The sequence below is a fragment of the Tachypleus tridentatus genome, chromosome 6 (genome assembly GCF_004210375.1).
Source record: "Tachypleus tridentatus isolate NWPU-2018 chromosome 6, ASM421037v1, whole genome shotgun sequence".
Lineage (NCBI taxonomy): Eukaryota > Metazoa > Arthropoda > Merostomata > Xiphosura > Limulidae > Tachypleus > Tachypleus tridentatus.
Window position 1 is genome coordinate 17,254,021 of NC_134830.1, and position 52,771 is coordinate 17,306,791.

Sequence of the window (52,771 nt, forward strand, 5' to 3'; positions counted from 1 at the left end):
AAACAATAAGAACACTTGAAAGAATATAATGATGAGTGTGTATTAAATATCCAGTTCCACCAAGTCCCTTCGTTCATTACCATGGCTGTTAAGGAGGGGTGCGACACAACAGACATAAATATGGTTGAAAAATTATTTGATAATATTAGCAAATCGCTCGACAACTACTCTTATAACGGCTGTATTAAATCGGTGAAATGTAATTTTTCATCAATTTTATTTATGCTAGATTAAATCACACGTAAGGTTGGTTGGTTTTTGGAATTTCGCACAAAGCTACTCGAGGGCTATCTGTGCTAGCCGTCCCTAATTTAGCAGTGTGAAACTAGAGTGAAGGCAGCTAGTCATCACCACCCACCGCCAACTCTTGGGCTACTCTTTTACCAACGAATAGTGGGATTGACCTTCACGTTATAACGCCCCCACGGCTGGGAGGGCGAGCATGTTTGGCGCGACTCGGGCGCGAACCCGCGACCCTCAGATTACGAGTCGCGCGCCTTAACGCGCTAGGCCATGCCAGGCCTATCACACGTAAGGAAAAAATTTAGCATGATAAAGTATTATTTTGTATTATTTAAAATAACTGGCAGACAAGAAAGATACTCCTTTTGGTTCTGAGTCAACTAACCACAGAATCAATAAGAACTTCTGAACAAAGTTAAAGAGTAAATAATAATATGTAAACCACACTACTTGTGCTTTATCCATGCTGGTAAGGCTTTTCACTCAATAAACTACACTATAACCGCGCCGCCTGGTGACTCAGCGATAAGTCTCAGGATTTCTATAAAAAGCTAAAAATTGTGTTCCATTAGCATCTATTAAATGTATAACTTTGTGCTAAATAAAAAATGAAAATGAATTAGGGCTGACTAGTTTAAATACGACAGGCATAGTGGTAGTTTAGGTACTTACATTAACAAACTGTTTACCAAAACTGTTAACGCGTGAGCTAGATTAAGGTGGTGAAAGGCAGTTTTTGTGTCAGAGCAAAAGTCAGGTAAGAAATTTTTAACCTTATGTTGTTAATGTTTTGTTGTTGTTTAAGTTCAGAAAAACTGGCAAACTAACAAACTAATTTTTCTATTCTATGGGTGGATGGATGAATAATTATTAACGAGAGCTTTTAAGTGAAAGTATATTCACAATAGTATATCAACTATACTATACACTGCTGGCCAAAATCTTAAGGCCAATGAACATAAAGAAAAAATAGTAAACTTTTGACCAGCTAGTATTTCGGCTAATTTCATAGTGTTCACATTTTTCCTACTAAATGCTAAAAAGTCCCCCCCTTTCTTATTTTCATCTTTCGAAGCTCTACTCAAATAAGTGGTTGAGTCTAACAAAGTGCATATTTTTTCTTTATGTTTATTGACCTCAAGATTTTCGTCAGCAGTGTATCTGCTATACTCATTGTAAACAAAGATGTTTTTTTTCGCCCAATACTCAAGCACTTGTCCCCCAGTGGCTCAGCGGTATGCCTACGGACTTACAACGCTAAAAACCGAGTTTCCATACCGGTGGTGGGCAGAGCACAGATAGCCCATTGAGCTTTGTGCTTAATTCAAAACAACAACAACAACCAAAGCAATTCTAGCAAGGTGGAAAACAACAGACTTATAATTTTTTGGAAACATCTGGATAGGAATTAAAGCGTAGTGTTAAATAATATAGTAACCACATTATATCTGCTACATACTTTTCTGTCGAGCCATAGTGTCCATTAATTCGACTTTTTTAGAAATAGTGAGATGTGACAACTACTTTAGAGCTTGAAACGCTATAAATTACTTGTCAATAACTTTAGGCATGAAATGGATAAAGTTTGTGAATTATAACTTTTCATCAGTTTTATTTATGCTACAAAGTTGCAAGATTAGGATAATGATTCTTAACGTTTTATTATTTATTTTATCATTTTTCAGAAAAACTGGAGACTTAGCAAGTGATTCGTCTTGACCTTAGTTTGGGTCAAATGACCATAATGTTGGCGGGGAAACTACAGGGTGACCATAAATTATCTGACCCATTTTAAAAATCAGTATCTTAAAAATATTATCAACAATACTTTCCGGGTTTATTTTTTTTTATCTAAGTTTACTTTCACATGCGCAACGTCTGTTGCTCGTAGAATGTCTAGGTTATATTCTACTTCCGTCCAGGTGTTGCTTAGCATCTCAGGAGTTACATTCCTTATTACATTGATTACTCTGTGATAAAGATTCATGATATGACACAGAAGTGTCGAATATACCCAATTTTTCACAACCCCCATAAGAAAAAATGAAACAGAGTTATGTCAGGGAAATGTGGGAACCATAGATCATGTTGAGTTATCTCTACCAATCACTCTGTCTGGGAGTGTGCTAATCAAAATATTCCGGACAACAAGATTCCAGTATGGAAGAGCACCGTTTTGTCGAAAAATAACACGAGGCGAATTTTCCACTTGATGGACAACAAATAGCTGGATCAGGTCAAGGTAACTTTTCCCAGTCACAGTTTTTTCATCGACGAAAAATTGACCAATAATTCTGCAACACTTCAAGCCAGATCAAACATTTTTGGATTGTTACTTTTGTACTCATGCACCATGTACTGGTTTTGTAACATCCAAATATGAACATTATGTCAATTGAAATGACCGGAAATGTGCAATGTAGTCTCGTATGAAAACAGAATTTTTGCCAAATATTCATTATCCTGATCTATTCAATTAAGGATTTTCAGTACAAAATTCTTGCGTCTTTATCCATCATCTGGCTCGAAGGGCTTGTAGTAATTATATTCTGAAGGCATGAAAATGAAGTCATTTGTGTAAAATTTTGTACTCTTTTGGCAAGTTAAGTTCAAGGGATTATGATGAACGAACTTCTTTGGGATTATAAGAAAAGCTTCTTGCACACAGTCAACTGTTGCTTCTGATACATCTGGACATCCAGCTCCCCTTTGGTGTAACGCACTACCAGTTGCTAGAAAATTTTCAAATCAAGCTTTTCTGCTGTTCTTGGATAGTGATATTTTTCATAAACACGTCGTTTTACTTTGTTGCACTGACAAGTTTGATTTATATTCAGCAAGCCAAATAATACACTGGCATTTTCCTGGGGTGTTGCCATTTTTTTTCTAGCAATTCTCCTACAATAATTCTGCAACACGAAAACTTTGTACGTTGTTCATCACGTTAAACAAAGCCGGAGTGTTCTATTCATATTTTGCAATTTATTATTTTTTTAAATGGGGCAGATAATTTAGGGGCATCCTGTACATTATTAATTGTTAAAATAAATATTGAGCCAACCACTTCATAGTTGATAAATCCAGTGCTGACTAGGTCGTTTGTCCATTACCAATTCTGTTAAAACTCAGCGACCTTTGAGGCGAGTGTGTATAAAGCTCACCAGATATGACGGACATGATAACGGTTGAGGTGCTATTCGTACTTGCTAACTGCTGAATAGCAACTGCTATTGTAATAACTGAATTACACTGATGAAGTGTAATTTTTTACATATCAGTGCAATTTAAAAGTAGGTTTAGGAAATATAACTCCACATAATATTGGACCAGTAAGCTAATGTTCTTATTCCCGGAGAGGGTCAGTTTACCCCAAAATCAATGGAGAAAATAACATAAATAATTACTGGTAAAAGTAAAATTAAAAATTAAATAATGATGTATCGATCATAAAAGTTTTAACCAGTGCCGACAAATCCATACTCCGATAACTCAGCGATATGTCTGAGGACTTTTTACAAAAAAAGTCAGTTTCAATACCCGCTGTGGGTGGAACACAAATATCTTGTGTGTGACTTCATGTTTAACAAGAAACAAAGTCCAGAAGGCCTTCCTCCTAGTGCAAGAGCTCTTCAAAATAACTATAATACGATAGGCATATTAGTTTTGTTTTAAATTTCGCGCAAAGCTACTCGAGGACTATCTGCGCTAACCGTCCCTAATTTAGCAGTGTAAAACTAGAGGGAAGGGTGCTAGTCATCGCCATCCACCGCCAACTCTTGGGCTACTCTTTTACTAATGAATAGTGGGAATGACTGTAACATTATAACGCCCCCACGGCTGAAAGGACGAGCATGTTTATTAGTGGCTAAGACGTTATTGGAGAAACATATTCTATTACTACTATCGTTTGGCGAGTTCTTTTGAATTACATGATGAAAACAATATGAAGTTCAGTTCACATAACGATAATAAATTCGTTTTTTCTTAACGTTTGGTACAGGTTATTATAACGCCTACAAACTTGTATGCCACTGTTTACACATATTTTCACTTTCATCAGGAATTTGCTCGCTAATGGTATTATAACTAATGGATAAACAGTGTTTTTAAAGGAATTCAAACTAGAGGAGCTGTTTGAATTCTCAGTGTTCTGAGGATCAATGGGTGAAACTGCGAGGGAGAAGATAGACTATACGGAACTATACTAAAAACTAAAAAAAATATTCCAGAACCAAGGCTATTCAAGCCTTCTATGAATCATTACATATATAAATATATTATAATTTAATGAATTTCTCAATTGCAGTCTATTCATTTTTTATAGTTTCTCGTGAGCTTCATGCTTCCAGTCCTTCAGTGGATATACGTTTTAGTTCGTTCACAAAGTCGAGCAGAAGGCGACTTCTTCTGAAATTCAAAGTTGTATCCAGTGATGAAAAATAAACGTTCAGCTGAAGACGTTGTGATTAAGAGTAGCAAAAGACGAATTTCTGCTTCTTTTATTGCATGAAACATAATACAAAAATCAGGTTTAGTCACTATTCATGATAAAAAAGAAATGTAGTTAATTCATTCCATCATATGGTAATCCACCTTGCATTCAAATTCTCTATTTTGTCCTAATCACATAGTAGACCAATTGCTGATAGTTCCTCTCTCCACTCAATTGTCAGTGTTGTATAAGACAGACATCTGTAAAAGCTATATTGAGGTTAATTATATCCAAAAATCGCCATTGTAGATCGGTGAGAGCCAAATGTATGTACTTCTTCAGCTGGCTCAACAAATACATTTTGTCCTTTCCACTTAAAGATTTGATAGAAATGCCTTCATTAGTCAACATCTGGACTGAGTTCTTTGTTTATTCCAGTACAGTTTCAATAGGTATCTCCCTGACTGATTTAAGTTAGCTTCTGTTGCAACCCCCCCCCCAAAAAAAAAACAACAAAACATAATACTCTGTAAGACACTTGAATGGCATTGTTTAATGACCCAATTGGTTTCAATAGAAGACTTACAAGAGTGTGAGAATTACGACTGTCTTCTTTTTAAGCTTCTGGAACTCACACTTGTGCTAGTTTGAGCAGATGGCTTCTGGAGTGTGTATACGAGATATTAGGGCTACGTATTTCTGTGACAAAGTTTGTACTTTAAGATGTCTTCCAGAGATTTGCAGCTTCATTAAATGTACAAGCAACCGTAGGTTTGGTGTCAACTTTCAAAATACTTGATTCTTCTAAAATATAGTTCATCACGGATGTAGTTGATGCGTCTCTTACAACCTGAATATCTATATATGCATTTATTAGCCTGTCACTTATATCAAGAGTATGCACACAATCATTTAATACCTGACTTCCAACAATATATTGATCAGCTATATTTGCAAATTTCTTGAGTTGTATGAGAGTATTATATACTTTTACAACTGCTGAGTCTTTCACTATTGCACTTCATGTATTTAACCAAGCAGTTGAAGCTTTTTTAGAAAGATAGTAAGAAATTAGTGATCTTTTTTAGGAAGTAGTATCCAATTTTAGGGTTAACAAGTGACAATGCAAATAACGTTGGCTTACAGTTTGTAATGTATGGCATATCTTGCTAAAATAGAAAGTATTATGTGACAGTACTGTTTGTTCACATAAACCATATTGTGTCTTTAGAATGCTTAAGAGTGTTTCCAAGGACTTCAGATATTATTTTGAAATTATTAGGTAAAATAAGTTTACCAAAATGAACGTAGGGTATTTTTCGTGATAAACAGTTCAAGAGAAAGCTATATTTTGGCCATAATTTTCTGTTATGCTCCTTCAGGTAAAAACAAAACAAACTTTTATCGTACTTACGCTTATCAAACTTTATAGCAACTTAAATTTATTAGTTTACTTGTATTATTAACTTCATATGAGGATCAGCGTTGTTGATGTAGAAAGGGCTGACAAAATTGTGTAATTTTAATATTTTTTCAAGGAAACAGCCATACATATCGCCCAATAACGGTACTTTTACTGTGGAATATCTGTACTAATAAAACTAACTTAAACTATTAATTTAGCAACATCAGATGGTTTGGTTTGGTTTGAATTTCGCGCAAAGCTACACGAGAGCTATCTGCGCTAGCCATCCCTAATTTAGCAGTGTAAGACTAGAGGGAAGGCAGTTAGTCATCACTACCCACCGCCAACTCTTGGCCTACTTTTTTGCCAACGAATAGTGGGATTGATCATCGCATTATAACGCTCCCACTGATGAAAGGGCGGGCATGTTTGGTGCGAGGAGGATTCGAACGTGTGACCCTCGGATTACGAGTTGAGTGCCTTAACCACCTGCCCATGCCGGGCCAAACATCAGATGAATAAGCTCCATAAATAAATGCCAATAATATCTAAATTTTCTACGAGAAAAATATTATGTACCAAAAAATATAAAAGTGTTAAATTATATTAACAAAATTCTAATCAATAAATATATGGATTTTTCTCTGACTAGAAAACATATTAAGGGCTACTGGATCTAGCTGGAAAGTAACAAAATTGGCAATACTAGTTGACAACTAGGGGTTGATTGAAAAGTTCAGGGGCATAGGTAAATCCCCACGGACAACTACATTTGTTTGTACAGTTTTTACAACTAATTCATAAAGTTAATGAACATAATTATACTTATAATTAATATTGATCTGAATATTTCAGTAACTTCTTGATCACAAAATAAATGAAACTCCCTTAATGTTTCACCGACTCAAGTATTTATTACATAACCTTACTTTTGTACGTACTTTTCAAGAACTCACACTGGTTAATGTTCACGAACACTCTACGTATTCCAGTACCACTTTTTATAATATTTATGAAACGAACATCATAATTGTGTTAACAGCTACGTTTCACAAGCAACTAAGTTAAAAACAATCAAAATACAGCCTACAACACTACCCCATTATGGGACTGTAAAGTCTCTTGAACAGCTCTAATACAAAACTAAAACACTACATTTAAATGTACATTCATGAAGTCTTTTTGTTAGTTTCCTAAGACCTGTGGTATGCAGATGGGATGACTTATTTTCCTTTGTCATTTTTGGCTGTCTGATGCAAATGGATTTCTTTTTAGGTAGAAATGAAGTCACTAGTGGCTTGTATGTTTGTTTCCTTAAATTTCGTTTAAGACTATTCAAGAGCTATCTGGTTTAGCCATCTCTAATTTAGAAGTTAGAAACTATAAGTAAGTCAGCCAGTCAACACCACTCGCAACTCTTTAACAATGAAAAGTGGGATTAATTGTGACATTATAATAACTACATGGTTGAAATGGTGAACACATTTGGCAATGGGAATCAAACTCGCGAGTCGTAAAATGTGAGTTAAGCACCATATACATCATATCATTCAAATCCTCCATTGGTTGGTCCATCCTTGTTGATTATCTGTAAGTGGTCTCGACAGTAAACTTGGAACCTTCTACAAGCAGATGTTTCTCTGTGGTTATACAGTTGGCAGTTTCTCCTACTGACATACTTACAAAGGCGACCATGATGAATTACATTTGGCTTGAATTACCTGTCTTTCTCGATTATATACTTCAGATAATTGGTAATTTTCGGTACAAAATATGATCCTTCCGAGCATCTACTTAATTTTGGTGTTTCTTGCAGCAGGCGTTGTACAGTAATACTACGTCACCTCAATGATATCCAATCTTATCAGCGTTAACATCATAGCAATTTTTTTATATCTTATCGTTTCCTGATTTAAGTCTTTCTAGGATAAAATCATTATGGCGTCTTTTTTCTTCAGATTCATGAGCTTTCTCCAAACACCAGTCTCTCTAGGCATACCAGAATAGCTGGTTTCACGGCACCCAATCACTAGACGTAGATTTATTGTTAACGACTTCTGGTGTGATTATTTTACTTCTTGACGGTACAATACCAACCCTTCATTTTATTACTGTAAGTGTAACCTTTAGTTTAGTAATAGTCATCTAATTTTGCATCTTTATATATGTATGAAGTAAGTTCTTCATTTACAACCTTCCTGTATGTCAGTTACACGTCACAAGGGATAGAGACATTTATTACAGTGACGTTCTTCTTGTTGAAACTTTATTTCCACTTGCTGTTCATATCAACCATTCTTTCTTCATCTCTGGAGGCAAACTCCTACAATTTATAGCCAAAATTGGTGGAACTATTGTAGTTGTATAACCAATGTTTATCAACATACTGCAAGTATTTTACATTAAGAAGCTCGTGGATAGTTTTTTTTCTAAATAGTGAATTTGTTAGCTCATTTTAAGCAGATGAAGTATTCCTATCTGAACTTCGCCTAATAAATCCAGTTAGTTTCTTGGTTTTTGATGTATGTTTAGCTAATTTATATTCCTCTGATATGGTTTGGATCTGAGATGCGTCCTCACAGTATTGCCGTTTTCTTTTTACAACAACTATTGATTCCTTACAGTCTCAGCTTTAATAAACACGTTTCTACCTTTATAATAAATACATCATTCTAATATTTTTGGAAGGAGTTTTTATTCACTAAAGCTTTGTCCGCAGTTCTTGTTAATATTTTCCTTCATGTTACATTAGAAGCTCATATTGTATTTTAGTTTATTTCCACATTCTGTGTAATAATGTCTGATTACACAATGGATAAGGGAAGTTAAGTTTTCAATATTACAGGATCTGATATTCCTATAACTTATAACTGGTGTTTTTGTCGTCTATCTGCAATTGTAAAGAATCAAAATTTCTTAACCAACTGGAGAGATTCCTTTAAAGATATATACATTACTTTGCTTCATCCTACTTTTCATATCCTTGTCTCACATGAATGATGGAATCTATACTTTAGTCACGTGCTGACATAGAGCGTCTTGTAAGATAATTGGGTAAGTTTTTCTAAATGCTCTGGAAGTTTGATTAAGATAGCTTCCTTTCTCCATTCCGTCGTCAGGAACTTTGACTTAAACACTTTCTAGTGTGTCACTCCAAACTTACTGAATAAAGCAAATACTAATGCTTGATAATTGTTATCGTTCTCAGATAGAAGATGATTTAATGTCGTTAAAGCTGATCTGTTTAAGTAAGCAGCGAGATAAATAACTTGTTGTTCACTTTAGGTATTTTGAACCGAGACTGATAATATTCATTCTATTCTCCTGTTTATTGGTTTTTCAATGAATGATGTTGTTAAATTCACAAGTTAAATTCTGAAACTGGATTTGTTCACGAAGGTTTGGTTTGTTTTGAATTTTGCTTTTATCTTTTTTTATCTCATATTTTTATATCTTTTAGTTTTCTGTCTCTTTTCTTCTTGCTCTTCTTCTACTTTCCTTTTATTTTCTTCTAGATAATTTTTAATTGTTTCATGGCCCGGCATGGTCGCGCCAAACATGCTCGCCCTTTCAGCCCTGGGGGCGTTATAATATGACGGTCAATCCCACTATTCGTTGGTAAAAGAGTAGCCCAAGAGTTGGCGGTGGGTGGTGATGACTAGCTACCTTCCCTCTAGTCTTACACTGCTAAATTAGGGACGGCTACCACAGATAGCCCTCGAGTAGCTTTGTGCGAAATTCAAAAACAAACAAATAATTGTTTCATAATCCTTAAAGCTTTGATCTCGCCTTTAAATGTAATTTATCAAAATAATCCCACTTCTGACATCATTGTTATTGTAACGTGTTGTTTCATTAGGCTTGTGCCATTGTTACAAGGATACTAAAACAAAACATATTTTCGTTTGAATCGGAACAATACAGGTAAGAAGGAAATTTTGTAGTAATGAAGCTTTTTCTATTTATCTATTTGATTTTTTGTTACTGATATGCCATACTGTTATACCTTTATTACTGGTATGCATGTGGAAACATACGATCCTCTTTAACTACTGATCACAACTATAGTAAGAATTTTTAACAATACATATTGTTAAGTCTTATTATTCAGAAGAACGTACGACCCAGCAAGCTAGTCTTTTTGTTCTCAGACAAGGTCAAATTACCGCAGTTTTAACGGATATAAAACACATTAGTTATTACTAATAAGAAAAATTATAATAAAGTTTATAACAATATGTCGAACATACTATATCTGCTATTTTTAATGCCTAAAGGGCTTTTCTCCTTGATCCCTAGGGATTTTATAACGATTAGAATACAACAGATGTAATAATTGAAATTTTTTTGTGCTCGCAAGTTGCTTTACAACAAACTCTTATGATGTAGACCGAATTATATTGATGAAGTGTAAATTTTCGTTTCATTCTATTCATCCTTGATGATAGGTCAAGTCACTCAGCTCTCATTCTTTGGTATTCAAATCTTCTTTGGGTGGCGTCAGCAGCAGTATTGACTCTTGCTACTGAGCTGCTTGCAGACTAGATTGCTTCAAGTTTTATGGCATCAAACCCGTCGATTTTTGCTGGGACAACTCTTCAGATTTCGCAACATCATCAGAGCCTCCATCAGTTGTCATGGGAATTAGTACATCAGAGAGTGGCCATTGTACCATAAAAATGTGACAAACCTATACCAGAAGTTATTTGAAGTGAGTCTACATATAATGACTGAGGCCTAGTGAAACCAAACAATCAGAAGTATTTCGAATATCGATAGTTGGAAGAGTTCTCGTGGACTTGTAGAATAAAGATGTCATACATTACTTTATTCTGGAAAGTCTTAAATCAGCTTATGGTAAAATGAAACGTCACTATAATACTAACAAAACTGGATTTCATTATAGTGGCGTGGTGTGGAGGAACAATTCTCGATGACTGTCTTTGGAAGTATAGCAGTGAGAAAGCAAACAACTACGTAACTCTATAGAAGAATACGACAGCGGAAAAACAATTTACCACCTATCCAGGGAGGACTCTCACAGTGATAGGAGAGCATGTGTCAATAATGGGAAAATAATTCATCCTATCAGACAAGAATGGTATCAAAAGGACTTGGTGATAATATTTTATTTTTTGTATTAGAATTGTTTTAGGGAGTTCACAATAAAGAAGAGAGCAGTGTTAAATATATTAATTTACACGTTAAATAGAGGGTTCACGAAGTTAAGATTAAGCAACTTCATAAAAGTAGTCCTAGAATATCAAAAACTCTCACGATCATGTCAAATATCTTGAAACAATGGTACGTTGTTTATAAGTAATTTATAGCAGTATTTAGAAACAATGGTACGTTGCTTATAAGTAGTTTATAGCAGTATCTAGAAACAATGGTACGTTGGTTATAAAAGCGAGTAATTTGTTATTAAGATAGTGTGAATTATTCATTGTGAATTCAATTAAATATTTAGAGTTATAATGATCACGTAATTTCTGAACGAGAGAAGACTGGTCCAGTAAAGTTATTCAGTAAAAGTAAATATTTTTATAAGATATTCAGTAAATTATTGTAATACTGTTTGTTTGTTTTGTTTTTGAATTTCGCACAAAGCTACTCGAGGGCTATCAGTGCTAGCCGTCCCTAATTTAGCAGTGTAAGACTAGAGGGAATGCAGCTAGACATGCTGGGCTAATTATTGTAATACTATCAATCAAGTATTTCTGTGTTAAAAAATTCACAAAAGTTTGAGTTTAAATTGAAGTATTTTTGTAAACTTAAAGTTATAGCTTACTCCAAGTAGCATGTAGCAAACATTATTGAAGAAATAAATGAATTATTTACTGTTTTACATGAAATGCACTTGGAGTTATTGGAGTAAACGAATAATCCAAAAGACCCAACCTAAAAATATAATACGTTGCAACAATGTATTGATCACACAATATCTGGTATAAGATAGAGCAAATAATTCTTTCATGCCAAACCAGGACTCTTTAAACCGGGTGGAATACAACAAAGATGGTAGTGTTGTGAAATTGTTAATACAAAAGAAATCATTTGATAACAATAAACATGGTATCAATTCAAATATGCTAGTTAAGTTTTCACCAATTTTATTTACTTTACAATAACACGTAAGTCAGGACACCACGGGTATCGAAACTCGGTGTCTGGCATTGTAAGTCCGAAGACATGTTGCTACGCTACGAGAAGTGGGACTTGCGAGGAATATTAATAGGAGAGTATTTTTGCTGTTATTTTCGTGTGAAACATGGTAATAAGTTGTCTCTACTGTATCTACCGCAGATCATCAAACCCCTACCTATAAACAGTATAAATCCGAATATTCAGCTTCAACCAGTCCGGATAGACAGAAAAATGTATTATTTTACGGCGGGTAGTTTTAGTTTCACAAAGAACTTCTCTACCACGGTTATTTCACTCAGGCAGGATATTTAAATTAGTAATTGGTTGACAACAACTCTTATGGTGTAGATTTGGTTAAGTAGATAGAGTGTAATACTTCTTTAATTTTATTTATATCAGAAACAAATTAAATTAGGAAGAAACTTTTTAACAATATATTATTTATTTGATTTAACACCACATATTATCAATTTATTATTAACTTGTTTGATCATTTTGTAGGCTAACTGGTATAAGAAGATCTAAGAACCTACACCAGGTGCACGAACACTTTTTATGAGAAAATGTAACTAAAATAATAAAAAGTTCAGATGTTTACAAAAGCCAGGATTAAAATTAAAATTTGAAATAATATTTGAAGGGATCTTGTTGGGTGCGTTATAAAAACATAGTTTTAGATATTTCTCTGTTATCTAATAAAAAATTATAACAAATTAACATTTGGAGCACTTTTTATCCACCCTCTTTAATTCCGTTTCCCCTAAACTAGTATTTATTTTCCTGATGTTTCTTTTGAACAATGTCAGATTAAGTAATTACCCGTGGGCTTATTTGTTTGTTTGTTTGTTTTGGAATTTCGCACAAAGCTACTCGAGGGCTATCTGTGCTAGCCGTCCCTAATTTAGCAGTGTAAGACTAGAGGGAAGGCAGCTAGTCATCACCACCCACCGCCAACTCTTGGGCTACTCTTTTACCAACGAATAGTGGGATTGACCGTCACATTATACACCCCCACGGCTGGGAGGGCGAGCATGTTTAGCGCAACGCGGGCGCGAACCCGCGACCCTCGGATTACGAGTCGCACGCCTTACGCGCTTGGCCATGCCAGGCCCCCGTGGGCTAGTAGTTTTTATTGTGGTTCATAATAAAGATCGCACAAAAGCCTAATAAAGTCCGGACAAAAAACATCTCAAATAATAAAGATTCAGTTCAAATAACACTTTAAAGCCTTTACTATTGATTGCTAAGGCTGTTCACGTATAAAAATTTATATAAAAAAAAGCGGGCTTGTTGGAATTGCAACACAAAGAAAATTCTCTTAAAATGGCGCATTTGCAATGCTTATTATTATTATTGTTATTTTTTTGTCATCCTACTGAAAAAACGGCTTGATATATTGCATCCAAGCCTTTCGTATGTCTTAATAAGCGTTTAAAAGTCGATTTATTTCTTCTATATTTTAAAACTAACAAACATAATTTTAGTGTAAACGATTTTATGATTACTCCTTGAAGTTAGTTTTCTTAGAGAAATATAATGTTCCTTTAAAGTGAAACAGGAATTACCAGTCAATAATAGATGAACATTAGATGACTGTAGTACATAGATACTTAAAGTTTTGTACACCATGTAATCAGTGTCCTTAGGAAGCCAACCCTTATATTATATATGAAGTGAAAGAGTATATTAAAAACCCAAACACTCCATATTAAATTTAATTACACGCATTCGTAGAATAATTACTTTAAACGACACGAATGTTTATTTGAGGCAATGTTTTAGAGGTATACGTTTTATTTGAAAAGTTTGCTTGTCTGTTGATAAAATTTTATACACGCTTGTTAAGTGTTGTATCTTAATCTAGACATGTATGTGCTCACTACCATGCATCATACGTAGAGAATGTAGTTACATAAAAACTATAAATGCTAACTATATTCTCAAGCAAATCGCTATGACAGTCTTCAGCTGTAGCTTAACATTTTACATCTCGAACTAATGTGAGCAAATAATCAATAGCTACGGTAAATCATCATGAACCGTATCGGCTAGCTACTAGCTATGTTTATTATCATTACAACGTATAGAGTTAGCTGCTATAAAGTTATCCCTTGTTCGTAGTTGAGCATAAAAAATAATAAACAATTCCTTATTTTGATTCCACCTAATGTAATTATAGGTAACATCATAGAACCAAAATAAGAATTTTTACTACGAGCAAATAACGTCTACAGTATCTCCAGCTTCGTTTGTTTAATTATTTTCTCGCGATCCCTATTTACAGGTTTTTATTTTTTATTTATCTTGTAATTGTTTGAAATACAGGATTTTGCTAATAACCATTTTGTTTATTATTTAAAAATTAATACATTTTTATATATCTGTAATATATAAACATTGAAATATATCACAGAATTACCTAGTTTAGTTGCTTCTCTCAGCTTAGTTTGTTTTGTATTGTTACTCTAAAACTGCTTTTTAATCAAGAATAAACTATTTACTTTTTGATATTTACGAAATATTGAATATGTTCTAAAATTACAGCGCCACCGAAAACACAATGTAGCGTTTTAAAAATTTCTAACAAAAACTGAAATAGTAAACATATAGTGATGAGTCGAGGCGCTCACAGTTTAGCAAGAGATCGGGTCCAAAGTTCTGGGTAATTAGGTAATTAGGGTGCTCGACTTGTAATCTGTAGATCGCAACTTCAAAGCCCCGTCCCACCAAATATACTAGCCCTTTCAGCCGTGAAGGCATTATAAAGCGACAGGCAATCCCACTAATAGGGCTGTGACGATTACACGATTAACTGGTTACGGTTCGGTTACTGCTCTTAACCGGTTACGGATTTCCTAACCGGTTAATCTAAGATGTTTTACGAGAAAAATAAACGAGGGAAAACAATACGATTATCGACATTTGCGTGAAAATATTCCATTATTTGACCTTGCCATTGGTATGTTTGCCTACGATTTTACGAACTGCTTGCCTTTTTGTTTGGTTGAATTTTCGTTGTTGTTGTTGTTGAAAGCCTTTGGAGTTTTTGTTAACGGTGCGCAAATTCCTAGGGCTGTGACGATTACACGATTAACCGGTTACGGTTCGGTTACGAGGCAAAGATTAACCGGTTACAAAAGTACGTAATCGTCGCAGCCCTACCCACTAAATCGTTGGTAAAAGAGTAGTCCAAGAGTTGGCGGCTGATAATGATGACTAGATGCTTTCCCTCTAGTCTTTCACTGTTAAGTTAGGAACGACTAACGCAGATAGTACTCATATAGTTTTGCGCGAATTTCAAAGCAAACCAAAACTATTCTACATGGTGGTAATTGTAACTTAGCTCATTAACTTCGAAAATAGAATAAGTCAGGAAACATTCAGGTGGAAACATTTGCTTTGTTTTTACAAAGTCGTTTTGATGGATATTTTAAAGACTGAGAAACAAATGCGGTACAATTAAAACACGAAAGTTGGTTATTAGACTGTGTTTTAAAGAAAGGGTGAAGTAATTTTTATCCATGAGCCAATATTTGTTCTTGCTCTCCAGCCCTTTAAGTTTATACTTCAACTTGGATAAACTAACCAGGAGACTCTGAGAAGTCAGTTAGGGAGTAGCACCGGTGGTGTGCATGATAAACAATGACTGTTTATGTGATAACAATGACTGTTTATGTATTATAAAGTGAAATACATTAACATTAGATTCGGATTTTTAAAAGTACATTTTGTATTTTACCGATATCTTTAGATAGGTAAAAGATAAACACTAAAGGATCAACATAACGTGACTGTCTTGTTTGGTTACGTGACGTGTTTTCTCAGATAGGGACATATTTTGGCTAAAGATAAATAAAATGTAAGCAGCATTCGCCTTTCATTACTTATAGAAATAGAATATACATAGAAGTACCTTTATATAATCTAAAATAGACAATTGAGAAAGATTAGTGTTCGTGAGAATGACGATTACAGGTTAGCATATTTGTTTACTTTTCCCAGTAATTAAAGAAACAAAAACATAAGTTTGGTAACGAGAAACCCACTTTTTAGAAAATAAAATTTGGAGTTGGTTTGAAATGTCCTGTGAAAGAAACTTTATTACAAAGGTACAGCGTTTTGATATAAGCTTGTCTCCAAACTTTAAACAAAAGTGTACATTATATTACTTACAAATGGATCGTTCCTACATATTAATCAAGATTTTAAATTCCCGAGTTAAAAAACAACAACTGTCATTTTCGTTCAGTTCAGTGATAGTGAATTTTACTGATATCTCGAGAACCAGTAGGATATGTGTAATATGAGGTTATATAGGTTCGATATAAGTAACAAAACTCATATCGTCATCAGCTGAGAAATACAGTTTTTTAAAATATTCGCTACTGTTCCTTAGAACAGTTACAATACTATTTAACCACTAAGGTTAGCTACTTTAAAATCTTAATAGTTAAATATGTGTCCAAAAAGTTTATGAAGTGACATATTAAGAGTAGCTTGAGTTAAGTATCGACATTAATATTTTATTTCTTCATAGAAGTACCTTCTTTTATATATAATAAAAACTACGTTTTAACTTTTTATAATAAAATAATGGGACGCACTTCTAAACTTTTCAGATATACCTTTAATTTGTAATTTTCTTCACAAAAATCATATTTTGTGTTTTAAAAACTAGTAAAAATGAAAGCGATAATTTGTAGGTTTCATGCTGGAAACTTATAATGCTCTATTACTAACGGTAAAAATGGCCTTCTCACTTCACATATTAGAAATGTTGTAAAACACTAATTAAGCCTCACATTTTTTCTGGTATCAGAGTTCATTTTAAAGTTTCGGTGTTTCCCCGTACTTTATCGTTTACAAACATTCACTGTCTTTTGTTTAAGTGTTTAAGTGTTAACAAATGTTTATATAGTTTTTTCGTAAGCATCCTCTAACAATGTTTAAATCCTAAAGCTGTCCTCACAATTTCCGTTTTAATGATAGCATTTTTACACTACAGCCCTTTATAATGTGGTTCATCTGTACTCGCTGAATGTGGGGTTGCGTGGGATTGACAGTTTATAATATAACTGCGTTTGCGAGAGCATCTAGAACCTATTATAGTAAATGCTTTTCATATTTACCTACACGTCTCCCAAGAAAAAGTAAAATCGTTTCTAGAGTAGACGACACGAAAGCATCATATATTAAACGATGTCATTCTGAGTTAAAGTACTTTGAAATTTCTATTCAGTCTGCCTCTCACCTTATTTTCAAGACATAGAAGCATTTATGTGGCAATTATCTAGATTACCTTTGAGCAGATGAACTAACGTCTGCCGCCCAGTTTAGTCACTCCAACTGTGCTTCAAGCTCGTATTACAAGTACTTTTATATCCAGAAACCAAGACAACACAATTCATTGGTCACATAAGACACAAAAACTTTACAACTAAAAAAAATTGTTATATAAATAATCCAGTTGGGTAACTGTTGATTATAAGTTTAGCAATTTAATAACGCACCAACAGAAGTACAAAAACAAGATAAAACTTATCTTTAGGTAACTATTTATTAGATGTTCAACCATTCGAGAAGATACAGTAGAATTACAGAAACGAGATTAACCTTATATCTGTACTGCAATAAAACTTCATGCATTGGACTCTTTACATTGATTGTAAAATTACATTTTGTTTCACCATGCAACAACACGTGTTTACTGACGTAACTTAACGATATATACAGGAAACGCTAACGCAGACTATCTATTTGAATAATGCCTTCTAGTGGTACAGAGGAATGTCTGCGGACTCACGCCACTAGAAACCGGGTTTCGATACTCGTGGTAGGCAGAGCAAAGATGGCCCATTGTGTAGCTTTGTGTTTAATTCCAAACAAACTATTTGAATAAATGCGGCAAAAATTCAAAAAACAAGATGGATTACAAAACATCGTAAGTTTATTTAAGTTGAGCTGCGTGGATCAGTTGAACCAATTTCACTAAAATATTTCACACCAATTGTTCTATTTCAAAATTGCGATTTTGTTCAAATCGTTTAGATAGGATTTATATAAATTTAATTTCTAGTCTAGCTCGTGATTATAAAGTAGCATTTACAGACTAGTAACAGATCATCTTAAGTATGATCGGCCCGGCATGGCCTAGCGCGTAAGGCGTGCGACTCGTAATCCGAGGGTCGCGGGTTCGCGCCCGCGTCGCGCTAAACATGCTCGCCCTCCCAGCCGTGGGGGTGTATAATGTGACGGTCAATCCCACTATTCGTTGGTAAAAGAGTAGCCCAAGAGTTGGCGGTGGGTGGTGATGACTAGCTGCCTTCACTCTAGTCTTACACTGCTAAATTAGGGACGGCTAGCACAGATAGCCCTCGAGTAGCTTTGTGCGAAATTCCAAAACAAACAAACAAACAAATCTTAAGTATGATCACTCATTAACAAAGTCATTTACTTTATTTCTAGGTCAGCTTCTCACTCTCTTAGTTCCGTGCTCTTACATACGTTATATAATAAAGTTCATAATCTGAGACCACCTGATGCAAAGAAAATCATCCAAGAACTTGAAAGAATTATTCTTTGACACTTAATATTTGAAACCTGGTGGAGAATTGGATGAACTAATATCAAGCGTTCTGTTTGTTGTTTTAGTGCAAAGTTACACAATGGGCTCCCTGCGGTCTGTTCGCCGTAGGGAATTGAACCCCAGAGTTTAGTGTTGTAAATCCGTAAGCTTACTACTGACCTGTTAGGGTAACAAAGTATCCTGAGAACCATGAAGAAATTAGATTAAGGTTTTATACTGTGCTCGATATATCTAACACTGTAGTTATATGGCAAGAACAACAGTACATAATTGTTTAAAATTATGTTCCCTTGTCGGTGAGCGTTGTAAGTCCGTGAACTTCCGCTAACCTACCGGGGTGAACAGAGTGCAAATAGTCCAATGTGTAGCTTAGCACTAAAACCGAATAAATGGATTCCAAATTATAGTATGATAAATTGAATGTGTATTGATTTGTATATTTGGTCAACAAAATATATGTTATTGTAAATCATATACCTAATGCATTGTAATTATTTCTGCAGTTATATTAGAAACGTTTGTAACACATATACACAATTAAGAACTTTTTATCGATTTTAATTAATAAGCTTACTCAATTTTTGAAAAGTTTACGTTCCACAGAGGGCTATTTTTGCAGTGCCCACAGTAAAACATTCATCTCCAGTTTTTAGCATTATAAGTCTCCAAGCTCACCGGTGAATCTCCTCAGCACCTTTGTTCTTAAAACTAAACTATCCAGTTCAACCTTTGATGTATGAACATGTGCACAAACACACATGATATATTCTACAGTGTTCAACAAAGACAGTATATTGCACAAACGTGTAGTGTAGTTTTTTGTCTAAAAGGGCATCGAATAAGTTTCTTGAAGGAAAATCATGGGTTTAATTCCCACAGAGATAAAATATAGTGTGAAACTGTAATGGGTGAACTGTCACATTCAATGCACCTTTCAAAATGTCCATTTTTATGTTGCTTTTTTTTAACCGTTGGATCGTCTGTCCTTTGGATTCATGTTTAATATTATTGTTTTCAATTAAGTTTTGTTTTACGTTCTAAATTCCTCGTGTGCATAATGCTTTATGTCTTAGTCTCCAGCTCCATTCAATGTGTTACATATCACAAACATCTCTTGAGTAATAGTTTTAACGTTTTTCGTTTTTATTTCTTGCCCTATCTCTATATATAATCCTCTGGTGGATCAGTCGTAATTTTGATGGCTCACAATGTAAGACTACCTTTCGGTCTCAGTGAGGGACACAGAACAGATAGTTCATTGTCCAACCTGATGACGAATACATATAAATACTATATATTTATTTATGAATGAATTCAATTCGATATTTAAAAAACATCAACATTGTTTTAGCGATACAACTAATACTTACTTTCGGTTTGTATATCTGATGAAATATTATTATACAAACTAACCCTGATGTATTATGATGAGGCAACCATTCTGTGTTGTCTTATAAAAGGATTACATCATAACATTAGTGCTCTAGTTGTAATACATACACTTTATCAGACATTGAGACTGTGTGTGTAAAATATTCATGGAAAAGCACCCCTAGAAGACTGTAGCATGCCAACATGTTATTTCAGTAGTATATACATGTACATATATTATAACCAATGATTGAAATAACTAATTGTGCAGAGTTGTTTAAATACAGTAACATAACATAACAATTTACAACTTTTCTGTGTATAGCTAGTATAGTACTGTAATAAAATATACATATATCTACTAATTTAAGTTTAGCTTCCTATGGATTGTTGCAACAGAATGATAATTTGTTAACATTTCATTGGATGCCTGTGGATTTTATGTGAACAACCATGCAACTGTTAAACTACATTTCATGCAAACTTGCTTTCAGACCTAATCTCATCGCACCATATATTTTACAAAATGTCTCCCAGACCCCTGTAGTAACATGAACTTACTTTGAATGCTGATTGTGCTTCGCACAATATCTATTAGCTTTCCATCTCACAAATTAGAAAAAAAAAATCAAACATTCTGCGTACGGGCCTGAGAATTTAATATTTAAAATATAATAGGCCAAATATTAATGCAATTCACCCCATTCCCGGCACAGCGGCGTGCCAGCGGACTAACAATGCTAGAAACCGGTTTTCGATATCCGTGGTGGGCAGAGCACAGATAATTTTAAACAAACAAAATTAATGTCTTACAAGAAGCATCAAAGTAAATATTTTATTTTTTCCTTATATATATATATATATATATATATGTGTCAGAACTCTGATCGGTGCAAGTTTCAGTCTTTAACCTCTTTATGTTATTGGCCCAGCATGGCCAGGTGGGTTACGGCGTTCGACTCGTAATTTGAGGGTCGTGGGTCCAAATCCTCGTCGCCCCAAACATGCTCGCTCTTTCAGCCGTTGAAGCGTTATAATGTGACGATCAATCCCACTATTCGTTGGTAAAAGAGTAACCCAGGAGTTGGCGTGGGTGGTGATGACTAGCTGCCTTCCGTCTAGTCTTACACTGCTAAATTAGAGACGGATAGGGCAGATAGCCCTATTGTAGCTTTTGGCGAAATTCAAAAAACAAGCAAACAAATACATTATCGTATTAAAAGGCCGGGAAGAATAAATTATTCCTTGTATATTAGGCCCGGCATGGCCAAGCATGTTAAGGCCTTCGACTCGTAATCCGAGGGTCGTGGGTTCGAATCCCGGTCGCACCAAACATGCTCGCCCTTTCAGCCGTAGGGGCGTTATAATGTGACGGTCAATCCCACTATTCGTTGGTAAAAGAGTAGCCCAAGAGTTGGCTTTGGGTGGTGATGACTAGCTGGCTTCCCTCTTGTCTTACACTGCTAAATTAGGGATGGCTAGCGCAGATAGCCCTCGTGTAGCTTTGCGCAAAATTAAAAAAACAAACAAACCTTATGTTATTTATCAGAATCCCGTGTTGAGTTCATTCTAGAACTCTGTTTACGTACACATTTGAATTTACAAACACGTTTTCTTTTGTTTATTTTTTCAAGAAAGTTAAAACTTGATGTTACGTGTCTCGTCATCTTCATTCATCATAGGAATGGTGTATAGGCTGCGATAAGCGTGCAGTTTGAACAGTGAAAATAATCTAGCTAAATTAGGGTTACACTTAGGTAAGGAAATAGAAACTAAAATATAGACGTGCGCGATGTAATATACAGAAAAAAGAGCACAAAAATATTCACAGCTTACGGCATGCTTACATAAAATTTCCTGAACAGAAGTAAACACGTGTGCGAGAAATACTATTAACATCTTATTCACAAGCCTGATATCATACACACTCTGTGGCCTCCACGGATTTCATATTTAGACAGTTGCGTGTTCGTACCCTTCAATTTTGTTGAACTAATTTAAAGTAGGCTTACGTAACGTTGTTCAAGTAGTGTCAGATATTTCTTGTACTTTCTTATTGAATTTGAAATATTTGAGATTGGTAAGTATTGTATTGTCGAATACTGAATTTTGTTAATAAAAACGCTTGGATTCACGTAAAAATGAGAAGAAATTATATCGACGTACTAAAAGAAACGCTGCAAAGTTTATTTTGTAAACGTTACTGATGTTTATACAACGATGAATGTATCACTTCTTTTGACGTATATATACAGCTGCAATAACTTTCAAAAATAGATCCTTGACACGCGCGCGAATGAGCGTCACGGATCTACCCTGATGTACCTTAATGTAATGGTTCAGGAAAAGGTGAATCAAGCAACTCGCGATGTTCAGTTAAGATTTCCTTGGAAAAAAATAAATGGTTTTTATTTTTATTTTTTGTTTTTTATTGCCTATTCTGAAGAACACAGCTATCATATATTCACTAGATTTTCTATTTGCATTCACACAAATTCGTTGTTAAAATAAAGCGTTAAAACTTAGTTTATTTTCTCCATAATTATATTGCCCCCCCCCCCCGCTAGTACAGTGGTAAGTCTACGGATTTATAACGCTAAAATCAGGGGTTCGATTCCCCTCGATGGGCTCAGCAGATAGCCCCATGTGGCTTTGCTATAAGAAAAAACACACATCCCTCCATAAATATATACAAAAGGTGAAAGAGTAGAGCTTGGTACATAAGTTCACTTGCTTTGGCCTTAGCTTTATTTATACAAGACGTTAACTAGAATAGATTAGGTACTCATAGCATAGCTATAACAGTAGTAAAATGTAGCGACATCTTTGTATCAGAATAGCTGCAGATTTGGTGTTGCTAACCAAAACTGATAGTTGCAGATAAACATTCACTGTCTTATGCGTATTGGCCCAGCATGGCCAAGCGCGTAAGGCGCGCGAGTCGTAATCCGAGGGTCGCGGGTTCGCGCCCGCGTCGCGCTAAACATGCTCGCCCTCCCAGCCGTGGGGGCGTTATAATGTGACGGTCAATCCCACTTTTCGTTGGTAAAAGAGTAGCCCAAGAGTTGGCGGTGGGTGGTGATGACTAGCTGCCTTCCCTCTAGTCTTACACTGCTAAATTAGGGACGGCTAGCACAGATAGCCCTCGAGTAGCTTTGTGCGAAATTCCAAAAAAAACAAACAAAAACTTATACGTATCGTTAAAATCATTATAAATCACGCATCGGAACACTAATTTTGAATAGCAGGTTATTTCAAAGGATCTTTCGACACAAGACTAACATTGTAAAAACATGTTAACAATATACACTCATCAATCAAAAAACGTAATTCACATTTAACGACTTTAACTAGCAAACACTCAAACTGCTCACCAAAGACCATTATCCAAATATATAAGGCTTACATCCGTCCTTTAATAGAGTATGGATGTCAAGTCACATATAATATGTCTATCAACACACAACAGAAGATCTAAATACAATAAAATAAAATATTAAGAGTAGCATACAGACTACCATCATACACACCTATAAACTATAAACACCAAATCAGAAACTCACAGAAATGTCATACAAATATTATTTAAAAGCAGAACATAGAAACAAACTAACTGCATCACTATGTAAATTAGCCAGTGCACCAACAAAATATATTTCACCATATAACATATTTCAGCAATCACAAATAACACAACAAAGTACATAAAGGATAAACCACATGAATATAATATGTACTTCTTTTTCAGATATCGGGCACAGGACAGGTAAATCTTTCGGCGCCTGCCCTGTGAAGGTGGATTTTCTCGGGGCATTCCCGTTTCCGCCCCCACAGCCAAATTTCAGACATTGGATCTTTAGATCTCAGCCAAGGCAACATTATTGCCCTGCCCTGAAACGGGTCGTCTCGCGTTCGCGTTCATATTTACTTTGACTTTTTGAGTTCTGGCCTGGCTGGTCTCTCCCGTGCTGCCTTTGTCTCGCTCATCAGTATTATCACAAACCTCACTCATTCACTTTAAAAGAGTCCAAATAAAATAAAGGCAAAAACCTCATGCAAATTTCAACATTTTTTCACGTGAGGAGACGAAGAGGAACCACAAGGTTCCTGACCACTCCAGTTGGAGAGATAATTCTTCAGATTTCTCTCTCTCTAAACTAAACTCCTGCCACGTTCGTTTGCTTTTGTTTTTCAAAGGAAGAAGCACGGCCAGGTAGTTAGGATTGTGGATTTGAATCCAGTCAGACATGTTCCCCATGGTTAATCTCACTAATTATTAGTAAAAAGAGTAGCCCAAGACTTGACGGTGGGTGATAATAACTAGCTGTCTTCTCTCTACTCTCTCACTGCTAAATTAGGAAAGACTAACGTAGATAGCCCTCAGGCATCTTTCGCGAACTTCAAAATAAACAAGCAAATATTTTTGACTTACTAACTAAATTTTTGAAAACGAAAAAAATGTGTATCTTAGCGTGTACAAGAACTCTCTGTGTAGGGAGGACACGGTTGTTTGTATTAAAGCAATACAAAAGTCAATGTTAACAAACTCGTATTTTATTAAACAACAACTATTTTCTAAACAGTTCTACAAACAAGACTTTTTAGTCTCGAAATTACAAAAAAAAAACATCAAAAGACAAATAATTCACTGTACAGGGTGAAAAAAAACAACCTGATGAGACTGAAAACATTCTCATTCACTCAACATTTTCCATATATTTTACTCCATCTTCTTAAGAGGTGTAACGTTTTGCAAGAAAATAACACCAATTTACATACTAAAGAATTTCACGCTACCTGCTGACAACACTTATATTAGGTCCATCATTTAAATTTACAACTATTATATTTAATTATCTCAATAGATTTATGTATATTCGAACTAATAAAATTTTCAGGTTGTACCAAAATAACAGCTTCTTCCTACTGAAATATGTGTTTAGTTTCATTAGCATGTTACGCTAAATGTGAAATAATAATGTTATTATTTTTTAACATTTCTTAAGTGTTTATTCCGAATTTAAAATTTCGTACTTTGTTTACTGGATTTACAGTTAATTCATAAACTACATACGAAGAGACTCCTAGTATAGTCGCTTCATCTCTGTTGTATATGCCACTTTTTAGCTACACAGAGGGTCCCAAAGTTGAACACCGGTGAATAATGAAGAACAAAATCATAATATTCCTTCAATAGGCCTGGCACCTAATTAGTTTTAGCGGTAACCGTACTTTTATCATCATTTGATAGAGCAAATAGTTTTCACGATCTTTGACTACCTATTTTTTACTTATTCTATGGAAAAATAAATCATAATTCCAGTGTAAACGATGCTATTACCTCTTGAAGTCGGTCTTCTCTTAGAAATTTAGTGTTTCTTTAAAACAGTGGTTTCCAACCAGGGGTGCGAGATAACATTTGTTTTCGCCACCTTCATCTTTATTCTCAAATAAATAATTACTGTGAGGGGTGCGAGAACATATTAAAATCTTTTAGGGGTGTGGGGCATAAAAAAGGTTGGGAACCACTGCTTTAAAACGTTTAAATGCATGTTAAAACAGGAATTACAAGCCAATAATAGATGGATATCAGATCACTGTAACATGTAGAATATTCAGTGCTTTGTACACTATACAATTGAGGTTTTTATAGAACCAAGTCTTAGTCTGTACGAAGTGAAAGAGTAAGAAAACAATCAATACTTATAAAGGTCGTCAGAAGTTAGATATGAAGACTACCAGGTATAGTCGTTCTATCTCAGATGTATATGCCACATTTCAACCTACATAGCGTCCTAAAATCTAAAATCCGCGAAAAGCTAAATATGAAGATTTATTATTTTCGTTCACCATCATCTTTTTATCATCACTTCATAGAGGAAAACAAACTTCATGATATTTGACTACCTATTTTATTATTATTCTAAGTGAAAGTTAAAAAGCTTTAGAATACACTTTATTACTAGATCGTAAAATATATTCTGAAGCTTTATAACCTAGTAAGTCACGTACATCATCTTGTAAAAAACAATTAAATGAACAACTACAAGGTTTTTGTTTTGTTTTTTAATTTCCCGCAAAGCTACACAAGAGTTATCTGCCCTAGCCGTCCTTTATTCAAAAGTGTAAAACTCGAGGGAAGGCAGCTAGTCATCACCACCTACCGCCAACTCTTCAGCTACTCTTTTACCTACAAATAGTGGGATTGACCACACATTATACCGCCTCCACGGCTGAAAGGGCGAGCGTGTTTGGTGTGACAGGGATTCGAATCTTCGACCTACAGATTGCGCGAGTCGAGCGCCATAACCACCTAGCTAGGCCAGGGCTAAAAAGGATACGGAAAGAATATTGCCAAATAAAAAACTATGTAGGGTTGGCTACAGAAATTAAAAAAAAAAACTAACCGTACAAGGTAATGATGGAAGTGACTAATGGCCACCTAGCAGACTAAACCATCTCAGCTTTAATGGAGTATGAAATCCTTATATTACTGAGCCCCTCTCAATAACAAAACAAATAGAATCAAAATTTCCAATACGTTATTGTAAAACAGTCATAAATTAGTATTACAACGTTAACTAAAGAAACGACATAATGATGAAAGCTAAAATTCAAACACCAAGCTTTCAATATACAAAGCGGAGAAGCCAGTAATATAGATACGTTATTGTCTGTGTAAAATCAAGACAGCTTAGTCTGTCATGTGGTCATAAGCTCATAAAGTACACTTCCTATTTAGTTTGGTTATTTTTTTTCAAGTTGATTAGCCAGCCCCTACAGAGCTTCTTACTTAGCGATATGTTTTCCTTTATATTTATCAGTATTTAATCCAAAATGATAAAAGTTTCATAATCAATCATTCGGGGCTTAGATATTTATGAATTTTGCGGATAAATGAATAGCGACTTTTAGAGTAGTAGTAAAGTTCTTTATATTGATTAATCATTATTTTGTATTTGTTTATTTGAAGTTAAGCACAAAATTACACAATGGGCTGACTGCGCTCTGCTCACCAGGGGGATCGAAACCATGTTTCTAGCGTTATAAATCCGCAGACATACCACTTTGTCACTGGGGGATGGGCAAATATTTTGAAAAAGTAAAAATAATAATTGTGAACATTGAATTATTTTTTCTAATGAGATAACGTCAAACCTTCAGGTTTTAAAACTAAAATAAGATTTAGTGTATACCATATTTTGTAACCTGTTAATTTCGTGTTTACTGCCATTTCGATTATGAATGAGGTCGATATACACCAGTGGAAAGGTAGTAATTTTCGTGATTCCTCACGGTCAGTGGAACAAATTTAAATTTAGTACTTTAACTGAGTTAATGAGAGGGTTAATAAAGCGTAGTGAAGATGGCCAGATAGTTAAAGCACTCGACTCATAATCCGAGGGTCGCGGATTCGAATCTCCTTCACACCAAAAATGCTCGAACTTTCAGCTGTGGGGGCGTTATAATGTGACGGGCAATGGCATTATTCGTTGGTAAAAGAGTAGACCAAGAGTTGGCGGTGGGTGATGATGACTAGCTGCCTTCCCTCTGGCCATATACTGCTAAATTAAGGACGGCTAGCGCAGGTAGCCCTCCTATAGCTTTGCGCGAAATTCAAATAAACAAATCATAGTGAAGATGTTTATTCCAAAAATTACTATATATTTCATTTAGACGTGTAAAAGATTGTAGCGGCCCTTTATCTTATAATATTATTGACTTACATTGTACAGTGTGTTCATAACAACATTACTTCACGATAAACTTAAACGTCTTTAACCCAAAAACGCAATGTTGTCAGTGATGTATAAATATATAGATAACAAAAATTACATATATATATATATATGGAGAGGTAACAGGGCAAAAATAAAATAAAAATATAAAGAATTATATCAACTGTTAGAGGCCTACTAACTGCATAATTTTGAAAGGAAAATATCTTTGGCAATAATACCTAAAATCGTTGGTAATTTGTTTGTTTTTTGAATTTTGCGCAAAGCTACACAAGGACTATCTGCGCTAGCCGTCCCTAATTTAGTAGTGTAAGACTAGAGGGAAGGCAGCTAGTCATCACCACCCACCGCCAACTCTTGGGCTACTCTTTTACCAACGAATAATTGGATTGACCGTCACATTATAAAGCCCCCAGGGCTGAAAGGACGAGCATTTACTCTTGTAAATTCAAAGACTTACCTCTGTCCCACGGGGAGACATAATTCCACTTTGTTTACTATAACTGTAAAGACATTTTAAACACTAAATGTAATATAGTTTTAGTATTTTATTCCTAAACAACGGTTGTACAATATTACACAGAATGTAAAGCAGACAGTTGAATTTGTATACCTGTATATAAAAAAAATGTTACAAGCATATAAATTATTCAAACTTATTTCTCATTAACACGTTGAAAAATAATTTCATGCGGATCAGTAAATTAGCACAGTTTATATATATTAATATACGAATAAATAAATTATTTACTTATGTTTAATCTTACATTAAACTTATGTATCCACACAATCTTTCAAGAACATGTCTGGTATCATCATAAATTTTAATCAGTACTATTATATTTATTTGAGCTTTCAATTATTCAGGAATAACATCATTGCTAAAGTAATTTGTTAAACTTGGATGTTATTTATGTTCATTATACAAATAGAGATGAACAGGTAAGCATAAGTCATGTTGTTGTTTCACACCCATTGTCGTCTTTTGTTATGTTTCATACAATGCTCTCCCATGACTGAGCAGCTATGTAGCTGTTCATACTGATGGACCGACGATCAATAGAACTACATTACCCTACTCGTTAAAAACTACCTTCACAAGCTTTGTAGTTGACGTTTCACTTTCAGGGTCCACAGTTTCAGTACATAGACAACCTGAAAATATCGACAAACGATACTTCTAAGGTTCATTCAGTTCTTTCCTTCCAACCTGGTAAAAATAAAATACTTTATATCATCAGTAATCCATGGCTAAAGTATATTTATGTCATAGAGTATGTAGGTGATTAGTTTCATGTCTTTGAAGAAAACGTATGAAGTGTCCATCATTAAAATATTGAGGTAAAATTTATCATTAATTAATAATGAGCCATTTATTTATTTCTTCCAACAGGCACATAAAATATTTATATATATATATATAGAGTGGTGAAACAGTAAAACGACACGAGTATTTTATCGTGAAGCCGTGATAGGTTTATATCGATACGATTTACGTGTCTTTACGAAATTTGGCAAGCTTTCAATAAACATTACAAATCGTTTGTATAGAAAAAAATCAGAATTTATAATAAAGTATTTTTGTTAGAAAATAATGATTCAATATAGAAAGATGAGTACTACATGTTGTCTTCTTTCTTTTATCAAAAATATTTCATGCAAAGTATCATAACAAATTAACAATATGAAAACATAGATATTAACTTATTTTACTTCTCTTGCCAGCTGCCACTTAGTTTATCAAAGCTGAGAATTTGAAAAGAGCACTATACATTGTGAAATAATTACTTAAAACAATGTTATTAACATAGATAATAAATTATAGACAAAATTGTTGGTGAGCCTTTTGCATCTAGGTATGTATCGTATCAAGGTATCAATATCTGGATACGTGTCATATCAACTACTTTAATGAGATACGCAACCCTAATACGTATTTGAAAGAAGACAAAAACATAATTCATATGTAACCATCTATGGAAGTAACTATGATGGCTTTGTTTGTTTTAAATTTCGTGCAAAACTACACGAGGGCTATCTGCGCCAGCCGTCCCTAAATTAGCAGTGTAAGATCAGAGGGAAGGCAGCTAGTCATCGTCACCCACTGCCAACTCTTGGGTTACTTTTTACCAACGGATAGTGGGATTGACTGTAACATTATAACGCCCCCACGGCTGAAAGGACAACGTGTTTGGCGTGACGGGCATTCAAAATCGCTACCCTCAGATTACGAGTCGAGTGTCTTAACCACCTGACCAGGCCGGACTGTAATTGTAATGAAGAATATGTACAGCTGCAGAAAGTTATTTTTGATTTGTTCTTTAACTTTAAAGATAATATTTTTATTTACATATTGCCATTACAGTCCTCTGTACATCACCCGTTCCTGGGTAAAAAACAACAACACCGTTTAATTTTATTTCTTTGTCATAAAAATTACTTTAGCACCGTGTATCTGAAATAAAACTCTTCGTCTATTAAATTTTAATATATGTATACTGATGACTTTAATGGTTATTTAAAATAATTGATTTTGAGATTTAGCCAATGTAATGAGCTGAAAGGTCTGATTCACTAAGAAGCAATAAGTTCGTTACTTACTAATACATACTTACAAACATATAAGTCGAAGTTTAAGTTAATTTTGTGCACGTGTTTTTTCAGCAACCCTTTTCGTGCAATCATTCGTTTCAATACAATAAATAACGTAAAGAATGGTGTATGTGTGAAATCTTTAACAGGGAAGACAGACAAACGTAACCTGACAACAAGGTGAAACTCTTATAAGGTTTTCTTAATCGAAGCTTAGTGTTGGTAAAAGAATAAAGGCGATTACTTTAAGCGCTCGTCATTCGTCGAACAATAATTAAATTCAGAGTATCTCTGAAACTTCGCCAATACTCGAAGTATAGATTTAAGTAATAGATAACTTAATAAACACATTAGGTTAAACAATTTTTGTTTTTTTAATTTTGCGCAAAGCTGCTCGAGGGGTATCTGCACTAGCCGTCCCTAATTTATCAGTGTAAGATTAGAGGGAAGGCAGCTAGAAATCACCACCCACTGCCAATTCTTGGGCTACTCTCTTATCAACGAATAGTGGGATTGACCGTAACACTATAACGCTCCCACGGCTGAAAGGGCGAGAATGTTTGGTGCGATGGAGATTCGAACCTGCGACCATCATATTACTAGTCGAGTGCCTGACCAGGTGAAGGAAGCTCATAATATTACTCGCTTTAGGAAAGTAAGTAATCAGCAGTTTACATCGATTAATATGAACTCGGCATTATACAGATTTACTTGGGTACTTGCAAGAAACATCCACAGAAGAACCATCCAGTTCTTAAAATCAGTGAGAAATCCTACATAGTGCTTACATGATACTTATTTATTGCTTATCCTGTAACTGTTGATATTCTAAATTTGTTCTTGAATGAATTGTACCACATCGTGTTGACTCCATTTTCGATAATTTAGAGTTTTTTTTCTCTATATGTCGTCATGTAGAACATTTCTCACACTTAAAGACTGAATTTTGCTCAAGTTGCTTTAATTTTATTTCGTAAAACAAGAAATTCTACCAAAACAAGAGAATCGATCCAATTACTAATGGTGCTATTCGTGATGTATAAACGAAGTGATACAAAAACATTACTTGTTTTATTACAACTGGCACATATGCAAGGTAACTCACATTTCCAAATTATGATTTACTTTGTTCATGCCAGCCATTCGGTAATTACAGTTTCATGTTGTTTTATTACACACGTCGTTAGATTTATCTTAGGGATATGTCATAATAGAGACTGAGGTATCTTAGCTTCGCAAAACATAACACACATAAAGACTGATAAAACTAACAGAATCATAAAACTTATTGCCCCCCAGTGGCTCAACGGTATGTCTACGGACTTATAACGCTAAATTCCAGGTTTCGATACTCGTGGCGGGCAGAGCACAGATAGCCCATTGTGTAGCTCTGTGCTTAATTTAAAACAACAACAAAATAAAACTTATTTCATATCATAAAATGAAAAATCACTATAATGATGATATTCTATAAATTAGAACACTTCCAAGGAATTGATTGTTTGTTTGAAGTTAGACACAAAGCTACATAATTATTTGTTTTTTGAATTTCGCGCAAAGCTACACGAGGACTATCTGTTCTAACTGTCCCTAATTTAGCAGTGTAAGACTAGAGGAAAGGCAGCTAGTCACCACCACTCACCGCAACCTCTTGGGCTACTTTTTTACCAACGAATAGTGGGATTGATCGTAACATTATAATGCCCCCACGGTTGAAAGAGCAAGCGTGCTTGGTGTGACGGGAATTCGAACCCATGATCATCAGATTACAACTGGAACGCCGTAACCACCTGGCCATGCCGGGCTAGCTGTATAATAAGCTAGTCGTACTCTTCCCACCACTGGTATCGAAACCAGGTTTTTAGCGTTATAAGTCCGCAGGCATACCGCTGTGCCACTGGGGATTTCAAGTAACTGGTCCAAATTTATAAAGCCTAACATGTAACCGAATTAACGAGTATATCCAAAGACAAAAATATGTTATGCTGAATTAATAAAATAACACATCATTTAAATAAATGACCAAATTATAATATTTTATACATTACATTTTTTGTAAAAAAAAACAAAACTTTAATAAACATGAGATAAAAATTAGATTTTCCTCCATAAAATACTAAAGTTGAAAGCAAAAATAACATACTTAAAATGTATCTATACTTATTATACTTATAGGTCTTGAAATTCAATTTTTGACAGTTTTATCATTCATACTACAAACAGTACATTGTAATTTTAAAGATACTTTTGCTAAGAAATTTAAAACTATTTCCGTTATTTTCTTCTATTCAATCATCGAAACATCAAATAATAAAATATATACAAATTAAACCACATTAAAACGTTTAATAATCACTCCTAACTTAGGCCTGGCATGGCCTAGCGCGTTAAGGCGTGCGCTTCGTAATCTGAGGGTCGCGGGTTTGCGCCCGACTCGCGCCAAACATGCTCGCCCTCCCAGCCGTGGGGGCGTATAATGTGACGGTCAATCCCACTTTTCGTTGGTAAAAGAGTAGCCCAAGAGTTGGCGGTGGGTGGTGATAACTAGCTGCCTTTCCTCTAGTCTTACACTGCTAAATTAGGGACGGCTAGCACAGATAGCCCTCAAGTATCTTTGTGCGAAATTCCAAAATAAACACTTTTAATTTTGCCCTTTTCAGTGGATGAACATTTTATATAAAAGATAAAATTCGGGATTCGATTTCAATGACAGGTACGGTCCAGTTAAACCATCTGTACAGATTTGTTATTAACAACAACTTATCAAAAGATATTCATTTGAAAGATTCTATTACTGAAAATTTTAATAGCTTACGATTAATCTACATAAATGCCTGAGTTTCAATAATTCTATGTATTTTTATTATAGCAAATAACTACCTTCGAAGTTTACTACTACACTATCATATTAATGTATACGATCAAAATATGAAATATTTATCTTCATTTCTATATCTGTTGACCATTTCTAATACTATTTTTTAGTTCATGAAAAGTATTATGTTTCGCTACATTTTCCACACACATTGATTGATGTGCTTGTTTTTCTAATAAAGTAACTTTGTTGTTTCGGTGTAAATAAATACTTTGTTCTTCTGTTTTCGTTCGAATCACTTAATGTGTAAACCACTATTACGATGCATTTTTTTTTTGTAAAGTGTTAACGGCGAGTATCTTCGCGGGTACTTCTTTTTTTTTCTCATATGTGTTAATTATTTTTTATTTCTTGCGAGACTTCAAACTTCTGACACCCTCCACATCAGTTTTGTGTATAATAACAGAGAAAGCATCACAACTTTCTAACGAGTTAATTCGAGTCGTGTAAAATTTCTGTCTTGTTATTTGTACATGTTGTTGTCACTTCTACGTTTTTCATTTTTTGAAACAGCCTGTTCCAGTTTGTTTGAAGAGCAACTTGAAATTATTGACATACTTAATAGAATTAAAAATGTTGTTCTTCTCATTATAGCATACACACATCAAGGAGCCATTTTGTATTTTAACTTTTAGTTATAAATTATGTACTCTTTATTATAATAAAATGTTATATATAAACACGAATTACATTACTCTTTTAACAACAACAAAATTAGTATTTTATATATATCATACAAAAAGTATCCCACTTCATATTCGTAAGTAAATTTTCTTTTGGAAAGACGTATTTATCAATTTAAAATATTATTCACTGGTATAAATAAAGTGGATTTTTTATTATTTGGAATTCAAAGAACTAATTTTCTTTACTACCTAGAGGCTATTAATGTTATATATTAGAGTCACAAACTATATAAGTTTATTCACTACCTGGGAAAATTACTTTTCATTCTGAACCTCTTGCAATTTGGTCCTTTTAGGTATTTTATGAATTTCTGTAAAGTTTTCATTTGCTGACCCTTCAGACACCGTAATAAAATCGTTATGTTTTGATGTTACTGCTTCCACAAATTTGTCTTCATAGACTGGGGTTGGGTTAGTACTGGCGTGGTAAGCAGGTATCTGCTCCTCAAGGATTGGAAATGGACGAACTACGGGACTGGCGTTGGAAATACGTTGCTCCAAGACTGGCCTTTCATCGCCTTGCATAGCAGGATCCCATAAAAATACATAATAAAGAGAAAGTACAATAGCAGCTAGAGAAACAGAAAACACGTATGCCATGACAGTCATCAGTCGGACGATTTTTTTGTTTTTCTTCGTTTCATAGAGCTTAGCCCGTGTCTGTTCGTTGGCAAATTTAACGCCTGTCTTCTCTCCTCCCGGAGCGGACTGCTGTTCTTTGTTGTTCATCCTCCACGATTCGCCGTAGCTCTTGCTTCGGTAAGACGCCGTGTCTACCCAGTTGTGAATTGTGCTCAATCACTATAAATAGTATAATATGAATGGTTTTTAGGATTCCAATAATTTTGATCCTCAAAATGGAAGTGTTTACCTCTTGGTTATCATATAAAACAATTAAACATACTTTGAAGCTATGAGGTACGTGTTAAAACGTTTTTCGATGTATAAGAATTAAACAACACCTTGATATGATACGAAATACTCCCGCAAAACCTCTTCGAATAGTGCCTTTATCCAACATAGAAATGACGATGCTGCCATCTAGGGTTAACAGTCAATGATCAAAAATCTGCGCATATGCGAATACAGATCGGTCATTATATAATAATAAGTACCATAAGCTCAGATAACGGTATACAAAATTATTTTTTTAACAAACGATCCTTTTTTAATTTTTTCATCTTTCACTGTGTTTTTAAAAATAAAAAAACAAAGTCTTATTTTACTCTGTACAAAAGTATCTAATTACCAAGATTTAATATCAACAATTTTTACATCTAATATACAAGCAGGGATCTTTCTTTCACTTAAAAATGAATCGGGGCGTATATCATAGATAGAATTAACAAAATATGTCATAATTAACTAAAGACATATTTTAAAGGAACGCCAATGACGCAAGGTGTCAAAATAAAGAAAAAGTTATGTAAATTTTATGTGTTAAAGGCACTAAGAGTACTAATGTACTACCTAAGATACCAAATTTATTGAAAACTTAACTTTTTTGAACAAAAACGAATTATGGTAAACTTGAAAAAATCAGTTATTTTAAAACAGAACGAAAAGCAATAGGTTACCAACAAAGGCAAACAGGGACGTTAAGTGACAAATAGGAAATCAGCTTTTTATGCTATATCAATGTCAAAGAGTGCCTTTCGTTCAAGGTTCCCGGCTGTGGTGATTACTTAAAGCAAGAGCTTTGTGTTTTCTGGATTTAGCCAGGAATCATAAGATCATCACATATGTATAATCTTAAGATAAAATGGAAAATATAATATTTCAAGTTCACAATATATAAAGAATATTTTTTGCCTATAATGCAGTTGTAAAAATATAATTATTTAATTTTTTTTCTAAACACAAAGTTTTAAATCGCTAGACTAGCCTGTAATAAAGAAATAATTTAGCTGTATTAAAGTAAAATTCAACAGAATCTCAACGATAATTTTTGTTCACTAACAAGGTTTATAATGTTCTACAAGCTGAGTAGGATATGTGTATCTGTTCTCCACCAATTGTTAGAAAAGAAGATAATAAACGACATAGGATGCGGGTAGTCTTTGTTTAGTTCCTTAAAAAAATTACAACTTTTTATCACGTAGCCAAGAGAGTCAAAATACGCAAGTCACCTTCCACATACGTATATTTGGGACAGTGACTTCCAGTGACTATAACGTTGGATATAGCAACCAAATTAATAAATGAGAGCACATAAACCATTGTCTGCGTTTACAGGCAACATGTAAACCCTCTACCTAGGGTTTGAGACGAACTATTACAAATAAAATTAATCTAATATATCCAATATGTAATATTTATATTTAAGTAAAAAGGAAAGCTTTAAAGGAATATTTGTTTGTTTGTCGCAAAACTGTTACGGTTAACTGTCGTCTTCCATACTTCTAAACTGCTGAACAGAGAGAAGGCAACCGCCTGACAACATCTACTGCCATCACTTGGGCTACCTTTTTCTAATGCATAACGGAATTTACCACTATTTTACAACGCCCCATGGCTGAAATGGTGAGCATGTTTAGCGTCGGGCTTATATCCCAAACTATATATTGTAAGTCGAGCGCCATACCCTCAGTCGTGCTATGTCTTTAAGGAAATAACTTTCTTCTTGTTCTATCATGACCATAATCCCAATTAGTGTGAAGTCGTCCGAAACGACGGTAAGCCAAGACTTTTTACATCCAGATGGTTGTTAGTAGTTATAAAGGATGAGAGTGTTTGGTGACGGATATTCGAACTCGTGACCCCCAGATTGTAAGTTGAGCGCTCTAACCACCAGGCCATATTAGGCTCTCTTTTAAGAAGAAAGATTTTACTAATATTAGAAATTAACAACCTTATAATCCCAAAATTTTGTTCCTATTTAATTAGACAATCAGCATTTCGTTTTATAGCTTCTTCAGGGGCATTCTCTTAAACACAAACCATAATTGATTACACAAAGCTTCAAATGTGGTATTAACAGGAATGTCATATTTTATTTCTAGTTTTTGCCAAATGTTGATTCAGCAAAAAAATAACCAACATTTGGCAAAACTCCAAATGGTTTATTTATACCTTTTCTGAATAACTGGAGAGAGAGACCTTTAAGATATCTCTCGATAGTTCTGTATCGAAATAAAATTCAGTCTAAGAGTGACTTAAAACAAAGAGCTCTAAAACCTACATGAAATATTGCTAAGATCTCAAAAACATAGAAACACATTTAACACTTTTTTCTTCTCTAGGCGCACACGCTATTTACGTCACCAAGGGCTACTCCCAAGTCAATAAGTGATGTCAATCCGTTAGGCGACCACCCTGTTTGGATAGAAAAGAAATCATTGTCGCTATTTACAGTGTTTTTTCATGCTACGGTAATTCTTTTTAATGGGGACCACAAGTAACAACTTGGACGATTCAGCCAATACCGTGAATAGTAAATAAGGTATCTGGTAGCTAAGGGAAAAAAAATAAAATATTGTAGGTTCACTTATCACAAATAAAAAATAACTAAATAATACACTGACATCTCAATAACTGACTAACAAACTCAATCACAGAACAAGTCACTCTAACTGATACAGTAATGAAATACTGCCTTGGGTTCCCAAATTGGGAACTGCAAGAATGTGTCGAAGATGGGTCATAGAAAATGAACAGAACTGTATGAAAAAGGACAATTGGTATGTGAAGTTAGAAAGTGGAATCAACAAATTTTAAAATGTAATTGTTATACATGTTGCTTGTACTGATACCTGTAATATTTAATTGTTTCATCATTTAAAAAATAAAATTTAAGTATTGTAAGAAAAATATCTTTATAGTTCCCATTGATAATGCTAATTGCAATTTTGGTTTTAGTTATAAAATGTTTAATGCATTAATTATTATAAATAAAACAATAGCACGTAAACATTTAAATTTACCTAATTCAAATATACAATAGTTAATAATTTTATTCTTCAAAGTATTATAACTACATAATTATTAAGATTTTGTAAAAGTTCTAATAAATTACAATATTTCATTATTAATGTTGAAATACTGATACGCAAATTAACATTCAATGGATTTAATAAATAATAATAATTGTACCACCAAATTCTGTAAGAAACATAGGGCCACAAACACTTGCGGTTTCAGTAACAGACTGGTTTTTAAGTGAGTAGGTTGTTAGTCTACTGCACAATCACCAAATAGGAGGACCTTATCTCTGCCCACCGAGGGAAATCGAACCTCTGATTTTAGCGTTGTAAATCCGGAGACATACCGCTGGACTAGCGGGGGACAAAGAAGCACAAATAAAGGACTTTTTGCAGGAAGTTTCCGATACATATTTTCAGTTTTTAATGAGATGGTTTTAATAACTTGACACTATTTTCATGCGGATTAACACCATATTGCATATAAAGGATTGTGTGAAGTATGAAAATTAGTAGTTACGGTGGATTTAGTGATGTTGGAAAGATGTAAAACGTGTTTATTTAGATAACATGGTTGATTTTCTTTATATTTTTTAATTTATTATTTATAATTTGTATTGTAATTCCTTTTCATTTAATTTATTATAATTTTTTGTGAAGCACAATATAAGCCCACATTGTTTATACTGTTTTGTATATGTAGTTTTTTTTATTTGTATATCATTTTTGTACTGTTTTCTTGATTTAATAAATTCAAACTTGTGTGATATTAATTAACTCAGATAACTTGGACGGGCTTTTATAACTCCATGCTAGCATAATTTACCAACTGTGCTGCTAATAACTTGAATTAGTGATTTAATAGTGTAATATTACAGTGTGGGCTCAACTTTTTTGGTCACCTCCAACACCCAAGACACATTTTATATTCCACATTATAACCTGTACCCTAGGGATCTTTGTAATTTATGCAGCGTGTTTAATTTAATTTTGATTTTTGCTTTGATTTGTTTTATTAATTAAAGTGTTATTTATCATAGGTTTGGATTTGCTACGTTCTTCAGAGCCCTCCCTTTATATTTAATCTTGCTCAACTGTTTAAGTATTAATTTTCTTATACTATATTTAAAAAAATCGTTGTAATAAAACTCTCTAAATGAAACGAAACCAATACACACACACACACATATATATATATAAGACCCAGCATGACCAGCTGCTTAGGGCATTTGACTCGCAATTTGAGGATCGCGGGTTTGCTGTGGGGCGTTATAATGTAACAGTCAATCCCACTATTCCTAGTAAAAGAGAAGCCCGAGAACTAGCGGTGGATGATGATTACTCGCTGCTTTCTCTCTTGTCTTGCACTGCGAGATTAAGGATGGCTCGTGCATATAGTCTTCTTGTACTTTAGCGTGAATTACAAACAAATAAGCAACAAACACATATATAAATGTATAAAATATATTGTTAATAAATATATACGTGTTTTTACGATGTTAATCTAAGTACAGCTGGAGGAACAAAATTGAACTAAAGTTTCTGTGTTTAATTATTTCCAGCGACTCTTTTACACTCAGTTCATTGTAATCACTTACGAACAGCTAATTCGGGCTCATTTCATAGGATACAAATGTTCTGTTACACACGATAGAGTGTAATTTTTGTTTTGTATTGCATTTTTGAATGATTTTAAGAGTTACCTGACCGATATGGACACAGTTATATTCATATCTTTTTTTCCATAAATTCCATTTTTATTCAAGATTATTTTTCACTGAAGAAAAAAGGTTTCAAATTTTGTTAAAAGGTTTATGAACGATTTGATGGTCCGTCCACCGCGGTTCAAAATATTATGGAAATGGCATAGACAAATGCATCTGTCTTTCTGTGTAAACAGTTGGAGTACCGTGAGATCAAACCAATTCGTTTAATGAGATATCTTGTTAACAGCTTTATTAACGATTATCGGGTTGCATCCTTTATCTATGGCAGTGATTCTCAACCTTTTTTTACCCATGGACCCCTTTTCCCTTCTTTTTTTCTTGGTAGACCCCTTCATAACTATTGGTCATAAGAAGACAATATTCTATTTTTCACTAATATAAATTTTGAGGTTTTAATAATCAAAGAAATAGTATATAATTAAGCTTTATTTTTAACTGAAAACTAATTTAATGCAAATAAAGTATTCTACAACAATTATAATAATAATAATGATAAGAATGATAATTAGTAATAATAATAATAATAAAAATTATTGTGATAATAATTCTTCACCAATATCTTGAATTACAATATTATAATGTTTCTTCCATGGTCAAGCCCATGGAGATCAGAGCTCTTCAGGCAATTGAATTCACTGCAGCATTTATTTATGTACACTGGTTAAAATTTTTGATAAACCAGTTAAAGTTAAGTGTGTGATGAGAAAAAAAAAGAGATAGGCATATTTATTCAATGAGATCCCTGTGGTTGATGCTGCTCGGCGAGTTTCTTTATATCTGGTTCCATCGATGTTAATGATAGTCGAAGATCACCTCTTTTCACAATGTCAAGTCTATTGCGAGCTTTTGATTACAGTTGAGAAACACGACTAAATCCCGATTGAACAAGATAAGATGTTGGAAAAGCAATAGCGTAGAGCTGTGCTTTATCCCAGAGCAAAGGGTACTTTGTAGCAACATCATTTGTCTTCCATACATTGTACTTTCCATCTTTGAATTTTGCACGCATTATTTCATCACTTTGTAATTCGATGAGAGACTCTTGCAAAGATATGTATATCTCGGCAACATTAACTTCGAAAGGAATTGAAACCCAAGTCGGTATAACCATCATGAGTAGGTCACTAAACCGAGTTTGCATATCTTCATGCATATTTTCCATATATTCACCATATAATGCAAGATCTTCATCTTGCAAATCGCTGCTAACAGAGGCCAAACAAGGAAACTGTTCAAATGCACGACGCCTGATATTATTCTTATACAACTGTAGTTTCCTCAGAAAAGCAGCAATAGCACTTTTACTAGATATCAGATCAGAATCTTTTCCTTGGAGCTGTTTATTAAGTGAATTCAATTTTTCAAATATATTTGATAAGAAAAACACATCACGTTTATTTGCAAGCAGCTGTTCTCCAAGTTGTGTGTTAGCAAGAAAGGAAACAATAGAATCCCAAAGTGCAATGAAACGCTGAAGACAATTCCCCTTTAATAGCCATCTCACCTCTGTATGTAATACAAGCCGCTCAAACTCTTCTCCATTTTGCTTACATAATTCATGAAAAAGGCGATCTCGGAGAGAATTTGATTTAATATGGTTAACTACTTGTATTACGACAGTAAGGGCATCATGCAAACGTGCACTCATTTTCTTTGCAACTAAGTGTTGACGGTGTATCACGCAGTGAATACAAAATACTTCCGGGACAGCTTTTTTTAAATGTGCAATAAAACCTTTGTATCTGCCTGTCATAGATGGTGCACCATCAGTAGCACAAGCGATTATATTTTTGAGTGGAATATTGTTTTCCTGGAAATAAGTAACAACTTCATTAAAATTTGTTTCACCTTTTGTGTCTATCACAAGACTTCTAGCAAAAAGCATTTCCTCTTTGGGTCCTTCATCATTGTTAAATCTAACCTATGCTAATAAAATGGCCTCATTATCTCTTAAAGTGGATTCATCCAAGTTGAAGGGCAAACTGTTTCACTTGCAAATGGGCTATCAATTGTTTTTCTACATCCTCTGCCATTTCATCAATGCGTCGTGACACAGAAGAGTTGCTTAAAGGAATGGAATTAGTAATTTCACTTGCATTTTGTTTCATAACTGACGAAATTATAACAGACACTGCTGGTAGAATTACTGTTTCACCAACATTATGGGGTTTTCCTGCCTTTGCTATTATTTTGCTAATTTCATATGATGCCAGTAAACAATCACACATTTTACACACTTTGTTATTAAACAAACACTGTTTTTCTGGCTTGGAAGTCATCACGAGGTTTTTTAAAGTATTCTACTGCTCTATCTTTCTCTCCTGTGTGCTTCTTTTCTAGATGGATTTTTAGTTTACAAGGTTTCATACTATCATTTGAAAGTACATCCATACATATGAGGCACATTGGTTTCGTTTTATTATGTGGTGTTGGAATAAATCCGTAAGACAAATATTCAACGGAGTACTGTCGGCACTTCTTTTTACTTGGAGCAGCCATGGGATGTCTGCAAAAAATATATATATATATAAACGTACATACATATATATATATATATAATTAATATATATACAGCTGGTAATACAATTATTGCATTTCATAATATCTAACTATATATATTGCCATTCATTTTTAGAAATTTTTCGACAAATAAAACACATATTTAGAAACAGAGTGCATGGTAAATGTTCGAGGTAAAACTGGTAAATAGAAATGTTATAGTTAAAATAACTTGAATGATTAAAAAAAACTATACAAGTCATTCATTATTATCATTAGGGTCACCATTGACATTTTTAACTTCCTCAAAGCTGATAATTATATCAGATAACTGCCAAGATATGAATTGATATTTGAAATTTGTATCAAAACGGGAAAAATTTGCCATTTTTCTCTTCAGTCTTTTTATACTTTTATACTGGGAAATAAGTTTTTTCATTATTGAAATGCAGAAATTAAAAAAAATACGAAAGAATGTCTGTACTAGGAACTTTTAATATCTCTTACCTTTTCACGATGGAGTTCAACGTTAAACTGAAGTGAACTGCTTGGGTCAAGTCGACATTTTAATAGATTTTCCCCTAGAAGGGTTTGACAGATCGAAGTATTTCCGGAATAAATTCCCTGAGGAGATTAGTATGGGAGGGCGAAGGTCAGACAGACAATATAATAGGAAAAGAACCGACTGCCTGAGGCGCATATTTAAAACCAGCTCTTATTACTTATTTTTTCTTTTTTTATTGCTTTCAAGGCAATTTTCTGGACATTTTTCAAAATCTAGAAAATACATCCAAATTCGTTTGAATGTCTACTTCAGCTTTTTTCATGTCCAACCAAAATTACAGCAGAAATTGAATTTTTAATAATAAAAACCATTCTGAGTCGGTTTTCTTCATGGACCACCAAAATATCATTGTGGACCCCAAGTTATGTTTTGCAACAGGGTCCATGTTAGATCTATGGCCACATGTCTCAGATAGTTGATTTCTTTCGAAAGTTCAACATCGTTAGACGAGGTATGTAAAACTCTAAGTTAGAATAGCGTACATACCAACTTTTTGAGAAAAATCGCGACATGACTCTTTAAGCAGGGACGTGATTGCAAAGTTTTGCAAAAATATTACATTTTTAGGGAAAATCAGAGTTTTTAGTTATTAAAACATGTTAAAAGTCAACTGGTTATTTTAATCATTTTCAGTTATAAATTAACTGTTATATTGTGAATTGTTTAATATTTTTAAGTTAATATCATTGCGTCTCCAAACTACCAACGTATCAACCAAATTATTGACATTATGAATGGATAATCTTTTCCAAATAATCCATGAAAATGCCATTAAGTAGTTAGCAGACAAAGAATTTCTCTTTGGCAACCTTTGTATTTTAAAATATAATTCACTTAACTGATAAAAATAATAACAATTTTTATTAGTTTTATGATATCATTAATTTCAAATAGAGCATTGTTATTCTGAAATAACCTATATTTAAGACACCTAACGGTGTTATTTACAGGGACTAGAGTGGATAAAGATACATTAGCTAGAGAAATCATAATGTTACAACGGGATAGTTTTATTAAATGTGTTGAATCTTTAACACAATGTTTATGTTCTGAGGACAAGATGCATTACATTTATTAATTAAATAATACAAGATACACAAGTAAACAAACACGATATTTGGTATTTTACACGATTCATAAACACTTATGTATAAAAATTTATGAACTATTTTTAAGTGCGTTCAAAACTTTATTTGAATTCTACGTGCTTATTTTATTATAATGGAGGTTGCGATGTATACTACTGCACCGATCATAAATGGGTAATATTATTATAACTAGGCAGTATTTCCGTATCTGAGTAATAAATAAAACAACTGCAATTTCCACAAAAATAATGTTTTAAATTTAACCAGTAAAAATTACAAACAAAAAGGAGTAAGTTTAAAATATCAAACAATAAAAAAACATACTTAAATATGTTTTCTTCAGCAAAACTCTCATGAGCATTGCAAAAGAAAAGCAAAGAACGTTTGTGATAACTGAATCTACGAAGAAATACTTCAATAAAATCTACTCTGTGATGTAATGCTGTAACGATAGCTCACTTTAAACTGAAATTTCGATAAAATCGTTATACTCGTGCATGGTGAACATTATTGAATGTCAAGGACGAGTACACTGTTGTAAAACTGTCAGACAACTCCAGAAAAGTTCGTAGGTCCAATAACTTTCCGCAGGAACTATATTTTTCTGATGTTTATAATTATCTAACTCTGAATATTACTATAGTGTCAATATTTTTAAGCCTTTTACCAAAGCAGATTTTATGTAACATGATCATTTAAACGTGATTAACTTGCGCCTAGTAATTGAGATATTTTAATTTAAATAATGACTTGACAATTTATACTTTTCTACAGATCTTTCTCAGGTCTTCAGAACAAGAAGAAAAAAAAAAAAACGTTGGAAGCGGCAGTTTCGCTATTACAATATTAAAACTAATCAAACTATGTTATAGGAGTGTCTATTTCATTTTCACGAATCCTGAAATTGTAAGTAATAGGTCAAAATAAAAATGATGTCATACGTTTGCATATCAATTGTTGTTTAGGCTTTTTTTTAAATATTACACTTTTTTATTGTGGCTGGAATATTAAGCATTACTTTGAAAGTAACCGATTTTTTAAAAAACAAAGGTAAGAAAGAGGCAAAGTCGAAAGGCCTAAGAAAAAAATAGAAGAAAGTTAAAAGACACAAACAAATGTTAGACCAAGAAAGGTCAAACATAAAAATAAATAAATACACTAAAAATAATGACTGAGAGATAGACAAAAGATGCAGGTTCGAATAATACTTTTGTCAAAATTCAATGTCAATCAAAATAAATTAAGTTTTTATTGCTCATGTTTTTATTTTTTAAAGTGGAGTACTTGAACGCACTCTGTTATCTCAAAAACAGTTAAAAATTTACTGCAAATAACGCGTCTATTACTCAATACGAATTAGAAAGAAAATAGCCAAAGTCATAAGTTAAGTCCAGAAAAGTGTTTAACCAAGTGACATTGAAATACTACGGTTTTTATTTGAAATACATTTTTTAATATTTTATCCACTGTTATTATCGCACAGCTGATTATATTGTGCTGTAGATGTGTGTTAAAAGAGCATAAATCATAACAACCGAATACTTTTATCAGTAGTGTGTTTTAATAGTTCATTTAAAATAATAAGAGTATTTATCTATTTATTTGCTCATTTCACAACACGAGCTTAAAGGGAAAGGTAACTTGAGTCTCATTTATAGAAAATGCTGCGTATACGCACAGTAAATCAACAAAAATGCCAACAGCTTATTCCGTTTTGTATTCAGGACCCGAGACTTCGCTATCGGTGCTCTCCAGCAGCACAGCGGTATGTGTGTGGACTTACACGGCTAAAAACCGAGTTCAATACCCGTGGTGGACAGAGCACAGATAGTCCATTTTGCAGCTTTGTGGTTAACTCTAAACAAAAATCGCTGTCGTAACGTTCCAGAACGAGGCGACGCCATGATTTTGATTTTCTTCAACACATTTTCACGTGTACAATCAAATTCTAACAAAGGTTACTGTTAAAAAAAAAAGTGTCAGAAAATGCTGATACGTCTTTCCAACTGTCAAACCGGCGTTCTGGTGTATTCTTTGACGCCTCGAGTACATCTTATAACCATAATAAAACAAGAGAAAATTAGTTGGTTTGAGTTTCGCGCAAAGCTACTCGAGGGCTATCTGCGCTAGTCATCCCTAATTTGGCAGTGTAAGACTAGAGGGAAGGCAGCTAGTCATCACCATCCATCGCCAACTCTTGACCTACTCTTTTATCAACGAATAATGGGATTGACCATAATATCATAACGCCCCTACGGCTGAAAGGGCGAGCATGTTTGGTGTAACGGGGATTCGAACCTGCTACCCTTAGATTACGAGTCGAGTGCCTTAACCACCTGGCCATGCCGGGTCGAGAAAATTAGGAAATTCATATCATGTGAAATGAAAGTAAAAAACTTTTAAACTAAATTCAGTGAGCTGAAATAAATATACATAAAGATTCAAATAGATCTGAGAACTTAGGTTTGAATAGCTCAGAAGAATGTCAAAAACTTAATATGGATTGTAGATACGAGAATATTGATTGTTAATGTTGTCCTATAACTACAATAACCCATGCTGATTTTCTTTTATGGTTATCTGAGAATTTGATAAACGATATGTTCGGTTTGGAACCATGCCTACTGGTACAGCCAAAAGCAGAAGTGGAAAGCATTTTCATGTTTTTCACTGCTTAAAAATATACCTGTACACATACTTCTGTTCAATATGGAAGACATTTGGAGAAAGCAACAACGTTACGTCGTAATTCTGGAAAAGTCTATACTACTGCAAGGGAAGGAAGCGACATGTATTCTTCCTTTTCACGAGTCACTCTCAAAATCACATGAATAAACATACATGAAAAATATTTTTAAAAAATCGCACGAAACGATTACAATGCCATTATAAACACCGAATCAGAAAAAGTCGTATAAAAGCTTGTTTTGAGTAAATCTTTAGCTACATTCTGAAAAGGGCCGTTTACCCAGTCACAGGGTATCTAATCAATCATAGTAAATTTTAAAAATCAATTCGCCAGCCGCCAGTGTACTCCGTTCTCGAGCCAAGGCCTGGCTCACTTCACTTTCGCTGCTCTCGTCCAGTTCTCCCGTCCTTCCTCTCACTCACAAATACCCCACTCCATTTTTGAAATGTTAAAAATAAAGTAAAAATTCCACGGATATTTTAAAACATTTCTCATGTAAGGGGGACGAAGAGGAACCACAACGTTCCTGAACACCCCAGTTGGAGAGAGAACTCTTCTGATTTCTCTCTCTCTAAACTAAACCCCTGCCACGTTAGTTTGCGTTTGCGTTATCTTTAGCTAACGGAATATACATGACGTACTCCAAATACATCTGTCTAAATACCATACAGAAACATTACTTGATGACAACGAAGTTTATGGTCTTGATATAAATAACAATAAAAGAAACAAGAAACAATCTGTTTAAAAGGATTCAATAAGGAATTTTTTCATATTACACACTTAGCATATAGAATGCCTTTTTTATTTATATAAACAACAAATTTTAATCACACTATCCTTTTTTATTACGTTCTTCAATAATGATTTAATGGAATTCTTTTTATAATATTCAACATTATTAAGCGTTACCACCTGAAGCTAATTTGTTAGACCGTATCGTCAAGTTTACAGACTTTTGTTATTGCTCTAAACATGCTAAAAGCTAATAAGAACATGCTATAAGTATCAAGTAATATTCATTCATTCAGCTTAAAATTTTAACTAAATAATTTAAATATTTTTGAAGTAGAGTTATTTCGAAAGACAATATGGTAGATATTTTGTCCCAATAATCTATATTAAAACCTTGGAGGAGAAAGAAAAACGTGCTCATACTGTAACCTAGATTAAGATTAAATCGCTACTAGGTAGTTAGGCACAGTTAGATAAGATGAATATTCTAGATGTAGTTAGCAACAGCTAATGGAAAGGTTTAAGAGGCAAACGCAATATGCAACAGAAAACCGCATCTGTTTATTACATAAAATCTTAACGTTCAACTGCAGCACATTGCCATAAGTTTTAAGAAGTCTGGGGTCCTTACTGTTAAAATAACAGTAACTGAACACTGGCTTAAATGAAAACTTTACATAACATAAATTTGATGACTGGTTAAATACACGCAGAATTAACCAGAAAAGTTGTAGACCTGTTGCTCCTCCATTTAAGTTTATCTTTCCACTCACCTGTGACAGTTTCATAAGTTATGAACAATAACAAATATCCATTAATTTGAAAAAAATTATGTGTATGATATTGATATTTCTGGTTTATTTTGTGTCTTCCTATCGCACGGAGTTTGTGGAGTGTGATTTTGCGGCAACGGGACGCGACCACTGGTCCTTCAGCTCCACAGCCTGATACATTAACTATCTGGTCACTCTCAGCCTATTAAGATAGCAGCCACAGTAATAAACAATTGCAGTCACATCAACATAAAAGATTACCACAAGTCTGTAACAGCTATGCATGGTCCCTTTAATCAGAAACTTGAAAATTGAATAAAATTGTGTGTATGTATTCATATATATATACATATTTATAATTTGCTATTTTAATTCAAAAACAAGCCAAAACAAAATCAAATTAAACAAAAAAAAACGCTGCATCAACTTAAAAGATCCCAGGGCTCCACCCCACATTGCAGCTTGTATCCTAGGACCTAATCAATTGATAAAGCGTTTTTTGTTTAATTTTTTTGTTTCGGCTTGTTTTTGAGTTAAAATAACAAATTATATAATAAGTCAGAGGGTTTCTAATTCAGCCCTTATGATTTTACTATTTCACTTCGTTAAAATGTAATTATTTTCACTAATATACGAGGTCTGTTCAAAAAATACGCGGACTGTTTGAATTGCGCGGCTCCAGTTGGTTCCAGGGGAATCCGCTTGGTGTCGCTAGGTTTGCACAGATCAGCTGATTACGACGCCATTTCCCAATTGCAGATATCTTCATTTGTGTATTAGCTACGCGGTTTTAAGTGAAGTGCGATTATTTCGTTTGGCGGATTTCAGAATGAATGACCTGAAGGAACAACGCCTTGCTGTGAAATTTTGTGTTAAACTTGGAAAATCTGCGACTGAAACTTTTGCTATGCTTAACACGGCTTACGGTGATGTTGCTATGAAGCGTACGGCATGTTTCAAGTGGCATGAACGTTTTAAGGATGCTCGACAGTCCATTGAAAATGATGAGCGTCCTGGACGTCCTTCCACGTCAACTGACGACCCACACGTCGACAAAATCAACACTCTGGTGCGGGCAAATCGACGTCTGACTGTCAGGGAGCTTGCTGAAGAGTGTGGGATATCAGTTGGATCTTGTTACGAGATTTTGACCGAAAAATTGAAGATGCATCGCGTTGCTGCGAAATTCAGCCCCCCAGAACTCGTGAGTTTTTGGCCAAACACTCGATCACTGTTCTTCCCCACCCCCCCTACTCACCTGACCTTGCTCCTTGCGATTTTTTCTTGTTCCCCAAACTCAAAAGACCCTTGAAAGGAAGAAGATTTGAGACGATTCCCGAGATTAAGGCAAATGCGACGAAGGAGCTGGAGGACATTACAAAAGAAGCGTACCAGGACTGTTTCAACAAGTGGAAACACCGTTGGGATAAGTGTGTGCGTTGGGGAGGAGAGTACTTTGAAGGGGTTCCAGACCTATAACTTCTAAATAAAGTACATTTTGTTTTATAACGTCAGTCCGCGTATTTTTTGAACAGCCCTCGTATATATATATACATATAATATTAATTATAAGATGATGAAATAATGTTGTACACAAGCCATAATTTTCTCCTTTGCTCTCGATATATCCTTGTTTGATATTATTTTAGAATTAAAATCCGAACCAGTATTAAACGTGAATAATTTATTTCCACGTGAACGTCAGACTTAACTTGATAGCACAAACAAAAAGTTGCCTGTTTCATCAGATGTTTTTTGATGCAATGAAATATTGAAACATCACATATACGTTTAATAAAGCAAGATATACTCAATATCTATTTATAACCTGTGAAACTACATGGTGGATTTTGTGGTATGGCTAGCTAACCACTCTAACTCTGCCACTGCACTGAAATACAAAGAGAAGACAAGGTAATATAGAACAAGACACAAATAAAGCTCCTCAATAAAGTAAATAACGCTTTTGCTGTAAAGCGATAAAATAATACCGTAGAAACGCTTTTACAGGCGTCGCTAATGTTTTAAAAGAAAAAAACATAAAAATATTGAAATAATAAACAGAAAAGCGGTTGAATCCACATCAAGAAACGGAAAACACTAAAAATCGAAGGTTAAGTTCAATGTAATAGTTTACACCATTGTAAAATGAGACACTTAACAGTTTTATACTACGTTTTATTACAGCTATAAGATGTTTAATACAAAAGACACTTGCATGACATGGGTTAGTATAGTGAATCGTTAGAATCAAGGTTGGTGTCGCCTTGCCTTTGAACATGTTTTATACTTTCAGTTGGGTGTGTGCGCGAGATTAAAGTGAAAGTAAATACTGTTACTCGATTCAAAGCTCTCGGGTGGTAGGTGATGTTGACCGTCTATTTCCCGTCTGATCAGTAGTTCATTAAAGACAGCTATAGGTGTACCTTAAGGGTCTCTGACCTAGCAGGTGAGTCCATGGATGCATAATGGCCTGTTAGGGTTGAAAATACCAATAACTGCCTCCACACAAACTCTAGTGATTCAAGAAGTATGTACATACATGTAAACTAAGTGTGAGCTAGCGCCTCAAAAAGTAGTAAATCAAAAATAGGGCAAAACAATTAAAACCTTTACTACTCCCAAATACAGTCCCATAAAATGAAAGTACTGTTTTATATAAATACAAGAGATAAACAGCAACAGAATACCTCAAACATATAAGAATCTAGCGCTAGATGGTAACAAAGAAATCATCGTAGTCAAAACCAGCAGAAGTAACTATATAATATAATTTATCAAACGAGAGCTGATAAAAATCGTATGTAAAACTCTATGTATATTCGTCCGCTTATAACTGGTACCTTTCGAACCGATTTCCACCAAAACTGAGAAGTAAATTTAGGGTTCCACATGGGACAAAGGTGGGGGTTAGAATCTGACCCTACTTCTCTACAATTCAAGTGATCCTTATGTTTTCCATGCACTTCATTGACACGTGAAATAGTTATAAATAGATTAAGCAATGAAAGTAACTCAAAATCATTAAAAACTAATATGAAATCTTATACACAGAATTAATGATAATAACACTTAACCTTGAAATCAAACAAATGTCACTGTTTTTAATAAAAAACACAGAAGTGAACGTTAAATGCAACACAAAAATAAAAGTGTAAAACACTTTTAACAAATACACAAGAAATACATTTCGTGATACAACGCTAAAATTGAGAGATCGATTCCCCTTGGTGTACTCAGCAGATAGCCCAACATGGCTTTGCTATAAGAAAACATACACACACATTACCGGAGTTTGTAATGCAAATATATCAGTTAAAGTAGCGATAATAGGAAAACGCTTCATAATTACATTTTAAGTTTTACATAAAACACCTTTTTCAACAACAGTTATGTTATGAATAACTAAAAAACACAATAGATGAAAAAAAGGAAGTTCCTTTGTAGAAGACCGTAAAACATACAACAGCAGTCATGTGAATATAACATGGTCTAGTGGGCAGAAAACCAATCATATCATACAAATGATAATAAAATTACCATTGAAATAAAGCTAAGAAGCAACAAAGGTTATTAACAAAAATAACATTGTAACATTTATGTAAAAACATGTAGCAACCAATAAAAACACCATTATTTCAACAAAGTGGAGTTTATTTACTGCATATTTTGAACCTTTCCACAAGGTAAGCGAGGCTAGTAAAATATTTATGAAGCAGTACTAAAACGGCTAAATGTGTGTTTGTGTATGTTTCCTTATAGCAAAGCCACATCGGACTATCTATTGAGCCCACGGAGGGGTTTCGAACCCCTGATTTTAGCGTTGTAAATCTGTAGACTTACCGCTGTACTAGCGGGTAGCAAGCGGGTAAATAAAACGAATCAAGCTATGCATCACAGCAGTTAAATGGTTAATGGATAACTACAGGACACTAGCTATTACTATGATGCAAATAAATTAGAAAACTGGTTGCTTCATACCAGATTGGCTAAGAAAATTAGCAGTATTGTACACCTATAACTGATAGAGCGAGCTTTAGTGGGTGTTAACCTAAATCCAATATCTTTACCGATCCTGATCGCTGCGTGAGATGCAATTATTAATGATAATACTATGTAACACAAATTTTGTTCATGGATGGTATGTGTTATTTCTTAATTGCTTATGTTGTAAATACAGAAAATGACCATTATTCCCTTCAAACTTTGCTTTTGTGACCTGTATAGTGAAATTTAGAAATTAACTTACTTTCTATGTAAAAACGGACAAATTTACACATTTTCATTTACATAAGGTCTGAATAAAACATATAAATCAATATTTACATGTATTTATATTAAAGTTATACAAAAATGTTTAGAAGTGAGTAGTTTTTCGAGATTTGCGACTTTCACGAATCAGCCCCCAATATTGTCTCTCATCATGTTTTCGTTATACGCTCCCAAGTCACAAAAGCAAAGTTTGAAGGGAAAAATAGTTTTTTTTTTCCATTTACTTTAGGCATAAGCAATTGGGAAATAACACTTTCTGCCCAGGAACAAGAAAAACTAAAAATTTTGTTACATTGTGTAATTGTTCCAGACCGCACGAATAACCAAAGAGATACTAAGATAACATCTACAATAAACCTTACAACTTTAAGTACAGGTTTCATATGCCTATGGTCTCACGGCTTGACAAGCAGCTTAAAATTGGAAA

At 34.1% G+C, this 52,771-nt stretch overlaps 2 protein-coding genes across 2 annotated transcripts; both read right to left on the reverse strand.

Annotated features, from left to right (window-relative positions):
* Positions 1 to 28,453: 28,453 nt before the first annotated feature.
* LOC143254490 (uncharacterized) lies at positions 28,454 to 35,073 on the reverse strand. Its single transcript, XM_076509663.1, has 2 exons — positions 34,323 to 35,073; positions 28,454 to 29,133 (listed from the first exon to the last, which is right to left on the reverse strand). The coding sequence occupies exon 1, from the start codon at positions 34,803 to 34,805 to the stop codon at positions 34,332 to 34,334; it is 474 nt and encodes a 157-aa protein (XP_076365778.1). The 5' UTR covers positions 34,806 to 35,073; the 3' UTR covers positions 28,454 to 29,133; positions 34,323 to 34,331.
* Positions 35,074 to 40,573: 5,500 nt separating this feature from the next.
* Positions 40,574 to 41,608, reverse strand: LOC143251558 (protein FAM200C-like). The gene has a single exon (XM_076502829.1). It carries the CDS (start codon positions 41,606 to 41,608, stop codon positions 40,574 to 40,576), a length of 1,035 nt encoding a protein of 344 aa, XP_076358944.1.
* Between the last annotated feature and the right edge of the window lie 11,163 nt (positions 41,609 to 52,771).

What these genes read in the sequence shown, in the direction of transcription:
- LOC143254490 (XM_076509663.1), bottom strand. Translation starts at nt 34,805, where the DNA reads ATGAACAACAAAGAACAGCAGTCCGCTCCGGGAGGAGAGAAGACAGGC.
- LOC143251558 (XM_076502829.1), bottom strand. Translation starts at nt 41,608, where the DNA reads ATGCTTTTTGCTAGAAGTCTTGTGATAGACACAAAAGGTGAAACAAAT.